Source organism: Ambystoma mexicanum, chromosome 8 (genome assembly GCF_040938575.1).
Source record: "Ambystoma mexicanum isolate Mex_15411 chromosome 8, UKY_AmexF1_1, whole genome shotgun sequence".
Taxonomy (NCBI): domain Eukaryota; kingdom Metazoa; phylum Chordata; class Amphibia; order Caudata; family Ambystomatidae; genus Ambystoma; species Ambystoma mexicanum.
In genome coordinates this window covers 1,396,493,631-1,396,565,719 of record NC_090929.1, presented here as the reverse complement: position 1 = coordinate 1,396,565,719, position 72,089 = coordinate 1,396,493,631, and positions in this window count along the sequence as shown.

Below are 72,089 nucleotides of genomic sequence, written 5' to 3'. Positions count from 1 at the left end.
CCAAGCAACAAAGCAAAACAGATGGGTGGTCAACACAACAGTTCATAATAGTCATTCAAGGCAAAGTTTGCAGACAAAATAATGCAAGTTAATTTCATGGTGCCAAGAGAACAAAATTCTAAAGCAAGAAGATTAACCAACCCATATGGTAGAGGTAAGTTCAATTCAGTCATTGCCAGATGGGAATAGGGGGAGAGAAAAGGGGGGTTAGGAAAGAACAAAATAAAGAAGAAATGCATTAGCATTTGTGATCAAGGTTGGCCATACAGTTAGTTAGTGTTGTTCGAAACCCGTAATAAAGTACCTGCGGTAAGGGTTTCTTTTAGTTAGAGCACTGCCAGGGGGGTATTAGAAGGAACAATAGTTATTATAAATTAGCCTGGTTAAAACAAATAAACATAATAAGTATGTATAATGACCTGGCTAGCACTTACCCAAAAATATGGTAAGCGGAGGGTAAAAATGAAATTGTGGGCTCCACTGTAATTAGAGAGTGCAGTGTATTAGTGGTAAGTAAAAATTTAGCAATTGAAGCTGATTAGTTTAAATCGTGCCCCTACAATTCAACCTACTCCTTTTTTAGAGCAGTTTCGAAGATACAAGAAAGGCAACCGCCAAGCCGCCCTGGCGGCCATGAAAAAAGTTAGGTTTCAGTTATCACCAGTCACAAATACTACAACTGAAGACCCAAGCCTCGGGGCACAAGGGGTGGCCAATCCCACCGGCGTAAACGCCCCACCAATACAACGCAGAGTGACCCGTGCATCTTACCAGCAAACTCTGAGGAATCAGATAAGATAGATATGATACATAATCTGAGTAACTATCCTCTCTCTCAAGACGAACGCTCACTCCTGAACAAGGGACTATCGTTCGCACCGACTGATTCTAATAAATATGTCGAGATTAAGATAGACCTGTTTAAATTTATCCGCAAAATAAAATTAAAAAAATACTTTGCAACCCAAGTCAAGTACTTCAAATCCAAACCACAACAGCCTCTCCTTTCAGATGTCACATTGCAGACCATGTTGAGCACACATGTGCTCATGTCTCTTGACGAATCTGAACATGACCCTACGGTCAATGTGATGGACTTATTGCAAGATCTTAACATACAGCAACAAAATTTGAAAATAAAGGAGTTGTCAAATAAATCCAAATTTGTACCTACTTTTCCTAAAGACAATCTTATTGATACATTTCACCAAGCTGTCACCAATGACATTCACTAATTGCAAGACAATGCCAACAGGAAGAATGTGTGCAAACGCAATTTATCATTTCGAGAACAAACAGCACTGCGCAAGCTAGCGTCTAATGAGAATTTAATTATAAAAGAGGCAGATAAAGGGGGCAATGTAGTGATTATGAACAAAAGCGACTACATTGCCATGGGCCTTGAACATTTGAACTCTCCTGGGTGTTATGAGACCTTGGCATCCAACCCAATAAACCATCTACGGGCAACAGTGAATTCACTTGTGTCCAAATGGCACAATAGAGAGTTGCTAACTGATATTGAGAAACCATTTCTGATTGTAGATGGTCCAATCATGCCCACAGCCTACTTTGTACCCAAGATTCATAAAGCCTTCACAAATATACCAGAAGGGAGACCCATCTTGAGTGGTGGCATTTTTGAGCCAATCTCCACTTTTATCGATGAATGTCTTGCACCTCTGGTAACTCCCATCCCTACCTTTATCCGAGACACCATGCATATCTTACATATCTTAGACCAATTACCAGTAATACCAAACATGTTATTAGTGACGCTTGATGTGAAAGCCTTATATACTTCCATTAATCACCAAACGGCAATTGGTGGTGTTGATTACATCTTTCGCGAACACTCGGCCTCATTTTTTGAGCATATCGAACTGGTCAAAGAACTATTATTATGTGCACTTTCTAACAATGTGTTTCTGTTCAATAACATCTATTACAGACAGTTGATAGGCATAGCAATGGGAGCCAGCTACTCCCCAGCCCTTGCAAATATATTCATGCACCACTACGAGCAACTGTTTGTTTTCTCTAATGCTATGTTCTCACCGTATATATACATATACATGGAAAAGATACATAGATGATGTGTTTCTGATTTGGAAAGGCTCTTGTGATTCTCTAAATGATTTTGTATCCTACCTTAATTCCAACACATGGGGCATTCAATTCACCCATACCTCAAGCTACAGTAGTATGAATTTTTTGGATTTATCCATCAGCATTTTTGAGAACAAATTTGTAACTAAGGCTTACCGTAAATCTACATCAGTTAATGCACTATTCCATGCAAGTAGGTGCCATAAGAAATCTGTTTAAAAAAATTTCCCTAAAGGGGACTTTGTACGTGCTAGACGCAATTGCTCTCTCAACAAGGATTTTACTACGGAATGTGCATTAACCCGTAATCCCTTCATGGCAAGAGGATATGACAGTAGCCTCCTAGACAAAGCACAAAGGGAGGTTAAATCCATGAAAAGAGAGGACCTACTTACTCCCAAAGTACGCCCTCACAGTACTCATAGCAACAAATTGAAATTTATTACCAGATACAATGCAGATAGTACTCGTCTGTACAACATAGTCAAGAGACATTGGCATATTCTTCAGCTTGATAGAGATATTAGCTCTTGGGTAGATGCTTTGCCTAATTTCATCTATACCAAGGCTAACAATCTCAAGAACATCCTCTCACCTTCCATTATGGCAAACCCACAACACAAACCCACCTGGTTACAGCAAGCAGAGAACAATGGTTTCCGCAAGTGTGGGGGATGTTCAATGTGTGCTTTCACATTTGAATCCAGCAAAATTGAATTTGACTAATTGGGGACACATAGAATCAATTCTTTCATCAATTGTAACACCAAATTCGGTGTATATTGTATCATATGTGTATGTGGACAGTGCTAGATTGGCAGTACAATTCGACTGTTAAAAATTAGAATAAGGGAACATCTGGTATCCATTTCCCAGGTAGATTCAAAATATCCATTGTCTGTACACTGGCAACAAGTCCACCAAATAGATGATAAAGCACAAATCAAAGTCGCTGGGATGGCTAAAGTGACCCTGCCACAATTTGGTGGCAATCTAGTTCTCAAATTAAGGGAATTGGAGGCCCGCCTTATCTGTCAATACCGCACTGTCACACAAGGCCTTAATACGGACCATGAATTATCTGTATTCCTATGAACAATGTGTAATTATTGTGGCACTTCTCAGCAGGTGCATTTTACCACTTTGCATACCAATTCAAGTTAAAACCGATTGAATGTTGGCCATCCATTAGTTCTTAAATTGACTATACTCTTTATTGTTGCTTTCCCACATGGGATGGAAATTCGTGAGGCAGACCTCCGGGGCTAACAGCCCCCACCTCCCATTTGTGGGTTATATATCTACACTACCTTGGTATCCTACTTACGTTTGATCTGTCCCCTTCTCCCTGCCACTGTGCACACCATTAGTTCGTTTACTTCGTTGTCCATTCAGCTCTGTGTTAAAATTCCACATATATCATGTCATATCATGTCGGAATTTATTGTAGACAAACGGATTAATTGGGGTTCAACACACTCTGATCCCCATGTGGATTTAATAGGTTGGTTTCCTTACTTTCCAAGTGCCTTCCCGTCTAAATATTGGATGACAACCCATTCATTCGTACGTAACGTAATCTCATTGCACTTTGCATTTGTTACGGGTCGCCACCCTCACATTGACTACTTTGGCACTTGATTCCTAGCTGGCACTCGGGCATCTGCCCTTCTAGCTTCCCAATCCATTGCAAGGTCTCCATTGTTCCACATACTCAAGATGGTGGCTTCCTTTTGCCATTCGTATGGCCGCGCAGGTGCGGCGGTGCTGTCTTGTGCTTATTATTGGCAGCAGGAGCCGTGCACGTCTGGCTCCTGGCCCGAGATGCAGCGGAGACGCTGGTAAGCACAGTACTTGCACGTAGACCCCTAGACTATCTGAGGGTCTACGCGCTCCATAATTGAATGGCTAGACGCGCATCAGTAGCTAATTGGCATGTCTGTCTCTTCTTCTTTCCCTCGCCTGTTGGGCTCGCTTGTTTGCTCGCTTTATTTACTTGAATCCTTGCCCTTAGTGACCACGCGAACACGCATTACCAATTCGTCCTTGCAACTGCATAATACAGGTACGTAGGAAGCGTTTCTGTCCAACCTCATTTAAACTAATCAGCTTCAATTGCTACATATTAAACTTTGTAAACTGCCCTCCTAATCATTAAAATCTTGTACTGTAGTACTTAGTTGCTCTTGAGATAAATGTGCGCAATATAAAACACAAACACAAATATAAAGATTGAACCTGCTTTTTAAAGAAAAATAGCTACATTTGAAGGGCAAGTGAAACATATGGCTATAACTAGTCTTAAAAAGTCCAGGTTTCTCCCTGGAAGATAGGAGTGGGTTGGGAGGCGGGAGGGGGCACTGACCCATGCCTAATGGGTGGGCTCTAATTGCAGCTCATCACCATTTGCAGTTCATACCAACTTTCTATCAAGTGTAGGATAGTAGAAGCAGGTTCTCTCTGTGGATACAACACTTTCTTTGCTATGTCTATTATTGTTGCTCTGGTTTGCAAACAATGGCTTGCACATTTATATTTAGTTATTTTTACATGTATATAGCGCACTAAGCCCTGAGGAACCAAGACACTTTTACATTGCAAGTTACATAGGCAGAGAATATATGGAATTTATTTTAAATGTAAATACTACGCATGTATGATATGATATGATATGGCATTTATGACGCGCCTAAACACAAGTGTTTCAAGTGTAGGGCCATTATAAGTATTAATGGTGACCTGACAGAACATTCTCTCCCTTATCCAATCTCAAAATGCACGATCAAGTCATCACAAGTCCTTAAATTGTCCCAAGATACATAGCGATCACATGTTATTGTCCAAAGAAGTATAACAAGGCAGAACTAATAGACAGAGACATAATCAGGCTTCTGCCCATCATCATGAAAGTCTTTATCATCCCTATTAGTAATGCTGTGCGTAAAAAACACACAACTCACTGCCATAGGTTAACCACGAAAAAGAAAACCAAACACAATGTAATTAAGCACAAACCTGAAAAACACATCGAAGTACAAAACAGCAGGGAAATAAAACACGCTTTTTAAATCCTCATTCAACAAAGGACTGCCCAAATTAGACCGTTTCTCTCACCCTACACAATGGCTGGCACACAGTAACAGCTAACATCATTATGCACTCGATCTGCATCACAGAGCAGCTCATGGGCACCAACTACCCTGTAATAAGTATCTTCAAGAGCTCTGGCAGAGTTAAAGTTCTCTGTAGGGAGGCACAGAAATGTTAAGGTGGCCTAACTTAGTGCTTGAATTGCATGAAGATTTGTTTAATCTACACATGTCATACAATGTTTGAAAATTCTGCCAAAAATGCAAACGTGCCTGATGAATTGTGATGTTATGTCATTTAATTGGAAAGAGGCCCACTCCTTTCTTCACAATCTCTCCAAACAGCGAAAGAAGAAGGTTGCAATGCGTCGGTGTTCCGCGACTTCTCTGAGTAAATAGAATTACGGGCGCCATCTTGGGAACAACTGCACATTGCCTGCACATTGCGTTACACTCATAACATAATGGCACCAGAGAATGTATCCATTTCCATCTTCTCCAAATAGAAAACCTTTGTTCCATGACAGATATACCAGGAGAATGGTCCCTAAAGTGATAACCTTTCCACAAGTGAAATCACATTCCCACAGGGGAAATCAATCAAGCAATTAAGAGCCCAGCAGGTAATTACCCAAGAGTACAAAATAGAAACAGTGACTTAGAGAGGTATAGAGGTCTGGAGCTGTACGCGTGAGGTGAAGGACACGGAGCAGCAAAAAGGAAAGGTGTTGTGTAGACAGTGGTCGAAGTGAGCGGGAGCGGCTGGGAGCGGTGCTCCTCTACTTTTTTAAATTCCGTTTTACAGCTCCTATACTTTTATTTTAAAAATAAACCGTTCCGGAACGGTTTTGTTTTAAAATAACAGTGTAGGAAGAAGTTGAGACTTGCACTTTCAGTGCACTACACTGAACGTTCACTTAAACAACAGGTGCATGTGTTTGGTGGTGTGCATTGTGCGTGGGACGGAACGTGATGATGGGGTTTGTGGGGAGTGGGTGCAGGCTGGCAGGGATCATAGCTCCACTACTTCTTTTCGTGCACTTCGACCACTGTGTGTAGAGGGTTAGAGATGAAAAAAGTTATGCAAAGCAAAATGGAAAAGGGATGAAGAAGACCAGAGAGATAAAGGGGAAAGGATGTGGAGGAGTTGAAGAGGAGCGTTAAGGAGTAGAAGAAACTAAATGTAGAGCAGAGCAGAGGTTAAGAAGGTGATAAAAGGCAGGAAAGAATTGGAGAGGATAACAGAGAGACAGAGGGACAGCAGTGGAGGAAGGAAAAAGGAATAATAAGAAGGATGAGGGAGGAAGTTCAAGGAAAGAAGAGGAGAAGTGGAGCGGAGAGAGGAGAACATTGGAACGTCAGGCAGGTAGAGGAGAAGACAAGAGGGGGAAAGAACGGTGTTGGAATGTCGAGTAAGAGAGGTAAACAAGAGGGAAGAGAGGAGGAGAAGAGGAACATTAAAGAGAGGCAAGAGGAGGAATACTCGAACACCAGAAAGGAAGAGGGAAAGACAAAAAGAGGAAACAGTAGTGAAGGAGGAACAGACTACTGTGATGAACCAGCAATGATTCCCCCAGAAAACCTGGCCTGGGACCCTTCTCGTCTGGCCAGGGAAAGGAAGACGCTTTCTGATCCTGACCCTGTGGGTGGTGCTCTGCGGGAGGATCACATGCGGGGGAGAGGTCAGGAAGACTGGGAAACCCCCTTGCTTAATTTTCTACAACATCCCACACTTCTGGTGGCTTATTGTAGAGTAGATTTTGTTGTTGGGGACTTGAAGTCCCATAATTCATTTAGTCCTGGGACGAGGAAGAGGGCTCAAGAGCAATGTTACAGGATTGGACAGCTTGACCCACACCTGAGGGAGGAAGAGAGACTTAAAAGTCCCCCGCAGGTGCAGGCCACTAGTAGCAGCCAGAGTAGCAGCCGGAGAAGCATCAGGAGTAGCAGCAGGAGTAGCAGCAGTAGTCGCAAAAGCAGACATAGAGAGAAGCAGCAGGCACTTTGTTGGCAGTCCACAAAGAAGTAGGAGAAAAGACAGGGTGCCGGAACCGCTGCAGGGGATTTCAGCTGCCGGTCCTGAGAGGGCCCTTTTCCCCTAAATCTGAAGTGCAGAGGTTGTGTAGCAGAAAGCCTGAAGAAAGAAGGCTTTCCCAATGTGAACCGAGTTGCAGAGACTGCGCAGCAGGAAGTGTGCAAGAGGCTGAGGCTGGCGGCTGGCAGGCAGCACGGCGTCTCAGGAACAAGCAATGTTCTGTGTTAAAGTGGCGGGAATGAAGGCCACTTCAGAGAGGAAGTGTGTCCGTTCACGAAAAGCCAGAGCAGTGGAAGTCCTGCGGCACGCAAAGGGATCAAAGGCAAAGGAAGAAGCTGGTGAGTGTTGAGAGTGTTCTAATCCCTTTTGCAAATTAAAGGCAGGCGATAGTAGCAAGAAGGAGTCACTTATGAACAAAACTTCTTTGCTAATATTATTTGAATACTGAACTAAAGAAAACAGCTTAGATACCAATCAGGTATGTCTAAAAGTGATTCTAAAGTGAAAGCTAAAGCAGCAGAAAACATTGCAGTTTCAGTGAACATACAAGCATTTCCCAAAGCTAAGAGCTACATAACTATTGCCCAAGCCAAAAAGAGACTAACAGCAAGGCATGCAATTAAATGAATATATATATCCAACACAAAGAAAAGGGGCAAAAGAAATGTTTTCAAATGTGACGCTTGTTGATTTGTGATTGTTTCATAAATTCAAGACTGGTATAAAAACTCACATTGCCAAAAGGAGGAAAGTCAAAAGTACTTGGTTATTGGTGTTGCAGGAAGACAAGGGTGGCAATGAAGCTGCCCTTCTGGAAGGTGAATGTCCAGTAGAAGAAGTGTATTGCTTGCATGAAAGTGTAGAAGAACACTAACGTGAATCTTGTCTTTTCTGAAAAGTTGTTGAAGTGATAACACTGCACAAAAAGTTGTTGAAGTGATAAAACTGCAAACTGCTGAAGCTGTTCAGAACTTTTGGTTGTCAGTCGATCTAGAACATCATAAGCACTGTTGATTGTTGGAAGCTGTCGGGCAGTAAAGTAAATCTGCATGATGAATCCTTATTGAAGTAGACCTTACATGGGAATAATCCAGGTGGAAGTGGAAGTGCTGTGGATTTATCGTGAAAAAGATACAAACTGATTTATGGTATTGAATGGGGAGCTGAAAAAGCTGATATCAAGAAGCTGTATTTCTTTGAATCTTATAAGCTGTGGCAAATCATCGTGAGCAAGAATATCATTGATGCTATTTGAGGAACTAAAATGATCTATTCAAAGAAGAAGAGGAATCCTTCCTTTGTTGAACATTGGATTAGCAGAAATTTATTTTGACAAGTGGAAGGTGCAAAGAACTGTGTTGGAACTTTGTTACAAACCCAGATTTCCTTGTTTCTTTTTTTTTTAACAGTGGAACAGAATCCAAATTGAAACCTGGGTTAGGGGAATTCACTCAGGCTATAAAGAGAGAATGTGAATACATTACAATTGCAATTATTGTTATTGTGAATTGCCATATATGTTCTTGTATGTATTATGTATAATCGTGAGGGCCAGACATCCTTTGTTAGAGTGTTTCCTTTCGATTATTTTAGGCAGGGAAATACTCTTCAGGGTAGGGAAAGTGAGGTGTTTATTGCACCTTATGATTTATTAAAATGTAATTTATTGATAAATTATCTAACAGTTGCCACACATTTCTGACTGCTCATACTACAGTGGGGCAGAACGTTGATTAGGAGAGAGAAGCTTGTGGGGAGACAAGTGGTGAAGAACAGAAAGGAGAAAGGGAAGTGTTAAGGAGGGCGAGGTGCCAACGTGGAGGGTCAGCAATAGAGGGGTTCGGGGGGGGGTGGTTCAGAACATGGGCTCCTGGATGGACTCCTTGCTTGGTGGGGGAGCTGTACCCAGGGAGGTCCCCAACGGCCTAGCAAAGTGTTAAGCCTGACAACCCCAGGGCTCAACATAATATTGGAAAGGACCTTAACAAATCCCATGGCTGCCCCACCAGGGGTGGTGGTGCCCAGTGTCCTGTTTTCCTCAAGAAGTGCAACATCCGGACAACTTCTAAGAAAGCCAAGCAAGCAAGGGCCACAGTTTAGAAATAAACGCGGGGCACTTGAACCTCCAACTCCTGCAACCTTTTATCCCATTAGGAAGTTGAGTCCAAAGAAGAGAGAGGAAGAACTGAGGACTATGGTCCTTTGTAGTATCCTGATCTGTGTAATGTTTTGTTGAAATCCTGCCAAATGACCTCAGTTTAATGAAATCCCTTAGTTTTTTGTTTCTGGTATTATAGACCAGTGATTCCTAGAACCTGGCTTTGATCGATTGTGTATCCCCTGGCTCTGACAATGATACAGTGGTGTTTTGTAATGATGACAGAGGCGCAAATGGCCCACAACCACACCCTGCATCCACACTCTGAACACCTGCATTAGTCTTGTGGGCTGAGACTTCATAGAGAGAATTCATAGACACTTCCGTGCAGCAGCCCACGTTATTAGCATGTGAGCAGACACTGGTCATCCAACCCCCTGCACAGTGCATAGAGAGAGCCCAGGAATAGACAGTGGTCCCTTGAATAGGAGATTGGCCAAAAATACTAGTAGGCAGCATGTAAGGTTTGAGTGTGCCAAATTAAGTGATGCTAGTAAACAGTCAGCATAGCGATTAAGTAATTAAGTACTTAAGTGAATAAGTGACAAGTATAAGTTTGCATGCAACTTGTATCAGAATATTGGCAAAAATAAGTTATCCTCGGCACTGCATTTTCTTATGGGATCAGTATGTGAATGTTTGGCAACCCACTCCAACAATCAAGCATTCACACGTAACCATACATTGATCTCCATCAATGTTTATAGTATTGCTTAAACTCCTAATAGACCCATTTACCTGGCCGAGCACTGCCTACCAATAAAGTAAACAGCCCAGTATCTCCGAATGCCAGGAAATCATTATTTTCTCTGGCAGCACCATTTGTTGCCCTGAAACATACAGGTCACTGACCCAGGTCAGGCATTGGTGTCCACCAATGTCTGCAGAGTGGGCGGATTTATTTTTTGCAAGTAACTGAATACAAAATATCACTGACTGTGCCTGAAATGCTTCCCCACGTCGTATCAGGAGGGAGAGAAGCCTGGTTGGGTACCGGCACCAACTAATAGCAACTGACTTGTGACTGATTCTGGAAAAGGGTTTCATAATTCAGCTGCAAATGTTCACCAGCTTTGTCACATGGGTAAAAGTAAGCAGTATTATCCTTCACCATCTTAATCTTACTGTAACTGAAGGCAGGCATCTTCATTTTTGTGAGTTCTTCATTTATGAGGAGTGTCTGGTTATGACTTGGGAGACCTGACTTACACTGACCCACTTCGTGCTTAATTTGTAAAAAAAAAAATAAGTGCCAGGGCCTAAATTGTTTCTAGCATGCCTGTGGTGGGCAGCTCCTGCCCAATGTTGCCACTGCTCAGGGCTGTTACACAAATGGGCAACATATGTGGGGTGAAAGCTACAACTCCCACCGGCTTATTGGGGGTGATGGATGCACTGACTATGGCAGATGTGAGATTTTGAAATATCCAATCAACATAACATATTTGTGTCTTGATATGAGTCAAATCTTTAAATGCTTCTATAAATACAGTCATTGTTACATTTTGGTCTGGTTCTATAGCTGCAAGGGGAACTTTTTGAGATATATACACAGAAAAAAGAGCAAACATGCTTTCCTACTATGGTAAATTGATGGACAAGTACAGGCACAATCATTACTAAACCAATGAACTTGTCTGTCAAACACTGTAACAAGATCATCTTAAATACGTTGGCACCCAGGACCGGTACTCCTTCAGCAACAGCCTTTCCCTGGCATTGTCCCTGAAATGGCGCTGCTGGCTGGTGTCTGCCCCGTTTTTGTCAACCCACCTGTTGAGCCTCGGAGGCTCGAGTACAATGAAGCACGCAATACTGTTGCAAGCATACGTTTGCCTTTATTCCCTTTTGGCTATATACTAACTTGGTTTCGCTTTCCCTGCTCCTCCCCCCTTCCCACATCATGCCATGCATGACTCCTGTCTCTCTCTTAAAGAGACAGTGCACTATAACATCACCCTCGGACCAAATGTCCTAACGTCCACCTAGCACTCCTCCACTAGGCTGAGCGGTCTCCTGATGTTTCGCTGAGGCCTGGCACTTGTATCGCCACTCTGGATCGACCTGTCTGTCCTCGGTGGCTCGAACTGGTGACAAAGGCTTTCTTCTGCAGGGTCCCACGGGTCGTCACTGGGTTCATGAGGCTCCGGATCAGGGTCAGGAGGCGGAGGCCCTTCACCCTCCCTCTGTACGACATGCTTGAAATGGGAGCTGTTTCTTGTCACTTCCTTTTCAGCATTGGCCGCCGTGACCATGGTCCCTTTAACCGATGTGACCTGCAGCGGCTTAGGTGCAAATCGGCATCAGTCTTCTTCGACATCGTTTGCTGCACCCACACTTCGTCCCCTATTTGGAACTCTTTGGGCTGGCTCCTCTTCTCTCGTCGGTGTCCACATGCACTTTCTCCTTCCCCTCTGTATCTCTTCTTATAACCGCCTGGTCCCCTTCTGGCTGAGACACGGGGTGTCTCACAATCCGTGTGCTAACGTCGTACTTCATCATGAGTTCGTCCGGGGTCTTGTTGGTCGCCTCATGAGGAGTATTGCGGTAGTCACAGAGCAGGTGACAGAGTGCCTGATGCGGGCCCTCTGCAATGTCTTCTTGATTGAGGCCATAAAACGCTCGCCCATCCCGTTGGCTTGTGGCGATCGGGCGTGATCTTCTTTTGGGTGAAACCCATGTGTTTCGCGAATGTCGCAAACTCGTGTCCACTGAATGGGGGCCCGTTGTCAGACTTGTTGGTGAGCGTGATTCCCCATTCACTCACAACTTCATCGAAGATCGCTGCCACCTGTGCAAAAGCTGTGGATGTTGTCTTCTTCACAATGGGGAATATTGAGAGCTCATCAATGAACAGGAGGAGGTAGTCCCCCGACTATAGGAGTCTATAAAAGTCAACAGCGACTCTTTCCCAGGGATGGTTAGGGATGGGAGTGGCTGGATTGGAGCTGGGGCTTGTGCTCTGGCCATGCATTGGCACGCTACACAGTTTTTCACCTACCGGTCGACCATTGAGTCCAGGAAGGGGAAACACACATGGCACCCTGCTTTGTGTTGTGAGCACCTCGGTGTCCCTCATGTGCCGTCTTGATAACCTCTGCCTTGAGGGTCTCAGGAATGACAAGTCGGCACCCCCTCAGTAGCACCGCCTTGTCCTTCCCATCCAGATCCGTATGCACCTTGGCGAGGCTCTCTAACTCGTCCCTACATGCCCCTGGGTGGTGTAGCAGGGCCCGGCTGAAGTCTTTCCACCTGTTGTTTTCCATCAGGCTGATCGCCAAGGCCATGGAGGGGTCTGCTGCAGAGGCTGAGACAACTGCTTCCAGTGATACTGCTGGTGGGAGTGCATTTGAGGCTATATAGTTGATATATTGTGCATCCCCGGGCCTAGAGATTGGCTTGCCCGCTGGGTGTCTTAATAAGTAATCTGCCGGATTGTTTTCACCCCCTGGCCTGTGAATGATCGCCAAGTCATATTATTGGAGCCTGATGCCCCATCGCTCAATCCTGGGAGGCATCTTGGTCCTGGGGTTTCCGAATAGAGAAAGCAAGGCCTGATGGTCCATAACAAGTGTGAACCTTTTGCCTATCACAAAGTTGTGGAAGTGTTTGCATGCACACACGGCTGCCAGGCTCTCCTTCTCCGCTTGCGAGTAGATGGACTCGGGCGGGGCTAATGCCCTGCTGGCATAGGCGAAAATGTGCCTCAGTGTGTGTTGGTCCCATTGGTCTGGGCTAGTATGGCTCCTAGCCCTACCGGGCTTGCATCCACCACGATCTTGGTGTGCCCTTCTGGGTTGAAGTAGGCCGATCTCCGGGCTTCTGCCAGTGCATGTTTGATGGTGTCAAACGCTTCCTGACATTCAACTGACCAGGTGAACGTCGTGTCCTTCTGGAGCAGGCGGCGCAGGGGCTCGGTGATGGAGGCGTAGTGCTGGATGTATCTGGCACAGTTCCCTGCCATCCCTAAAAACGACTGCACATTAGCCACTTGGGTAGGTTCCTGCAGGTTGAAGATGGTAGAAACCTTGTCAGGATCCAGCGTCATGCCGTCCACCGAGAAGATATGGCCCAACAATTTCAGTTTAGCTTTACTGAATCGGCACTTGTCAATGTTCAGGGTCAGGCCTGCATCTTGGACAGCTGCGCAGGTTGTACGCAAAGCGGCGTTGTGCTCCTCTCGAGATTTTCCAAAAATGAGGATGTTGTCACTGTAATTTAGGGCTCCACGTATAGATCTGATGATCTGCCTGATGGCCTCCTGCTGAAAGATTTCAGCCGCCGACGAGATGCCAAAGTTAAGGCGTTTGTACCAAAAAAGGCCATCATGGGTTGTGAAGGTGGTGATGCCCCTTGAGTCAGGATGGAGCACCATCTGTTGATAGCCTTGATATAAGTCTAGTTTGGAGAAAAGAACAGACTTGTTCAGCTGGATAATCATATCGTCTATGCGCGGTCCTCAGTGGCGTTCTCTTTGAATGTCAGTGTCGGCCATTCACATGTCCACGCAGCACCGTAGACGGCCCCCTTTTTGGGTATGAGCACCAGCGGCGAGAGCCATGGGGTCGGTCCAGTCGCCGGTTCAATGATGTCCACATTCAATACCTACGTGAGTTCATGCGAGAATGCAGCTTGTAGGTGGAACCCCACTCCCCTCAGGTGTTGGGGAACGGGCTGAACTGTCGTGTCTATGTGTAGATTGACGGGAGGACCTTTCATCTTCCGCAGCCCCTTGCAGATAAGCGGGAAGTCTGCCAGGATCGTTTCTTTCGTGATCGGATTGTTGAGTCGGTGTACATTCCTCACTGTGTAGATTTGTTCTTTCAGATCGTTCGGGGGAGCAGTTGAATGTATCATGTCTCCTTCGTGGACATGTATGTCAATGAGTCCCAAACAGGACGCCGTGCGGAAGCTTAAAGGGCATCTCCCTTTTGTAGGGGTTCGGATCACGCAGATGATTTTAGTAGTAGACAGCCCTACGTGCATGAGCCGTCGTCCAAAGTGTCCTATGGAGTGGAGAGGAAGATCTGCTCCCCACTGGAAGATTTTGGACACCGTCTGGTCAGTGTCAGCCTGTCGGGCATCTGGAGAAATTCTTTTTCTCCCATAATGTTAACGGTGGCTTCTGAATCGACCAGGAACCAGAATTGCTTGCCACAGATGTTGACAGGTATTTTGGGTGCCTCTCTCGCTTCTCTGTCATCTTGAATGAGGTTGACATATTCATCTTGCCCATATTGGTCATAGTATTCGCCTTCATATATGGGTCTGTGTGTCACTGCTGCATACAGATGAGAGCGTGGCTGAGGGGGTCCCTCATTCTCATCCCTGAGATGCAAGCTTTTTTCATATGGCTCGGGATCTTGGGGATCATCTTCGGGGTAGAGGTCCTCGACCGCCCTCACATAGCGTCTTGGCCCTTGCTGGTATGGGCGCATCTGGTATGTTGGAGTTTGCAGGGTCCTACTGAATGCCCTGTACTGTGACAGAGGTATTGGTTGCGCTGTGGGGAAGGGTCTGCCTTCTCTGCAGACCACCTGAAAGTGTCCTTCTCTGCTGCAATTGCTGCATCTCTGGGAGAGAGTGGGGCACATCCCAGAATGGGGGAACGCCATCCTGCAGCGGTAGCACTGCCTCTGCATCCTGGGCGTCATCTGGTACCCTCCTGCAGTACCTCTGTCTCCTGGTCTATTACAGGTCAGTTGGACTGCTGCAATCAGTTCACTCTTATCAGGTTTGGTGACGGCGCCCCCTGACATTAGGGTTGCTTGTGCATCCACCCATTCAAAGATTCTGGCCATTTCACTGACCTTGTCTATAGAAAGTGGCTTCTTGAGTAGTTGTTGTTTCAGTGTCTGGGACAGACACCCCTCGATCACTCTCAGCCAGATGGCTTTCTCTAAAGAGAAAGCGTGGATCTGGCAGTGATACTCAAGCAAGTGATGAACTCGTCTACAGTCTCTTCCCCCTTTTGTGTACATTGATTAAACATGTACCTCTCTTCATCGCGGATGGGCTCGATGACAAGTCTCTTGTTGAGGGCAACTATGAGCGCCACGAAGTTTGTTTCCTCCTCCGGGGGAATGGTCCTGATAAACATCTTAACCTCAGTGCCAGCAATGTTAAGGAACATGTTGTGTAGGTTTGGTGAGTTTTCTTCCCCTGCCGCCTTAATGAAATTGTTAAAATGATCTACCCATTCTACCCACCGTGGGCCTTTGTCTGCATGCGGGGTCATGAAGAATGGGGGCGGCATGCGCCATACGGTGGCGGTGGATCTTGTGGGTGGGTCAGGCACGGCAGGCAGATGGATGGCAGGTGGTTGGATGGCAGGCGGTGGAAGGATAGGGGCGTCCTGTTCACTCATGGCTATGACTGTGTGAGGTTGGGCAACAATGCACAGCCGAATATGGTGCCCTTTGAGGGTAAGTGTTAGTAGTGTTCTTGATGGTTTTTGGGACCGATGAAATCAAGATCAGTAGATGTGCGTGGCACGTGGAAGGAGAAAACTTCATGTGGGGCGGTGAATCCAGCACTCATGTGCATGTGGAAGTGAATGCCCTTGTGCGGGCTTACTTAGCGGCCTTATGGCAAAAATAGTCCTGCGTGGTGCATCTGGTACCTATGCGCACATTCTTTGTGGGTGGCAGAGCCCACTGTACGGCCTCTAGGAGGTGGTATCCCTTGTGACAGGGGAGCTGCATTGTGGCAGCGAGTTCAGCATCACCCACCAGCTGGGCCGCATGAGCTGCCATGCTCCAGATTGTGGGGAAAAGCTAGCTGCTGGCGGATTGCTGCACAGCGATGAAACTGGATGCTTCCACTCCACTCACAGTGCAGGGAGTCTGTTGGTGGCGTGAGTAGAGGAGGCCTGGGATCAGGTGTTGTGGCGTCGGCGGGATCACCGTCCACATGGAGGTCCGCTATGGAAGCGAGCAAGAGCAGGTTATGAGAGTGGAGCTTAGCACAGTGGGATCACCTGCACGCTGGACGAAGGAGGACTCGGTGTGCAGTAGGATCAGCCTCATTTCCAGTTGTTGAGCCTGGGAGGCTCGAGTACAATGAAGGATGAGACACTGTTGGAAGCATACATCTTTGTTTATTCCCTTTTTGTTATATACTAACTTTGTTTCGCTTTGACTGCTCCTCCCCCTTCCCACGTCATGCCACGCATGTCTCCTGTCTCTCTCTTAAAGGGACAGTAGGCTTCATTACAAACATGGCGGTCCGGGAACTACGGTACCGGTAAGCATGTTGGTACCGTAGTTCCCGGACCGCCATACTACATGCTCTGCTCGCAGGTGCCGTTTCACCCGCCAGGTTTTTCCTGGTGGGTGTAACGGCACCCGCGAGCAGAGCACGTCAGCGGCACCGGCACAACTATGTATGTGCTGGTGCATCCGACCTCCCGATCCCCATTCAGTCCTATGGGGCAGAATGGGGATCGGGAGGCCCTTGATTCTGGCACCCGCAAATGGGCAATTACCGGGTCTGCCGAGTTCGGCATGACCTGGTTCTTGCCCATCCGCGGGTGCCGGAAAAAATGCAACTCCGGTGGCAGCCATGCCCTTAATAAGGGCACGGCTACTGCCAGAGATGTAATGAGGCCCAGTGCCCTCTAACACCACGCTGCCTTGGATTGCTTCTGGTTATTACAGTAGCGAAGTTGCACCAATGTCATGCAGGCTGACTGGAGCAGTGTGCCAACATGGTCAGCATGGGTACCCAGCATTGTCCTCTTCCAAATCATTGCTATTTATGAAAATGTATAACTTGCACTGTCGTGTGAGAGTGGGTAATGCAGTTCAAAAACAACAATAGGCTGACCCAGGATGCAGAAACACATGGCAACAAATAACTTCCCCACGTACTCCTCATTTGGGAAGGAGGTGGTGTGTATGAGGGCTACCTGACCTTACATTGCCATCTGCAACTAGAGTCTCTCTTCCTGGGATTTTAAGAGAGAACCGCCTATAATTCTCTTAACTGGGCAAAGCTCCAGTTCTTGGTAACCCTGTGCTTTCTGTCTGGGCATGATGGGGTGTGATGTTCTTGCAGTGCTCTCATAGTCTGCCCAGCTGTCTGCTAGACACAGGGCATTGCTGGGATTCTTTAGCCTTTTAACTTACTAGGATCCCGAAATCAACCGGAATGGAATGTGGATCTACCCGAACTGTCCCTGGGCAGCAGGTTCTCATTAGTGAAACTCAGCAACACTCCTTGTGATCATACCCTCATCTTGAAAAACCTGCCATGTAATCTGTCACCCACCATGCACAAAAAGAATAGTCACACCTGCTCTGAATGAGAAACAGCAGGGGGAAGCAACACTATGCAGGCCACTCACACAAAGAATACTTTAGACTCAGGACGACCCTGACAAGTAGACGAGCTGCTGCAGTGCATGCAGAAGTCTGCAGAGCACACATGCACATACAAACAAAGCACCCTTCCCCAAGAACACACCTGACAAAACAGATCCCTGGAGGAGCCAATGTGTAGAGTAGACAAACATAACATATTGGGACTATGGATCAACCTGCATGTTGATGATCCAACATGGACTGTGGAGCAAATAGTTTGCAGAGCACATGCAAACTCCCAAAGCACACCTCCACAAAAAAAAGAACCTGCACTGAACACACTAATAGGCATAATAAAAATACTTCTTCCCACCATGGCTAATGTTGTTCTATATCCGCAAACAGTAGAGTGCACATCTTTTTGGGTATTACTAAGAACATAGGCTCTATTAAAGTGCTCTTCCAACACACACAGAGGAGCATCCCATGTCATGTGACTAGTTCCGCCACCTCAGGCTTTTCTTGCCAAATGCTGCCTATGTAAGGGCTTGTTTTTGCAGTGCCCTTCTTCCAAACGTAGAGGTGTGTCCCTAGCCACGTGACCAGCTATGCATCCCCAGCATTTCCCGACAAACAGTGACTATTTAAGGGCTTTTTGTTTTCCCTCCCTTGTAGTGCTCTTTCATCAGGTTCCCAATAGGTTCCTTGGTCCCATGACAAGCTATGCACCCTCCAGCCTTTTCTACATAACTCTGATTACTTAATGGCTTATTTTTTCCGCCCTTGTCATGCTCTTTAAGCAGGCTCATAGGAGTGTCCGATGTCAAGTGACCAGCTCCGCCCCCTTCCGATTTTCCCAACAAACAGTGACTATTTAAGGTCTTGTTGTTTACTTTCCCTTGCAGTGCTCTTTCACTTGGATCAGAGCAGGTTCTGTGGTCCCTTGAACAACTATGCTCTGCCAGCTTTTTCTGTCAAATAGTGACTACTTAAGGACTTGCTTTTTTCTGCCTTGTCGTGCTCTTTCACTAGTCTCATAGGAGTGTCCATGCTCACGTGAACATCTACGCCTGTTCCAGCATTTCCTGCCAAAGGGTGACTACTTCAGGACTTTCTTTTAACATCAAGGAGATATTACAATATGTCTCCTACTGTCATATACCATTCCCATGCTCTCAAGGGCCCGGGCCTATCAACGCTTACGGAACCCATGCTCTGCAAATACGCAGATCCTCTTCCATATCATCCATCTCCTTGCCACCCAACGCCTGCTGCCTCATGCTAATCAATGTTCACTCTGCCGGCCTTCAAACCAGCAACACCACTGACCACATTTACACACATCTTTATCGCGGAAACATGGTTCATCCGCAACTCCGCCTGCATCTTTTACTTCCTCCCCTGCCTGGGTCTCTCAGCCAACATGTCGCCCACAAAGGGAAAGCAGGGGAAGATGTGGCAGTCATTCACAAATCCAACTGGGCCTGTGCCATGCTCAACTGAGTACCTCTGAATTCCCTGGAAGGAACTGTCACTGTCACACAGACAAACGACCACGTGCCATTTGATCTATCGCCCATCTCACATGCGTATGTCATTATTATTTTTATTTTTTTGTATTTTATTGTGGTATAAACCAAAACTGTTTTTTTTTCACAAATACAAAAAACATTTTTTTTACAGATTTAAATCTCATTAAAAGAAAAACATATTTCTCCCAAATTTTCTTAACTTCCCTGCTTCAGTCTAGATGATTAAATAAACGTTTTAATTTCCAGTAAAACCTAACTGTTGTAGGACACTAACCACGTTTATAGTCAGTGCCGTTTCATGACCCAAAGTCATTCTCACCCAGAAGTCTTTTGATGAGAGCTAATCACTAGAGCAAACAAAATGTTGCAGATGTTTCTTTCGCACCTCCCATGTGCCTTCACAAAATCTTAGTAGATGCTCCAATGGCTGGTCTTTTGGATCTCGACATTTTGAACATAGATATTTGCTCCTTTCCCCCCAGCCCCATCGTGCAAAGGCAGATCCAGTGCGAATCAAACCCAAATGGAGTCTAAGAAAGTTCTGCCTCCCTTTAGCATCCGGGAATTTCATCAGATAGTTCGCTAGGGAACTGAGTCTCTTGTCCCTTGGGGAAAGAGAGGGTGCCACTATTGACGATCGAGTGTGGTCAATTGTCTTTATCCAGTCTGTTATTAGTAGCTCCCTCTTGATCTTCATGGGGTTTGTGGTTAGAGAACCTATGTCGCTGTTGCATCTGGCGAGGATTTCTAGGGATACTTTCTTTAGGTCGTACAGTACCCCCACTGAGACACGGCTCAAATGGACACTTAAGTCTTCATAAAGTGTATTATGCCTAGGATTAATTATCAAGTTGAAAAGAGATAGGAGTTTCCAATCAGCCTGCACCCCAATTGAGGAGAGGCCCAACTCAAACCGCAGGCTGGCCATTGGTAAACTGTTTGGGAGACATAGAGCTTTTTTCCAGATCTTGGCTTCTATTGCCTGCCAGTCCATCGCCCACGCCAGTGGTTTTGCATCTAAGCCACATAAGAGGACAGGAATGATCTTAGCTCGATAGAAATGGATGGCGGGTAGGAGGGAAAACCTACAGTGTTGCTTAAACATCTTTTGCAATTGAGCCGTCAATTGGATGCACTTTTGTCGCATCTCTGACCATAGCGGACAAGCTCTAGCTGTAGCATACAGAGTGTAGCGCAAGTAAAATACCTCCTCTATCACAGGTATTCGTTTGCCCCCCACTGTCCAGCAATATTTGCCTGCTCTGCCATCTTTCTTTCCAAAAATCACAATTTTCGATTTATCCGGATTAACCTTTAGGTTGTTGTCTTTCATATATTGGTCCAAGGGATTTAATAGTCTCTGAAGGCCCACTGGTGTCTTGTCCAGTAGGACGATGTCGTCAGCATACATGAGCCACTTTATTGCATTTGTGCCTAACTTGGCACTGCCCAGTGCTGCAGTCTCCACCTCCTGTCCAAAGTCAGCTAAATAGAAGTTAAACAAGAAGGGAGCAACCATACACCCCTGTCTCACCCCCTCTTCACTGGGATATGTGTTGATAAGAATCCCTCTAAGTTGAGTTTTACTTGAACCTTGTTTTCTTCATGGAGGGAGACCAGTATATCAATGAGGTGGGTCGGAGCACCTCTAAATTTTAATTTGGACCATAATCTGTCCTGATTCACCAGATCGAAGGCACTCGATAGATCTATGAAAGCACCATATAGCCGTGACGCTTGCCCCCCCACCTTGCTGTTACAGAGGGTGGAAAGTACTATGCCATTAAGTGAGGTGGAGTCTCCCTTTCGAAAGCCAGTCTGTTGTTTTGGGAGGATGTTGTTTGACTCAGCCCAAGATTCCAAATCTCTTAGTACTAGGCTGGTAAACAGCTTGCTTTCCACATCGAGAAGAGTAATTGGTCTATAATTTAAAGGATCTTTTCAATCCCCCTTTTTGAATATTGGGGCGATGATTTCTGATTTCCACAATGACGGGATCTTTTTAAGCCTCAATATCTCATGGAACAATGTGTTTAGGAGGCGGGCCCACCTTTTAGGGCATCCCTACAGGACTTGATATGTTAAGCCACTGGGGCCTGCCGCCCTTGAGGCCGAAGATTTCATTATTAAGGCGTAAATATCCTCTTCCGTTATATCCAAGTACCACTGGCCACCAGAGATTAAAAAAGGAGACCCCCCCTTCGACTGTGCATACTTCTTTGACAGGAATTCTATCCACTCTGTTTCAGTAACCATATTTGACAGGGCTCCAACTTGGTCTATAGATTGTTGGTTTATTAAAGACCAAAAGTTCAGTGAGTTCTTATTTAAGACGGCTTTGAGCATGGTTTCCCCGTCTTTCTGAGCACGGGACATTCGTTGTTGTCTTGACCATTGTTTCTATTTACTTTTAATGGACTTTATTTTGGTCTCTCTGATAGATTTGATAACTTCCTCCCTTTTAATGGCACTTATCGACCGCCGCATCTCGAGTTTCTGCTCCCATGTATCTTCGTCAAATGCATGTCTATAGGTTTTTCTCATTTGACCCACCACAAGACTGGGGCCCCCAACTGACCACAAAAAGTCATGGAAAACATAAGGGTTGCACATATCTTTCAGTTCTGTATCGCTTAGATCATGTTTGCATTTTTCCAGGGCTTTGTTCAGTTTCTTTCCGTCCTTGTTATATTTAACCAAACAATTTATTTGGTTGTTTACTATTATGTGCTCTGTCAACCTCTTTACGACCCTTACTTCTTGCCATTTGACTGATATTTCTAGTCGTTTGTGGTCGCTTGTGCCTCCTTCTTTTATATGCATAGTTTCACATTGGTCGAACATACTAGGAGACATAAACATGTAGTCCAAAGTGGATTCTGATGCTCCCCGGGACCATTTGCTTGCAGGAGGAATGTCTCCTTCCAGAGATCCATTCCCCATTTTTAGGTCCCAGTCTTTAAAGAAAGAACCGCAAATGTTTCCATTTGAGGAAATGGCCTTATATTTCAGTGCTCCTTTCCCTTTCCCACTTTCAACACATTGTGAATTTAAGTCCCCTGCCACCAGAACATATGCGTCAGGGTGAGACCGTTTTATTTCGGTCAGCACACTAGACAAGGCTTCCAGAAATATGGCAAGCTTTACAGACGCCGGATTCCAGTATAAATTTACTGCTACTATATGTTTCGGCCCTTTAAATGTAGCATCCACACCTTTTACTGCCAAGATTGCCTCTTGTTCGTCTAAGATTGTTGTCACCTCATTAAAACGAGTGGCATTACAAGCAAGTAGCAGACCACCCTTTGGCCTTCCTTTCCCCACTGTTGTTGCAGCTTGTGCGGTTATTATAAATCCCTTTAGCTCTGGTGTGTTAACTAACCATGTCTCCTGTAGGAGAATTAGGTCATTCTTGCCAAATACCTCTGATCTCATATTGAGGTTCGTAAAAGAACTGGAGCCTCGCGTGTTCCAACTTGCCACCCTCATACTCTCCCAACTAAAGACATGTCTCACCCACACCCAGTTTCTGGCAGACCTGTGTTATGATCTCCGGGAGGAGCGCCCACATTGTCTGTTTATCCCCCTCGATTTTGCCATATGCAACAGCTGGCATTTCCTTTACTTGGGCGTTTTTTATTTTTCCTCCTTTCTTTTTTTCCTCCTCCCTTCCATCCCCAACACTGATATCTGAGGGCATGTCTTCATATATGGTTATCCCTTGTTTTTGTGAGTGGCCTGCTGCATCCAAGATTGCCTTTGCCCCTATTTTAGATGTAAACCCGACTTCCACTAGATGGGTCGCCTGTCGCTCTGGAAATGTAACATACTCAATATCATTTGATGAAAAGAGGCATACATCTGGTATTTTTTTTAAAGCATCAAATGTGACCCTCTATTCAAGTATTTGCAACTCATTTTGTCTTTGTGACCTATAAGCCAAAGTTGCGGGGCTGCAAAAGGATTTGTTTTACCGGGTGATGATTCCCTTTCTGTCCTTTTGTTTTGCTCCTCCTCCTTTCTGGATCCAAGGTCTCTGTAATTTGCTTGTTCTGGCGGAGTATTCTGTATTAAGTCTTCTACCCCTAGAGGCGACTCTTCTTGGTCCTGGGTTGGTGGTAGGCTCTCGCTTGTTTTTTCAGCTCTTTTTACCAGGGCTTCTGCTGGTTTTGTTATTTTTTCTGTCCTTGGCGAAATATTGGAGCTATTTTTAAAGCAGGAGCTCCAGACTGGGGTAGTTTTGTTGAAGCCTGTTTGGCTTTGTTGAGAAAGATTGGAGCCCACTTTATTGATTTCCCTGCAATCAATGGCGGAAGGATGCCCACCACTGGGCCTATTGCGTTCTCCAGATTTTTACTGTCTGTTGGCTCTGTTTGTATTCCTACTGTTTTATTTATGACATTTTGGCTGTCAGACCTTGGTTTAGCGGTTAACTTCTTCTTGTTCTTTCCCGACTCCTGCAGTTCTCGAGGCTCCCTCTCCATTTCTGAGCAAAATTTCTCTCCTTTGTCCTTTTCTTTGTTTGGGTTTTTTGATGCATTGGCTAGGTTATTGATGAACTTGTTTGTATCAGCATTATTTGATTTTTTTACCTTCATGTTTTTGGATTTCTTTTCTTGTTTAGAGGTCTGTTGGGATTTATGTCTTGCATCCTTTTGTTTCTTTTTTCTCACCCTCCTCCTCCTTTGAGCTGGTTGACCTGTACTTTCCTCTGCAGGGATCCCTTCCTCCTCAACCATACTTTGTTTCTGGGAAGGGTCTTCTTCTATGCAGATCACCTCATCATGTATATTAGCGTCTGCCAACTGTGCTAAGTGGCAGAACTCTTCCATCACTGATGAGGATAGTGAGTATCATCCCAAATAGGGGGGGATCGATCTTTGGGTGGATCACCAATTGAGGGCTGCTCAGGACCCTTGATGTTTCCCTGGGTCTGGATGAAATTTTGTAATACTAAATTTCTTTTCTTTCCAAACTTATGTTCTGAAGCATAGACTTGATATCCGCTATCTCTGATTTTTGTGAAGCTAGATCTCCTGCCAGTGATGTTATTGATGGTAAAATTGCACTGTTTATGGCGTTGGTAAGTCCCACTATTGAGGACTCAAACAAGTCAAAATCTTTAGATATTTCCAACAGTATTCCAGTGTGTACTTGAATATCTCCCTTTGTTGCCTCAAATACCCCCACCAAGGAATTTAGAACAAAGTGCAAAGCTGTTAAAGTTATCTCAATAGCCATAAGTTCCTCTGTTGGTGGTCTTCTCAAAGGAGGCTGAACGTATGTATTTGGTGAAGGGCTCGAGGCCGAATGATCCCTTGATTCTCTTCTAGTATTTTCTGTTGCATTCAGAAGAGAGCCAGAATCTGGCACATTATGAGGGTAAAATGGCAGACAAATTGCTGCTTTCTGAAAGGTCTAGATTTTCAATTTGGATGGTGACATTTCCCATCTCTTCTACAGATTTGCCTTTGTGAAGCAAGGGGGTTTGCGAACTCTCTCCGCCATGTAAAAGGTTCCTCTGACCTCTTGACTTAAAATATTGATCTATAGTCCACTTAATGTTTGTGGTTGTGAGTGTATAGTCCTTTCCTCGTTTGAGCGTAGAGACCAAGGAGGGATCTATATTTCCTGAGTCCTCTCTTCCATCTTGATATGTGGTAGCGGGGTTGTGAATTTGTACCTGTGTAAGCCCAGTCTGACCAGCGGGAATGCTCGTTTGCAACACATGCCTAATATCATCTTGCTGTAGTGAAACATTATGACTTAACGAGATCTCCCCCTCCAGGACAGTATGTGATTCTACCAATGGTCCACTTCTCAAATTATATCTCAGTGACATGGTAGTTTCACAATTGCTTTAAATAGATTGATGTCAAATATAAGTGCCTGACGGGATCAAAGAGGTCAAAGCCCCGACAGCCTCCCGTGCTCTCTCAGATGGGACCAAAATCTATTTTCCAGCACTTAATTGTAGGTTTTGTCCCCTGTCACAGGCGTGTTTCAATGTCTCTTTCCTCACCCCTGCGATTTTTTAAATTTTTTTATTGGGTTTTTTGTTGTCCGTAGTATAGTCAATGTACTTTTAATCGAGTGGTATAATATCAAATGGAACTTACTTGGGATCCTCAAGGACACCACCTTTGTTTCTGAGTATATGCCGGTGGCTAAGGCCCAGGTCCAGCCAAACAGCCTAACAGCACCAGCCCTTCTGCCGCCAGGGCTTACGCCGCGAGGGTGGTTTGGCCGGCAATGAATGTTCAAATGCAATCACGTGATTCGTCATGTGTGCGTGATGAGCCCCACCTCCTCCAGGAAGCAGGGAGCAGAAAGAGCTCCTGCTTGCAATGCTGCTGGGCTCACAGAGTTGCAAACAGCCTTCCAAACGATCGATTCACAAAGCGCGCTTTCACTGTAAGCAGGTATTCGCCCCTCGGGCGGTTTGGCCGGCAATTAATGTTCGAATGCAATCACGTGATTCGTCACGTGTGCGTGATGAGCCCCGCCTCCTCCAGGAAGCAGGGAGCAGCAAGAGCTCCTGCTTGTAATGCTGCTGGGCTCACAGACTTGCAAACAGCCTTCCAAACGATCGATTCACAAAGCGCGCTTTCACTGTAAGCAGGTATTCGCCCCTCGGGCGGTTTGGCCGGCAATTAATGTTCGAATGCAATCACGTGATTTGTCACGTGTGCATGATGAGCCCCGCCTCCTCCAGGAAGCAGGGAGCAGCAAGAGCTCCTGCTCGCAATGCTGCTGGGCTCACAGAGTTGCAAACAGCCATCCAAACGATCAATTCACAAAACGCACTTTCACTGTAAGCAGGTACTCGCCCCTCGGGTGGTTTGGCCGGCAATTAATGTTCAAATGCAATCACATGATTCATCACGTTTGCGTGATAAGCCCCACCTCCTCCAGGAAGCAGGGAGCAGCAAGAGCTCCTGCTCGCAATGCTGCAGGGCTCACACAGTTGCAAACAGCCTTCCAAACGATCGATTCACAAAGTGCACTTTCACTGTAAGCAGGTACTCGCCCCTCGGGCGGTTTGGCCGGCAATGAATGTTCGAATGCAATCACGTGATTCGTCACGTGTGCGTGATGAGCCCCACCTCCTCCAGGAAGCAGGGAGCAGCAAGAGCTCCTGCTCGCAATGCTGCTGGGCTCACAGAGTTGCAAACAGCCTTCCAAACGATCGATTCACAAAGCACACTTTCACTGTAAGCAGGTACTGGCCCCTCGGGCGGTTTGGCCGGCAATTAATGTTCGAATTCAATCACGTGATTTGTCACATGTGCGTGATGAGCCCCGCCTCCTCCAGGAAGCAGGGAGCAGCAAGAGCTCCTGCTCGCAATGCTGCTGGGCTCACAGAGTTGCAAACAGCCTTCCAAACGTTCGATTCACAAAGCGCACTTTCACTGTAAGCAGGTACTCGGCTCTCCGGCTGTTTGGCCGGCAATTAATGTTCGAATGCAATCACGTGATTCGTCACGTGTGCGTGATGAGCCCCGCCTCTTCCAGGAAGTAGGGAGCAGCAAGAGATCCTGCTCGCAATGCTGCTGGGCTCACAGAGTTGCAAACAGCCTTCCAAACGATCGATTCACAAAGCGCACTTTCACTGTAAGCAGGTACTCGCCCCTCAGGCGGTTTGGCCGGCAATTAATGTTCGAATGCAATCACGTGATTCGTCACGTGTGCGTGATGACCCCCGCCTCCTCCAGGAAGCAGGGAGCAGCAAGAGCTCCTGCTCGCAATGCTGCTGGGCTCACAGAGTTGCAAACGATCGACTCACAAAGCGCACTTTCACTGTAAGCAGGTACTGTGTAGGTCATTCCTTGATGATATTATATCAATGGTGTCAATCGAACACCCAACAAACATCTTCCTCAGTGATCTCAATCTTTCGGGAACCCAAACCACCAAACGCACTAAGGTGGATCTCTATCGTCCCTTCGAAAAACATGAACATATACCACATGTATTGAACACCACGCACATCAGGGGAAACATACCTGACTTCATCTTCTCCATGTCCCTGCTGGTAAAACCCGATCCCACTTGACTAGACAGACCAGGCTGCAAACCCTAGCCTCCTTAAGCAGACCCTCCTGACTAATAAGGGGATGCCCACTATGCCTTCCCACTGTTCCATTACCCCCCTGTCCCCTTGCCAGAAGCACTTGAACACAGTCTTGCAATGCTAGGTAGTCCAAACAATCCCAAAATTGCTGCCTTATTGTGAACCTTCAACCAATCTGTAATGGAACTGGTAGTCACATATGCCCACCTCAAACCATATTTTACCACTGTTAAATCCCCTATCCCCTGATGCATCCAAAAACGGACTGACAAATGCACTATAGGAATACAAAATAATACTGAAGTATAACACATAAGCACAAGGACCTCCTCACCGTAAAGGCGTTACGCAGTATTTACCGGGTACTTGTCACTTAAACTGAAGCTGCGCATTACTCCACAACTATTGTGGGAGCTGCTCATAGGAATAAAGCCCTATTTGTGGTAGTAAAACAATGCTTGATCCCGATGCCCAATGCCCAACCAGGTAATGCTCCAATCCACAGGAAAGATGAAATGCAATTAACAACGTCTTCATCACTAAGATAGATAAAATCAGAACAGTATATCAATACATCAAAATTAGTGCACCTCTGCATCGCTCACAATCTTGCCTTGTGCAACATACCCCAGGACAAAGTTCACATCCCTCCCCCAAAGGGACCTTGCTGATACTCTCATGTCACTAAAACATACCTCATACAAACACAAAATGCTTTGCTGCACCAACCTGAAGCAGCACCCAGGATCGACCTTTGCGCTCCTCCAAATAGTCAATGCCCTGCTCAACTTGGGAATTTTAGTACATGGCTTATGAACACATTTAATCTGCTCACTCCTCAAGAAACCCACTCTCGACCCACACAACCATGTAAACTATTGGCTTGTCACCAACCTTCCCGTCTTTAGTAAAATAATTGAGAAGGCAGTTGCCAACCAACCCCACGATTGGATTATCCAACACGGCATGCACTGTGTCTACCAATCATGGTTGTAGACCCAGATGCAGAATGGAAACTGCCATTATCCATGTCATATATGCTGTGATCTATACCATGGATAAAGCTGACTCCTACTTGTTGGTCCTCCTTGATCTCCCCGCCTAATGTCAGATAGAATGGGGTTCACCGCCTACTTCACTGACAGATATCAAGCTGTCCAGTTGGGTAGCTTAGATCTGACCATCGCCAGGTCACCTGCAGAGTCCCACACAGATGAAAACTCTGCCCAGTGATCCTCAATCTCTATATGGAATCACTTGGGTTACTTCTCAATTACCCAAATATCCCTCTTCAGCAATGTGCCAAATCATTCAGGTACATTATTGATAGCAATCACAACTTCTGACAACATAGCAACAAAAAACCTAAACTGCCTGGTATCAACTAGCACTCCCTCAGAGGATAAAACCTTTCTTCCCACATGAGGAGTTCAGAACTGTGGTCTGGGCCTGGTCATTTCACACTATGATGTAGGCAATGCTATTCTTACCAGTGTTCCAGCCACACACCTGGCTCCTATTAGAGAAATTCAGCATGGTTTTTACATGCTTCATAACAGGAACTAAGAAATGTGACCACATCTCCCCCATCATAAGAGAATTGAACTGGCTACCCATTGCAGCCAGGATGCCCTTCAAAACAGCCTGCATCAAATATAAGGCAACTACTATCCAAACATCAGCTTGCTTAACCTCAAAGCTTATAGGTTCAAATGGCATCAAAATCAGGACTGCCTGAACAGATTTGCAGTTTAGGAAGTAACTCAAGCACCTGCTCTTCAGGGAATACCTAAGAGAAATGTAGAACTTGCTACTCCTAGATACATACCACCCCTGTAGTATGGTATATCCAAACTGCTATATCCTATAATCCCCCCACCCCCTACCGCCAACCACTCAGGTCAAAATTACTTGTGCAGTGCTCGGTTATTTCCTAGCTCGGATTGTGATATATACAAATTCAAATACAAATGAAATTTATAGTGACTTGACAGCCATCCTAAAATGTGTTTTCAAGACATCACAATTTCTTAAATTGGGCCAACATACCTACTTGTTAGTTGTAAAGAACCAACACATGTGAAATCTATTTATTGCACAAATGTTCCATAACTATATGATATCATAAAAATATGTGCATCCATCGTGGTGTATGGAAGTATTTTTACAATGCTTATTTGCAATGCTATCCATGAAAACACACGACGCACTGCTGTAGATGCTAACAATGGTAAAAACACAATGGGCCTTATTACGACTATGGGGGCATGGCTACCCCCATACCGGGTACCGGGTCCGGGTTCCCTGGATGGGGAAATACCGGGCCATTCTGACCTTGGAGGGCCCGGTATTTCCCCATTCAAGGAACCCGGACCCGGTACATGCCATTCCCATTTGAGCCCCAATAAGGCTCAATGGGAATGGGGAGGATGCTAACAACGGGCCCGTTAATGACGAGCCCGTTGTTAGCATCCTGGTCTGCTCGCGGGACCCGCTAAGGACGCCTGGTTTTACCAAAGAGGAACTTTAAGAGGTGTGTCTCCCAACTGGACACCATGGTGCAGTATTTCTCGAACAGGATCCTCTACCGTACCATCCATGTCCAATTTCTCTAAATGTCAACCTCCAATTAAAAAGGTTCACCAAAAAACCCAACCGTGATTCTGGAAAGCACAATCATAAGTGGCCTGTGTTTAATAATACAAAAGCAGACTTTGTAGATGAAAAAGATAGATGTTCCTGAACTTACTTAGCATCCGAAGTGAAGGAATCGAGTGACCTCATCGCAAGCGGTCAGGAACAGACATGGCAAGAAGCCACGGCCCATTCTCCCGCACCCACAGAATGCCTGGGAGAACTTCCAAGATGAAGCTGCAAATCAAACAGGTGAGAACAAAGCAAGTAATTTGAACCAGAAACAAACCTTTATCGAGCCTTACCAATCAGTGGGGATGACAAAAAAGGAAATTAGATACGTAATATATTTCAGGATTACACAAGGCAGAGATGCGCATAGAAAACCTATCATTTCAATTTACATCCTTGCCCACTGTAGGGGTGTGTCCCTGAGATTAACTGATGGTGCATATCTTTATGCATGAAAGGATGGGACAGTTTTGCCCTCGGCAGCTCTAAGTTTCCTGGCTTGGCTCTGCATTAACCTCTGCGCTATAGGTACAGTAGACAGCTACCGTGTGATGAACAACAACGCTTTAGGTTGTTGGGCATGTGTACATGACTTGCACACTCCCTACAATGCCTTGTACAGACATCTCAGATGTGGTGTAGAAAATGTTTTTTCAACACATTCCTAGAATGTCTCCAACAATGTACACACAGCTGCGCTTTGCTCTATGCTGCGCATGTATTGTGGGAGATAGCAGCTTGTAGAAACTGGGGACAGGTGCTGCCACCCACTTTACCAGGCTGGCCCCATACATGGTATTTGGAGGATTACCCATGGTCCCTATTCTATACTTAGCCTAATATGTCACATATCTGATGCTACCCCAAGACACCCACTCTGGCACAATATGTATAACTCAGATCTGAAAAGGAAAAGTATGAGAAGTTCAGGAACTGCCTCTGATGGTTCCATGATGACTGCACTTACCGGACCATGTCCTGTCGCTAACGGATGTTACTTAGAAGAGGGGAATATGTTTATGAGTGGAGCTCACCCTTGTTGGGAAGCAAAACACTTTCTGGGATTAAAGCCATCTCTTCTGACCAGATGGGCTGTTAACCTTGTGCCCACCCTATCAAAGAAGAGTCCTGCGGTCCTGGAAGTAACTGAGGAGACTGAAGCTTTGGAAGACTTTGCCTACATATTTGTCCAGGTACAGTTATCACCTTTGGTGGAGGAGAAGCGAGAAACTGAATCCAACCCAGACTCAAGATGTCCTTAGAGGGGCTCCTGAAACAGATTGTAGATGACAAGTTGAAGGTCACTGAAGAGAAGAAAGCAGTAGTATTCCAGCCCTCCAAGACCACACAACCACCCCTGGCTTTCCTATACAAATCCCGTGAGGATAAGATCAGCGGGCCTTCTTTAACAATGTTAAAGAGAGTGGAGGAAACTGCAAGTTGGGGAAGGAATACTGTGGCAATAAGCCACGAGAATGCGGGCCAATACCGCCCCAGGTAATGCCCCAGGGCCGTAGTTAACGAAGCCCCGGGGGTATTACCTGGGGTGGTAATGGCCTGCAGTCAAGGGGCTTATTGCCATTAGTACCCCGGCCCATTAGACCGGGGTACTAATTGCTTTTTTTTCTGTTCCGAAACACGTTTCGGAACAGAAAAAATAAATCAAAAAAATAAATGCCCCCCGGGAAAGGGAAAACGTAGTCCGTTTTCCCTTTCCATGGTGGCCATCGGGAGCGGGCACGCTGGGAACACCCTGTTCCCAGCGCGTCCGCTCCTGAGATAAGAAGAAAAAAGAAGGGAAGTGGGGTGGGGAAGAAAAAAAAACGTACCGCGGTCTCCGCCGGGGGACGATGGAAGCCTCCAGCTGTGTGGAGGCTTGGAGCGGGGCTGGGTCCGCTCCGAGTCTCCTCATGGCTGGAGGTTTCCATCGTCCCCCGCTGGAGACTGCGAGATAGAAGGTAAGTGGGGTGGGGTGGGAGGAGGGAGGAGGAAAGGTGAAAGAAAAAAAAATGTCTTACCAGCGGGGGAGGAGGGAAGCCTCCAGCCATGGGGAGGCTCAGAGCGGGGATTGCCCTGTTTTGAGCCTCCTCATTGGCTGAGGGGCTGCCACGCCCCTCGCCGGGAACAGAGTAGCCGGCACGCACGACATGGACGGGAATACCATGTGGTATGGCTCGCAAATGAGCCAATCACCACACAGTATTCCTGTTCAGCCGCGCGTCCCGGGTACTAATGGAGAATAATCGTGGCTCATATTGTCCTATTGAATCTTGAATTCTGATGATGATACTGCTTACAATGACCTAAAGCATGGAATACTAAAGAGGCGTGGCCATAAACCCAAATTTAAACTCCAGAAAAAGGATACCAGTTGGAATGAAGTACTGTGTTGTTAGGACTTGCTGTCTTTTGTGAACTATGCCATTGTGTAGTCTCCAACAGCTGGTGGTGTGTGTACCATGCATGACTCGGCTGCCCTGACAGGTGTGCCAGCTTCATGGGTCGCAGGCCTCGGGTGCTAATGTCAGCAGGGACACCATCTTGTCAGTCCTTGCTAGAGGAGGTGTCATCAGATGTAATCCTAACACCCCACCTGAAGACCACTTGCCTCCTACAACTCAAGATACCTTGTGAGATATCTCCCCACATCAGAAATTGATGATCGCTACTCCTTACTACTACGTCAAGGCAAGAGAAGCAACAACGGCCCACAACAATGCTTATGCATGACTTTGACCTTATCATTATTATTATTATTATTGCTCATGGACCTAGCTTCAGGAAGGAATGGAATGCTTTACATATCATAATTACACAGCGAGAGAAGCAGGTTGCAAGCGATACATAAAGGTGAGTGGGAGCCAACAATGGCAAGAGGGAGGGTGGGCTATTAGGCAACAAGTGATCTACAAGCACCCAGGGGAGGAAGCAGTGAGGAGCAGATCACCAAGCCTAAGATTAGGTGGAGAATGGAGGCTGTGTGGATCTAAGTGTTAGGGAGGAACCATTCCTGGAAGATGAAGGTCTTGAGCTCCTTTGTGAAATGTAGAAGCGACAGGGCGAGTCTGTTGCTGATAAAGTGCTGATAAAGAGGAGGTTCCAGTCTGGGGGAATAGACAGGGCTGGCCTATCTTCTTGCTCTTTCCTTTCAACACTGGCAAAGTTCAAGTCTGCACAGGACCTTACCCAGCCGTCAACTGAGCAGACACATAACCAGAAATATCTCACTCCAGGAGTCAGCAAAGTTCACACCACAAGATGAACCTGCTCAGTCTCTTTGAGGATGACTACAACTCTCCCAAGCATTCATTAGCACACACTCACAATGGGAAGACAGCCAGCGGGGAATAAGAAAGCAAATGGAATCTTTAAAGAACTAGGTGCCTTCTCATCAATACCCACATTGCTACATTGCAAAACACTCTACGAACACAGAAGGAGGATTTTTGGGCTTCTGGAAGTCAGTCATTGTTGAAATGCCCTTTATTTCAGTCAGTAGCGAGTTGCAGTGATTTGGAGCCAACAAGGTGAAGGTGGAAAAATGGGAGACAACACAGGGTGAAAGGGTGCAGTTAGGTTGAAGAGAGTTTTGAAATATAGAGTGCGAGGAAGTGTGTATTTGGAAATATATTTAGTCAGGTAGGGTGAGATCCCTCCCCAGCTGTCAGACTCTCTAGCACAACTCTCCCATTGAGACTCATTTCTCACCTTACTTCCTCTCACTTCCACTCTTAGTACTTCCTGGCCAACATCAGAATTCGGTAAACGCAGTGATGAGCAACATTCCCACAGTGGCAAGCATCCAATTGTTCTTTAGAGGCACCTAAAATCTGCAGTGCCATCTTCCCTCGCCCATAATAGGGTACCCCAACTATAACTGAGTACTGTAAAAAAAAGTTGCCTGCTTTTCCCTTGGCATAATGGCTAGAATGGCCAAGAGGTCTGAGTGTTTCTATGTGCATTGTGATGCTGAGGATGGGGCAGAGTGGGGAGGATCCCCGGCCAACCACAATTTGCATAGACAAGGGGGCAATGTCTCATCAAATGAATGCACCATGTGATAAGGTCCATTAAAAGGACCAATACATGACCAAAACGATAATGCAGGCTATAATACAAGCCAATCAATAAACAACCTTCACCGTTAGCTGTCATGCAGCATTGAAAGTTAGAGGCAGTGAGGAACAACCAATGCAGATATTTGGACCGATTGCCACAGACATTTCAGGAGATCCAGTGGGAGATGCCTACATATGCAAAGAAAGATTCCAGGAAATGTGGTGCCAACATGAAAGAGTGTTCATGTAAATGGAGGGCAGAGTTCCTGTGGCCGTCCCTCTCTTCATACCTGCTTGAAAAACAAAAACAACATGCCAGAACAAGCCTTTTCAGGCTCATACCAAGGAGCCCCAAGAAAGGAAGAGGGGCCTGAAACGAAAAGGATGAAACATTAGCACCTGGGAGGGGGCAGTCAGCCAATCAGATGGCTAGGAACGTGGGCTTGAACGCCGGTACAAGCCTGCGTTCTAAGCCGCTTGATGGCCGGCTACCCCCGCTGCTATCTTCCCCCCACCCTCCGACACTCTATTTTATTTCCCTCCCCCACCCCTCTACTTACCCTTAAGCTGCATCCGCTCCTTCCCTTCACCTCCTGCTGGCCACCATGGAAAGGGAAGGCTGGGCTCCATACGGAGCCCAGCCTTCCCATGAAAGGGAAGAGGGGCTCCGTACGGAGCCCAGCCTTCCTTTTCCATGGCAGCCATGTTGGAAAAGGATTTTCCTTCCTACAACGGGACACAGTGTGCGTCCCATTGTTGGAAGGAAAAACCTTTTTTTTAAAGCACCCCAAGTTACTGCTTTGGCAACCCTTGGTGCTAATGGCCTTCATCCCCTGTTCCATGCCCTGGAACAGGGGTTAATGGCGCAGATCCCTCATTATCGGCTCTCGTTTCGCTCGGGTTGATAACTTGGGCTGCTGGGCCATTATCCCTGTTCCAGCCTATGGAACGGGGGATGAATGCCACAATCAAAATGTAAATATCCCACACAAGGATACCTTAAACCGGTAAGACCAGCAGTGGTAAAAGGATCAGTATCAGGGCCCTTGATAGGACTAAGGCTGTGGCAAAAGGGTGGTGCGGGTGTTTGGAGAAGGAGGCTATTTGGAGGAGGCTGAAGGAGAGACTGGGCCGTGTGGGAGCAATAAGCAAAGCGTTGGGGGAAGGAGGTGAAGGAGGAGGATGGGTACTCCTCACTTTTGCAGTAGCAAAAGGTGGAATAATCAGCAAAAGGAAATTCTGCAAAGTGACATTTGGAGGATGAGATGGGAGTAGACTAGGAGTGGACAATAACATCAGAGGAGATGATCAGGATGAGAAGAGAGGCAGATACAAACGATAACAGCTTAAGAGAGGAGGAGGGTGAGAGGAAAAGATTAATAGCAGCAGCGGAGAGAATGTGAACAGCGGAGAAATAACAGGGGAGGAGGTGGAGGCTGATGCAAGAGGGGAAGAGGAATAACAGCAGAGGAGAGGATGAGGATGAAGGGAAAATAGATGAATAAAGGAGGAATAACAGCAGAGGGGAGAGTTGTGCAATCTTTATTCTATGCGAGCTGTTAAATATGAAACACTTTTAATTTAAAGTGATTTTAATATCAGCCATGACTGATCTAAAAACACTGACTCTGGCACATTAAATGATTAACTACAAGGTCATGATCGTAGCTCTTTTGTCACCTCTGTTTTGCAATTTTATGGACACTTACTGGACTTGACTTTCGCTGGGGGTCTCGACCTTAAGGTAAAAACAATATACTATTCCTGGAGTGTCCACTTCACTAAGCTGTTCAGACTGTCTGTTATGGCTGCCACTGGTATTCCAATAATTAGTAATTAAGTTTGTATTTTATCAATCAGTAAAATTAGACTTCGTAGTATCATCCCAGTGAACTTATGACAAATCTCCTTGGCTTCAACTCTGAGATCCCATGAACTTAGACCTGGAACAATGGCAACTGGATTTTCACATTGTTTGTAGTACCAAAGCCCCCGTCCATGTAGTTCAATCACATAGGTTCTCCAATCTATTGTTCTTACCCTCTTTTAAAATCAGTGAAACAGGACTATTGGAGGAAGTCGTTAGTTGCAGATTCTTTTGTTACATTGAAAGCAGTGTTGACTGCACAGATGTAATTTCACCAAAATTCCAGGGGTAGCGGAGTGACATCACATGCCCCTTGACCTCTGATGACATCACAGGGAGAGATGACATTTGACCACACCCCAAGTGACATCACGGAAATAGATGGCACACAACCTTTCACCCCTTGACAAAAAAGGGAATGGCATCACATAGCATTGTTCCTCAGTACACTAAGAAAAATATGGTTACGATATCACAGTAATATGATACACATTTCATACAAGAATCAATCAGCATGTGTAGCATTAATATCAGTGTGTATAGGCCCATATTACCACATTACTGTGAATGTAAGCAGACGTCCAACACAACAATCTGGACTATTGTACATCACTCAGGCTAAACTGTAAACAGACAGAGCATCTCAAACAGGCCTAAACCCAAAGTGCAGACATCCAGTGCTTGCCAGGTATCTGGCCACAGACTTGAAACAGCAACTGACCAACACAAGTCCAACCAGAAAAGCGATGGTCTGGAGGGTTGCCCAGAGCTGTGCCAGTGGTCATGAATGTCTTGAACATTTCCAGCCATCACCTTTTGCTTATTTGGTAAGCATCTCCTTTGCTTATTTAGTAAGTAACCCACAGTTTTTTTTGTTAGATGGGAAATAGAGGGGAAGGATGTGTTGCAGGTCACAGTAATTTCCGTTTTCTTTTATTTTAAAACAAATGTAAAGAGCAACAGCAGTTAATGACATCACCCCTAAAAAAGGCCAATTTTATTGTTTTCTTTTTTTGTATTATTATTATTGTGGTACAGTCAGTTATCTGACTTTTCACAAATTCATCAGAATTAAAATACTTTAGAATAAAAATACATTTCATTATACTTTTCCCTAAAAACAGAAAAAAAGAAGAAAGTACATATCATAAAACAAATTTAACAAAATCTTTTCTATTTCAACCCACCAATCCCCAGGGCAAAACTTCATAGAGTTTCAAAATGTTGAGTAATCTGAACAGTTCAAAAGACAGAAGGTTTTATGCCCCGAGGATAATTGATGCCAGAAATCGCAGGTGTCTAACCAGCTAGGATGGACCACAAATCAAGAGAGAGTTTGAATTCTTAAGTCTCTTGTTCCCATACACTCGATATGTATATGAAACAAAGATTGGCACACACATAGGTTACACAGTTGGCAATAATTTCTCACATGTCTAATTGGATTCCTACTGGCTAGAATTTCTCCTGTAGGGCGCAAATTGAGTTGGAATTTTAGAATGACATCTCTACCTTTGCTATCTGGGAATTGCATCAGGTAGTGGGGAAGCAAACCCAGACACTTGTCCAGAATAGATGGATTACAATGCAGCTTTAAACTTCCATAGCATACGTTGGCGTAATCCAGTCCATTTTAAAGAGAGCTTGTTCACAGTCCTTCAAGTTTAGAATAAGGTCTATGCTGGATTTGTGTAAACCTTTCAATATCGAATCAACCTTCGCCTTCAGTTGTTTAATTAGTATATTGGTGTCCCTGACTTCTTCTTGGGCGAGATCCATACACAAAGTATCCTCTTTAGGCCAGCTGATCATTTTGTAGAGCTCCAGTAATTTCCACTCTTCTGTCACCCTCATGGATTTTAACCCCAGGTCATAAAGCAGGGCCACTATAGGCAGGGATTGAGGAAGACTTAAAGCCTTCTTCCTCAATCTTCCCTCTAAATAGTCCCAGTCTATATCCCAAGTTTGAGATACTATATCCGTCCCACACAAAAGAGCAGGGATGATTTTTCCATTATAGAATGTTAACGGTGGTGTCAGTGAGAATTTACAGAAATTTGTTTTGATGTTTTTTAATTGAGCAGCAAACTGGTCAATTTTCTGTCCCAGTGCTTTTTTTTATTAGAGTTACATTGGGGTAGGCAGTGAGTCTAAAGCCCAGATATTCCGTTACCAGCCCAGGTTTAATGCACATTGATTCCAGCTTCCAGCTGCTGGAGGGATACTCAGTCCTTCAATTTTCTCCACAGTAATGCCCTGTTGACAGTATCAAATGCCTTAGCAAACTCTATTAAGGCTACGTATAACAGGGAACTGCCCGCACACCATGCTTTATCTCTGAGAACGTTGACTATTAAACCATTCTGTGTCGTCAACATTCCCCTACGAAAGCTAGTCTGTGCCTTATGAAGTATGTTATTTTCATGGGCCCACTTCTCCAGTTCCCTCAAAACTACTCCTGTAAAAATCTTGTTGACTGCATACAGAAGGGAGATCGAGCAATAATTGTCTGGATTCGCTCGATTGCCCCTCTTAAAAATCGATACCACCACTGCAGACTTCCAACTAGGAGAACAGCGCTTAGCATCTATACAATTCGTGAAGAGCTCCTAAAGCTCTGTCATCCAAGTGTTAACATTCTCCTTCAGTATGTGATTCGTGAGTCCATTGGGACATGCTACTCTGGAGCGGGATGCTTTATTGATCAGATCCCTGACCATTCCTTGTGTAACGCATCTCGTCCAGGGGACATCAGCTCTGGGTGTTTCTTCTTTATCTAATGGATATCTAAACAGTCCTCCATAGTGGGCACACCAGGTTTCCTCTGTCACATACACGCTCTGCATTGAGCACTGGGAGGCCTTTGCTCCATTCATTAGTGACCAGTAGCTGCGGCTATTCTTGGTAATGAGGGCTTCAAGCATTTCTTATCCCTCTTGTTTTTTTTTGTTGGATAAAATATTTTATTGATTTTTAACACAAACTGGAAACACCAGCATAATCAACATTAGCACATAAAACATCACTCTGCACATTTCCGATCTCATAGGTCGTCAGCATGTACTTAGTCACAGTAGATAATTTGCACGTTTGTCACTCAACATCATCATTATAAGCACTTATTCTTCTCCTCCCTCCCATTTCCCCCATATTCTTTCGGCTTTCGTTGGGCAGCCTCTTGCTGTATACACCTGATGTCGATGGCTGCACACATGTCCATATAAGCGATCCACTGGTTCAGAGACAGATGTTCCGGGGCCCCCCATTTCTGGGCAATATTGCACTTAATCAGGCTAACGGCCGTAGTTATAAATAGTTTCTCCCACTTATTAGCAGCATTTTCATCTGGTATGCTGAACGAAAGTACCTTGGGGTCTAATGGCATGGTGCTAGCCAAGACTTCAGACAGTTTCTTACAGCATGTGGTCCAAAAGATTTTAATTTGGGGGTATTCCCACAGTATATGTATAAAGGAGACTCCGCCCTCCTGACATCGCAAACATTGGGGTTTGAATCACGTCATCAGCCATATAGCGCAGTTCTGGATTAGTAGACACAGTGTGGTATTTTCAGTTGGATTAACCGAAACCTGGAGGAGATTGCTACCTCATGTGGGTGCATCAGCAACAGTATCCACTCCTCCGGTTCTATAGGGCCCACGTCGGTCTGCCATTTCAATTTGAGATTAGACAGCTCTGGGGTAGCCAAGGATGCCATGGCGTTATATAAAATAGAAATAAGCTTAGTGGGGAAAGGTGCTGTGAGCATATTACGCTATAAGGGTGTGCAATCGGGTATTGTATCGCCCATTGGGACATGTTTACTCAGGGCATGAGTAAGCTGAGTGTAGTGGTATTGCTCGGTGGCCGGTAGTTGAAATCTCTGTTGTAAGGTTTCAAATGGGGTGATGTCCCCCACAGTGAGAATATCAGCCACTTTGTGATTGCTGCATCAGTCCATACAGGCCATGCTCTAAGTTTGCCCAGTTTGGCAAGGTTGGTATTGTGCCATAAGGGTTGTGCCATGGTGATCTTGTGTCCCCACCCAGGAAAAGTGTGTGCCTGTCTCCAAACTATAGTGATATGTGCACTCATCATCTGGGGCGGTGATCTGGCAAGAGGTCGGTACAGCAAGTGATTTGGTAGGGTGTCATGCAGGTTGGTCAGTTCGGCTTTAATGTGCGGTAATTCCTGGTTCCCATGAAGCAGGTCATTAACCACTGCTAATTGGCTGGCCCAATAATAGGTCTGGAGACGTGGTACTCCAGTACCTCCCTCCCAAAGGAGTGGCGAGTGCAATTCAGGGTGGCCTCCCTCCCCATATCAGTTGACTGAGGAGGCGTTCCACTTGGTTGGATTCCTGAACTGGGATACTAAGCGGGGCGTTCTGCAATATGCATAGATAACGCGGTAGGGCCGTCATTTTAAAGAGTGCAGCTCTCCCGATCAATGTCTGGGGGAGGAGCTTCCAGTGTCGAACGTCGGCGGTGAATCGCTCTGTAATTGGGTGGAGGTTATGAGACACGTATTTTAAGAGATCACCAGAAACCCAGATCCCCAAGTAGCTGAACCCATTCTCCTTAATCTTATACTGACAGTTTCGGGGAGTGGCATGCATCCCACCCTGGACTGGAAAGAATATTGACTTTCCCCGATTGACTCTTAGTATGCTAAATTCAGTGAAGCATGTCAGAATGTCTGTGGCTATCGGGCAGGCCTGGGTCACTCAAATATATGAGGAGATCGTCAGTATATAGAGATACTTTATCTTCAGTGCCATCCGGCCATGTAAAGCCCAACCAGTCCTTGCATTGGAGGAGCTGTAGGGCGAGTGATTCAATCGCTAGCGCAAATAGGAGGGGGGATAGGGGACACCCCTGTCTCGTGCCCCTCCCAAGAGGGAAGGAACCAGAGGGCCATCCATTAACCCTAACCTGCCCCCGGGGGTCTGTGTATAATAACTGTACCCATCTCAGAAAGTTTTCCCCAAAACCCATGCGTCTCATTGCCTCCCAGAGGCTTTCCCACAATACCGAATACAAATGCCTTCTCAAAGTCGACTGCCAACAATGCGTGTGGTTTATCTATAATAGGGGTATGCTCCAGTAGTAAGTGGAGTCACCAAATATTCATTTGTGTCGACTTCTGTGGCATGAAGCTGCATTGGTCAGGATGAACTAATGTAGATATCACCCGTTGCAATCTGTCGGCGAGAAGTTTAACCAGGATTTTGGCCTCCCTGTTGATCAAGGAAATAGGCCTGTATGAGGTGCAGTGGTCAGGGGGCTTTCCCGGTTTGGGGAGAACCACTATCGTGGCACTCCGCAGATCAAGAGGGAGGGTAACCTCTTCCCTGGAACATCTTGTGGAGGGGAATTGGGAATTTCTCGCCACCTAGCTTCTTCCAAATTTCCACCGGAAATCCATTAGGACCTGGAATCTTGCCCGATTGCAATTGTGCGATGGCCTCAGCGATTTCAGTCTCAGTAATGTCAGACTCCAAGTCCTCCTTTTGCTGCTGTGAGAGGCATGGCAGGATGACTCCGTCCAGGAACGAGAGATCGGGCAGGGAGGTCGGGGCGCGATAAAGGGCAGCATAGAAGCGAGCAAAAGCTTCCGCTATTTCTCTATCTGTTTGGGTACGTTCATTAGGTTCATCTATAATTTCCCTAACCTGACCCTGGGCTTCATCCCTCCTCTCCAACCAGGCTTGCATCTTGTTAGCTGTGTCCCCATATTCGTAGATATGGGCCCGTGATTCTCTGTGTGCCTGTTTAGCGTTGTCTAGTGCTATATTGTGAGAGGGGGTTCCTAGCTGCTATGATTCCTGCCCCTCATGTCCACAGCCCTCCAAGATGTCAGGCTGGAGCCAGGCCATGATCACCTACATGGCCCTCAAGGGCCTCTCCATCCCTCCAAAGACCCACTTGGAGTCAGACTTGGCGCTTGTGGCACCAGACTCACTCACTCCCATAGGATAACATTGGGGATTGGACTTGTAGTGCATTGATGGGGACAAGATGGATGCCGCCACATATTTCGGTTCCCAGAACTGCATGTGCGGTCTAGTCTTTTGGGTGTGGTTCAGCCCAGAGACACCTGGGATACACAGAGACTATTTAAGCCACACCCAGGCTGAGAAACATGCTTTGCGTTTTCTGCACCTGCAGCGTGACACTCACCGTGTTCGGATCGGTCTCCAGTAGGCCTGCATCTTTCTTCTGCGCTCAGCTCCTGCAAGAACAAGAACACCGTTAGGAACAGCCTTACCTTGCGGCGCTTCTGCCCATCATTCATCGCTCCTTCTGTTCTGCGGGCATCTTCGGCGGTGTCATTCCCATCCCGACACGCTGCTTCCTAAGGAAAAGGGAAAAGAACAGAAAAAAGGCATTAGTAAGTAATCTACAAATCTTCGCTTATTTTTAAATACTGTATGAGCTTCAAACGCTTACCTGAATCCCAGCCGCTCTGGGGGAACTCTGTCTCCAGAACTTCTCATCCATCTGCAAGAGGGAAAAGACACTCCAGGTTAGCGTGGCAACATATAGAGGCGTCGCATACTGCGCTTGCCCACCGCATTTGTTGTTCATAACTGGCATCCATGCTGAAAACATTGCGGCACCTAAAAGACACAGAAAAAGAACTCAGTTCAATGCAAATACGAAAGGGGTGCATCGCGCATCGCGCTCTCACTCACCTTCAGTGCTACTCATCTCAGCAGCACGCCGCCATCCCCGGACGCCGGCCATCATCTAAGGAAGGAAAGGAACAAAGTTAGAGAACTGTTCAAAAGACTCAATATACTTACCTGTCGGACTCTTGCCAGTGAAGTAAGTAGGCAGCAACGAGCCCGCATCAATCAACGCGCCCCTGCGCTGAAAGCAGGACAGAGAGCACACTATCCAAGTAGACAAGGTGAGCTGTGGATCAAAGGGAAGGGTTGGACCCCGGGGAAGAAGGGGTTCAAGCACACAGAGACAATAGGGAGTTAAACTCTACCAATCCTGTGTTTCAGGCCGGGTCTCCAGTCGAATAGCCTCCAGGGAAGGGTTTGAGGTCGTAAGAGGTCAGAACAGGCTGAGTGACGTCCCCGTGGATACCAGGTGAGCGTTACAGAACGCAAAGCCTCACATCAAAATCCACCTGGGCATCATGGAAATGTCAGAAACCGACCAGTTAGCCCACATGTTGGGGCAGCTACCTTCCGAAGTACATGCAGCCAGGCAGGAGACCAACACTCTGAGGAGAGTGCTGATAGTACTCAAAGAACGCACTGATGATTTAAGCCGGCAACTTCTCCAGTCACAAGCAGGGCATGCACCATTGCCGGGAAGTGTGCCCTCGATGTCAGCGTCATCAGCCAATCCCGTTCAGATAACCCTTCCTGGGGCAGTTGCCTTGGCCCGTCCGAATGATTTAAGGGGATCCCAAGAGGTTTGCAACGTTCATGAACCAGTGCTACCTGCACTTCCTTTGTAGGCCAGGGGCCTTTCCGAATGACCAATCACAGGTCGCTTTTGTGCTATCCTACCTGAGTGGTAGTGCCGCGGACTGGTCTGTACCCTTTGTGGCCCAAGACGATCCTTTGCTGCATGACTTCAGGGGCTTTCAGCAGGAGATGCTAAAGCTGTTCGCCCGTCGTACCCATGGGCAGGCATTAGACAACGAACTTCTGTCCCTACGTCAAGGGAATCAAGACCCATTAACATACATAGCCACATTCAATAGACTTGTAGTTGAAGCAGAATGGCCAGTGGAGAAGAGAACCACGTTATTCCATCGGGGGTTGCAGGGGGAGCTCAAGGATGTTTTCGCATAAGTAGTGAACCCCCCGAAAGACTGCTCAGAATTCATTGACCTTGTTGTTCAACTGGATGATAGGTTGCAGGACCGAAGAGCAGATCGAACCAGACCGGACCCTCGCCCTATGTTTGTGCGTTCAAAGGACAATACTGCCCGAACAATGAAAGTTTCAGGAGAACCAATGCAAATCGGGGGGGTCAGATCCCCCTTGACTAAAGTGGAAAGGGATAAAAGGAGACAGCAGTAGTTATGTCTGTACTGTAGAAGGTCAGGTCATTTCCTTAAAGAGTGCCCTGTGAAGCCACCGAGGAGGACGGTAGGGGCCACGGACAAGGCAGATACCATCAAGGAATCGGAAAACTCCCCAGCCCGGCACGTGTCCATTAAAGGAGCCCAAACTTTCTGTTCAAGATACCTGGGTCCATTGACCGTCATCTCCGTGATAAATCCTGTGGCGGTCAGACTAGCTTTGCCGTCAAACATGCAGATTCATCCTGTGTTCCACGTGTCTCTCCTTAAACCTGTTCAACCTGGGACCCGGGTAGCAACGCCACCACAGTCTGTAGTAGTCGCCGGGGAGCCAGAATTCGAAGTCAAGGACATCCTAGATTAAAAGCACGTCAGATCCAAATTATACGACTTAGTAGTCTCGAAGGGGTATGGTCCACAAGACAGGACATGGGAGCCTTGTGAGTACATCCATGCACCTCGCTTGCTTAGACGATTTCATCAAAACCATCCAACCAAACCAGGACCAGACAGAAGAGCCACCTTGAGAGGGGCCTTGTGGGGGAGTGCTGTCATGATTCCTGCCCCTCATGTCCCCAGCCTTCCAAGATGTCAGGCTTGAGCCGGCCACAATCACCTACATGTCCCTCAAGGGCCTCTCCATCCCTCCAAAGACCAACTTGGAGTCAGACTTGGCGCTTGTGGCACCAGACTCACTCACTCCCATAGGATAACATTGGGGATTGGACTTGTAGTGCATTGATGGGGACAAGATGGATGCCCCCACATATTTCGGGTCCCAGAACTGCATGTGCGGTCTAGTCTTTTGGGTGTGGTTCAGCCCAGAGACACCTGGTCTACACAGAGACTATTTAAGCCACACCCAGGCTGAGAAACATGCTTTGCATTTTCTGCACCGGCAGCGTGACACTCACTGTGTTCGGATCGGTCTCTAGTAGGCCTGCATCTTTCTTCTGCGCTCAGCTCCTGCAAGAACAAGAACACCGTTAGGAATAGCCTTACCTTGCAGCGCTTCTGCCCATCATTCATTGCTCCTTCTGCTCTGCGGGCATCTTCGGCGGTGTCATTCTCATCCCGGCACGCCGCTTCCTAAGGAAAAGGGAAAAGAACAGAAAAAGGCATTAGTAAGCATTCTGCAAATCTTCGCTTATTTTTAAATACTGTACGAGCTTCAAAAGCTTACCTGAATCCCAGCCGCTCTGGGGGAACTCTGTTTCCGGAACTTCTCATCCATCTGCAAGAGGGAAAAGACACTCCAGGTTAGCGTGGAAACATCTAGAGGCGCCACATACCGCGCTTATCCACCGCATTTGTTCTTCATAACCGGCATCCACGCTGAAAACGTCGCAGCACCTAAAAGACACAGAAAAAGAACTCAGTTCAATGCAAATACGAAAGGGGTGCATCGCGCATCGCTCTCTCACTCACCTTCAGCGCTACTCATCTCAGCAGCACGCCGCCATCCACGGAATCCGGCCATCATCTAAGGAAGGAAAGGAACGAAGTTAGAGAACAGTTCAAAAGACTCATTATACTTACCTGTCGGACTCTTGCCAGTGAAGTAACTAGGCAGCAACGAGTCCCGCATCAATCAACGCGCCCCTGCGCTGATAGCAGGATGGAGAGTACACTATCCAATAAGACAGGGTGAGCTGTGGATCAAAGGGAAGGGTTGGACCCCGGAGAAGAAGGGTTTCAAGCACACAGAGACAATAGGGAGTTAAACTCTACCAATCCTGTGTTTCAGGTCCAGTCTCCAGTCGAATAGCCTTGAGGGAAGGGTTTGAGGTAGTAAGAGGTCAGAATAGGGTGAGTGACGTCCCCGTGGATACCAGGTGAGCGTTACACTAGCCACCACAAGAGAGCGGTGGATCTCAGGGGTCATGTCAAGGATGTATTTGGTTTCCCATTCCTCCGCTTCTTTTTCAGCATCTGTTAGTTTACGGAAATGTTCCTTTTTTTATTGGAGGTCCAGGAGATAGCAATACCCCTAAGGACTGCTTTGTATGCCTCCCACACAACCAAAGGGCTATCAACCATCTCTGCGTTAATTTTGAAGTACTCGTCGGACTTCTCTGTAAGGTGGTCGATAAAGTCTGGGAAGCCTAAGTAATAGTTGTTTAATCTCCATGATGGGGGGGGGGTGAGCCCTAGAACGTGCATCTCCATCATTATCGGGGAATGGTTTGAGATGCCGCGGGGAAGTATTTCAGCGGTGAGCACTCGATGGGTGTGCGTGGTGGGGAGAAAAAAATAGTCACGTCTGGAGAGGGAGCCATGAGCCCCTGAGTGAAACGAGTAACCCTTTCTTCTGGGGTGGAGTTCCCTCCAGATATCCCGAAGGCCCAGCGCAGAAGTAAATGCTGTCAGTCTAGGAAAACTAAGTGGATTACGACTTCTAATGTGGGTGCGGTCTAGTGTATTGCACATTACATCGTTAAAATCCCCCCTGAGAAGAAAATCCAGATATCTGGCTGGTGCTTCGTTAAGAGGATGGTTATATCGTCCAGGAGTTCGCTTCGAGTCCCGGCGGGGAGTATACCGCCATCAAGGCCAAGGTTTTTCCTGAGAGTGTGCCGAGCACAAGCGTGTAACAGCCTCTAGGGTCCTGTTCCACAACAAGTGAACTGAATGGAATGCGTTTTTGAAGAAAGATCAAGGTGCCCCGGAACCCCATAGTGTATCCTGCATGGAATGCAGACCGGTAGTTCGTCCTCCGAAACAGGGTGCAGATTGAGCCCGCTAAGTGGGTCTCGGTTATAAATACCACGTCGGGGGAATGTCTATTTAGAAATTGAGTGATAAGTCGTCATTTGATGCCTGAACCCATTCCATTCACATTCCAGGTAATCAGCCTGAAGGTTCTAGGGTGGGCTGCAAGTGTTGGCTGGGTTTGTAATAGTACTGCCATGTTTGTTATATGGTCGTAAAGTTCTAAAGTGTAAGTGGAGAAAATGCATGATTCGTGCCAGGGGGACAATCTTGTTGAATATTGGGCTTGAGCTCCTGGTATTACTGTGTGATGTGTCTTGAGTGACTCCTTTTATAACACCCTGTGGGTCTGTGGGCATGTGCTGGTAAACAATTAACAATAAACATTTTATAGCTTTCCCAACCCCCTCCCTATACTCCACCCCAACCTGAAGTATCTGTGCCCAAACATTGCTGACATTTGGAACTACAGTGTTGGTTACAACTTACAGTCCTTGTTGAGGGTGTGGGTCTCCGGGTGGTGGCTAGGCGACCGCCGTCATACCGGTGTCTTTCAGCGAGAAGGATGTATGGAGCATATCTGTGTATCAAGCAGACAGCGCCTTGCCATACCATTTCTTTTTCCATTTCGAAATTGCCCATTTTGTTGATTTCAGGGGTCGTCGGCCTGGGCTGGATTGTCGTGATCCGGTGGTGGGGGTTGTTGCAAAGGGTGTGCCAGGTGCTGTTGCGCCAAGGTCTATTCCGGGGGCCCGGGCCATCCAGGCCCCAGTTACCGTTGATGTGGGTTTCACGAGGATCTGTGAAGTGCACCGTGGTACCATTGTGTTGGATTTTTAGTTGCACTGGAAAGAGGAGGCCATATTTGATGTTCAACGAGTGAAGCTTCCTTTTCAGGGTCTCGAAGGATTGTCTGGCAATTCTGGAACCGTTATATGCAATTGTCCCCTTGGCACGAGCCATCTGTAGAATTGCATCCCTGTCCCGGTAGTTTAGGAGTTTAGATATGATGGTTCTGGGAGAAGCAACCGAGATAGGGCATCCTGCAGGGATTCGGTGAGCTCTCTCTATTGAGAAAAAGTTTGAAAAGGATTTTGGAGCAAAGAGGTCCGCCAGCCATTGTTCCAAGAAAAGTTCCATGTTGGGGCCCTCCTCGTTCTCAGGGAGGCCCAGGATACGAAGGTTGTTGCAGTGAGATCTCCCCTCGCCTTCCTCAACTCGTGCTTCAAGAGTCTTCAAACGTGCCATTGTTTGTGAGAGCTTCTGTTGCGTCCCGTTGAGGCTGTCCTCCACCTCTGAGATCTGATGTTCTGCTTCTCCAGTCTAGGACATCAGCTTTTGAAGGTCATGGCAAAGAAAGGTGACCTCTGCCGAGATGCTGTCCATTTTTGTCTCCATGAAGGAGCGAAAGTTTGCAATGGCTGCCATCACGCCTTTCAGCGTTAGGGGTTCAGCTGCGGAGGCCGTTGTCTGTGTCTGCCGCCATGGTGGAGGTTGTAGTTGCGTACTGGTCCATGGTACTTTGTGTAGATGCTTTCTTGGTTTTATCTTTCCCCATGCTTCAGTTTGAGTAAACACAGGGGACCCGGAAGTTCTTATACAGGTTAAGCGGCAGGTGTCAATCACTATATTGGTTGGGAAGTGTCAGTCCTCCGAAGTGCCAGCGAGTGTGATACCGCCAGGTAGGAGGAGGTTGAGACAGGTGTAGCTCTGAATCATGCTGTGGTCGGTGTCCACCGCCGTCATGTAGGTGGCAGTCAATGCGCCCCACATGGGGAATTGTACGTTGAGGGTTGGCTATCAGGATGTGAGGTGACTCAGTGGTAGAGTCGCATGGGTGGCGCACTCAGTGTGGACCTCCAGGTGTGGCGCAGCCACAGCCCATGTCTGCCGTATGACGCCATCCGTGGGTGGTGTAAGAGTGGGAGATCTGGAGTTGTCTTCTCCCATTCACTGATCCCTTCCAATAATGACCCTGCATCACATTCCCTTCCCTCCAATTCTCACAGAGTGTGAGCTGGGGGGGCGCACATCTGTGGAAGGGCTTGTGCTGGAAGATGTAGGGTAGGTGCGGTCCAAGGGCAAATTGCAAGCCTCTCGTGCTCAAATTTTTATCCAGAGGTCCAAATGAAGTCTGGTATAGGTTGTCAGCGGCAGTCTGAGCTGGCGGAGCAGCTTAAGGTGAAGGGCATAAACCCCAGGAGAGTCTGCCCGCAGCACCATGCAAGTCCGGTGGAATGCGGGTCTTTGTGTGACCCACTATTTCGTCTGGTGTAGGCGATTGTGGCCTACCTCGGGCTGGGAGACCTGGATCCAGTCTGTGCGTGGTGGCCAGAACACACCCGGGGGAGGGCTTGTTGCACAGTTCACACACACAGTTGCCTCGGGAGCGGCTCCTCATGGTTGCTTGTGCGTTGGCTGTCCCAGCCGGGCTGTTGGCGATACAGCGAGATGAACCCGCCAGGGGTCGCCTGTACACCCGGGTAGTGGGAGCATAAGTGTGCAGCAAGGTCCTGTGTTACAAGAGGGAAGATACCGCAATGGGTGACAACCACTTCGCAGTGGTGTACCCCTCCTTACCCTGGAGAATCAATTGAGACCTTTAGACAGAGCTTGTTATGATCACTATCCCTGGTTTCTTTGATCGTAAATTCATTGCAGTGCAGAAAGAGTTTTCTGGAAACGATTACATAATTGATCACTGAATTAGCATTATTACCTTTCCAGGTGTGTTTGGCTGGGTTATCACCCTTCACGCTGCCATTACAAATTAATAGGTCGCAGTCTGTACAGAAGCAGATCCACTTCAAACCCCTTTCTTCTGTGGACCTAGTTCTGCAACTATCATTCTGCGAACATAGGCAACATGCATTAAAATCCCCCACTACTAAAATATGGAGGTTCCCAACCCTGTTGACACGAGTCGAAATGATTTCTGCACTATGTTTCAAAACAATTTCTACTGTAAAACAGGCTGGATTATGGTAAATATTCAGTACAAATAGGGGCTTCTTCTTATCGCCGGCATCAAGAGTGGTCATTACTGCTAGAATACCATAGATAGAGTTTGAGATTAGTTCCACTTTTTCGAACCTTGTGGTTCTGAAGGCCATTAACAGTCCCCCAGATGGTCGTCCTGTGCCCTTAGCGGTCGCAGCTTGACACAGCATACTAAAACCATTCATTACAATTTCTGACAGCAGCCAAGTTTCTTGCAGTAAAATGTGGTCATAACCGCTCAGGATGACCTCCCAAGCAGCCTGGGTCATAAAGCTTCTGTGACTTTGAGTATTCCAACTCAGTACACCTAATGTTTTGGGTACTAAAGTAATTTCTCACTTTCACTCAGTCGTTGTTGTACTTGGGTTACAATGTCTGGTAGAGCTGCCCAGATTCTACTGCTTGTCGTCACATATTTTTCATTTCCCTTTGCGTGATCACTGGGTATAGAGTGTTCCGTCAATGCCCTCTTATTCCTTCCTTCCTCTCCCTTCTTCATGGCATAGAAATTTGGAAGCCTTTTGTTGTTAAGAATGCATCTGTTAATGCTAATAGTGCATTTACTCCTAGATGAGATTGCAGGCCCACCTCTACTTCTTCTTTTGTATTTTCATACAGGAAGTGGATATATTCTATATCGAATGTAGAGGAAAAGTACAGCGCTGGAATTTCCTTCACCAGTTTTAAGATCGTTTGTCGATTCAGAACGACCTTATCTCTTGTGGTACCTATATGCTCTATCAACAGGTGGGGATGTTCAAAAAACGAATTTGAAAAATTGCCTGAATGAGGGGGCTGTAGATCCATGAGATCTTGTGCATCTGCTTTCAAGATGACTTTGTTTATCTCCACACTAATAGGCTGAGGTCCAGTCATCACCTCCTTATCTGTTTGCAAACGGGTTTTAGCACTTGTGGTCAGAGAACTCTGGGGCTCTTTTGATCTCGGCACTGCTTGATCCTGACTCTTGGAGGGATGAATCATTTTGTATCTCCCAATACGAAAGATCGGAGTGGGCAAATTCATGTAAATTAATGATCTCACCTATGGTCTATCTACAGTCTGCCTGTGATGCAGGTCTGGCAGATCTGGGTCAGGTCACACAGTGCCCAGGCAGGACTGGTGGCAGAAGTCACTGGAGCACACCCATATCATCCCAGTGGCTCACTGGATGTGCTAAGCAGACAACGAGAAACACTGATGAGATCTCTGCTCATTCTGTGCTGTCACTGAGTACTGCAGGCTGCTCTTACCCATTCACAGCTATCTGGACTTATCCCCCATGCCCCTCCTGTTGCTACAGTACTGGGTATTAGCTGCACAGACAGCCCCGCCTCTGAACCCAACAATTCAGGCATTCTTCACTAATGGAAGGCCAACCTGTTAGTGATGGCGGCTTTGTGGTTTTTCCTACATCCCTGTTATTTCTTCAGCTAACGAGATCTAGATTCCGAGTGAAAAAAGCTGTGGCACATTCAGCTGCTTTTTTCAGGTGCAGCAGAGATATCTGCTCTTGGCACTGCATCATTGTCCAGTGCCTCAGGGGTAGCACGTACAGGTCTAGGGATAGCAGGCGGGGAGCCAGGGGTAGCTGCTGCTACCCATGGCAACCCCCAAATGACGTTCCTGCTTGACTCTTTACAAAAAGGCTGTTTTAAATGCCAAGACTACCTTTATTCAAGAGTAGACTGCCAAAGCAATCCATGGACCTGGGAATACTTTACAAATTGTGCAATCCTTTATCAGCCCCATTTGTTCCTCATGCCCTATAGAACCCTTCCTTCAGACAGTCAATAATTTTAATAACTTCTTTATGTCTAAAATCTAGAAATTTAGTATGATATCAAATCAAACAATAGTATTCCCCTTTGCACAATTGTGGTAGGACCCTGTCATGTTGAATCCAACTTTAATTTTCAGGTAGTGAGAGCATGCAGCTAATTAGCACGCTGGAAGGGGGTGCTTGCCAGACAGGAAGCTCGGATCGCGGGCTGGATTCTCTGGGGTAAGCCTGTGTTCTGAGCAACCTGTGTGCTGCTGGCCAATGCCCATTCCCTTCCCCGCCTCTCCTTCCGTTCCCCCCTCCAGCCTCTGCCTTTACCACCTGTGTAGTTCATAAGCGGCTGCTAAAGGTGCGTTAAACTTTAAAATAAATCATACCTCAAAGCGCGGCCCGCACTCCTTTTTCAAAGTCTGTTTCCTTGTTGATGACATCACGGTCATCAAAACAGAAAATGAACTCTGAAAAATGGAGCGCAGCGCTGCACCTCAAGGCAAGTCTTCCTTTTTTTCAAGTAATACTTACCCTTAGCACCCGCGTAGGAACTACACTGGTGCAAATGGCGATATAACAACTGGGGGAGGTAATGGCCCATTGCCAAAGTTAAGGGCCCGTGTGAAGCAAAGGTCCCTCAACACGGATGGCTGGCTACTACTAACTGGATCGGCCCCCTCCCGAGGGTTATAGCACCTCATTCAGCCTTTGGAGTAACCTGTAAACATGAAGATGCTCTGCCTGATTTGGCAGCCTGCCAATGCGCAAATATATTGCCGGTCCCAACTTCCAATGTTCTTGACCTGGCTCTGACCCAGGGAGTAGTTCCCCTTTAGCTAAAATTTCCCATGTTTTCCTCTCTCCTGAAAGAGCCCTCTTTGGGCACAACAATGTTGAAAATTACGGCCTATTGCTGGGCTCTGCTGGCTAGCCAAGATTCTGGAAAAAGTGGCTGTATAAAAGCTGTAGTGTTTCGTAGTGAATTCTATGTTACTGAACTCTTGAAATTCTGTGTTTTGCCATAGACACAGAACAAAAACCACCTTCATTTGTGCATGGGATTATATCCTTGCGATTGGGAATGAGGGGCACTTGTCACAATTGGTGATTTTGGAACTCTCAACTGTGAATAGAGGCTAGGGCTGCAGAGGGGCTGCACCCGGGTTATCCATGTCTGACTGAGGAGTGCCACACTGTTGGTAACCCCCTCCCCTTCTCCCCACTGAGGGTAAACATTGAGTAATGGGGGAGAGTTGGATACTGGCTGGCTCTAAACTACAGGAACCAGAATTCCTTGCTTTAGCATCATGGTACTTACTTTAGGATTTAACCTTGCACACCTTTACCAGATCTGCCTCCCATATGATTTCTGGGGCGTGAACGCATGCTCGAAGAAGAACATCACTATACTGAGGAGCTGACTGCAGCTGGGATCCAGAATGCACCCCTAACCACACCTTTTTAAGGAAGAATTATATCTATGTGGACTATGACATCGATGTAACCTGCCTAATATTTAAAGTGAGTGTTGAGATTGGATTTGTATTCGATGGAGTGAGTTTTTATAGTTTGAGATTCGTAGTGGACTTTGCAGTGGTATAGAATAAGTGTATCCTAACTTTGTTATTTCTACTATTTGTAGACTTTACATTTTGTTATGTAAAGATTGTTTGGCAGAGGGGGACTAGTTGAGAATTAGCACCCTGACTGTAAATTATTTTGTAATTAGGCTGCAGCTGGAAGCAGGTTGTAGACAGCCTGCCAAAGTTGCCTACGAGAGGAAACTTTGAAGAGAGGGTGGTTTGCTTCCTGTCTGCGCACAAAAACACAATTATAAGTGCAAGTTCAGCTTGGTTTTAATTGATGTTCAGACAGCCTGACACGTGTTTTAGCTGCAATGCTCTTCATCGGAGGCTTGAAGTTCCTGTGACATGTGCCAAGACACAATATAGCTGTTGAAATACTGCAGTGAGTTTTATATCTGGGCTCCACTATATAAACGAGATTGCGAACTTATTCTGTGGATCTTGGCGTCCCCGCCTGAGTGAGGTTAAATTTTGTTACACTAACCTGAACTATTTTTTTCCAAAGGGTTTTCTCAATTTTATTTCAGTGTTTCTTTGTGGTATTACTTATAGTATAAGAGTTTATGTTGTATAAGTGTATGCCATAGAGGTATATGGTGGACGACTGTATTACTATATATAAATATGGTGTACAAGCATATGCCCTATATGTATCTGGTATGAATGTACATTCATCCTATGTGAACCAAGATTGTCACCTCTGTATCAATGCGCAGCCCAATCGTAGGTAGATTAGAACTTATGTGTACCCGATCAATGTCTTAGCCAGTAGTGTAACAATTTCGGTAATGCAAAAAAAATTGGCCAAAAGGCTTGTTCGAAAAAGATTTATAATTCAGTATGAAACAGAACTGCCGACACGTGTTTCGACCCTAAAAAACGGGCCTTTTTCAAGGCAAAACTTAAACATCAGTCATGCAACAGAATACAGTGGGTCTATCCCAGGTTCAAGGTCTAGGAGCAAATGCTGTGAGAATTCTAAGTGTGTTCGGGTCTGTAAATACTGGGGTTCAATCCCTTAGAAGACGTTGTGGCCGGGAATACGTTGTAACCTGATAATTGACATTCATCCTGTATGTGTCTTATGTGCCTCTTATATTTATGAAAACTCACTTTAAAGTGAGGTCTGACTTTGAGTGGAGTTTCTATATATATATATATAGGATATGTACACAGGTTTTACATTTCGTACATGTATGCAATTTGCATCTCCTATAGATCTCATTTATATATGAAAAGCCACATCGAAGTCAGCCTTGACTTGGGTGTGAATTTTCGTATGTTTAGTAATGTACATCTCCTACAGGTATGTGTACAGTTAGTTTATAAGATGCACATTCATTCTGCACATGCGCTTTATATAGATGCATCTTCTCCACTAAAGTCACCAAAAATCCAGGACATGTCTACACTTCTATCACGCCTACCCTGTCCCTTGCTCTCCCCCTCTCTCTCCCCCTCTCCTCAGTGTCCCACTTCTCCCACTGAACTTTCACCCTCCTTGACTCAGTCAATCACCTTGCACTCCAATTAACCACTTTGCAACATAAATTGTTGACGAACTTCCAACTATCACTCCCCTTATCGCTCTGCCTTATTCAACCTCTCTCTCTACTGGTATCCCCCAGCATGTTACAAAACAGACCCAGTTATACCTTTGCTGATAAACCCACTGCTGACCCAACAACACCTCATTCTACAAACATGCCTCTCTCCTTCTCTACCACTCACAAATCCTCAAAAGATTTCTCTTCAACTACATAGTGTAAGTGATTTCAACCCGGCACTCCACCTAAGTCAATGCCTAGCGTGTGATGCACAGTTGGAACCCTTAATTATACATTTCTGTCTATAAATTCTTTTATTTCTGAATGATGTACCCTTATATCACGCCCCTCTCTTTGAATCCCCCCGGTCTCACTGAACCAGGAAGCAGGCTGTTTTGCAAAGTTAAAAGATTTATTTTTATGAATTTGAACAATATATAAATCACACTTTTATGAATTTTGAACAATATCTAGATATCACAATATTAATATTTATACAATGATCACCATGGATGAAATCACAACAATCAACAATCTCTTTAATCAGGATGAGTATGGATAAGACAAATAATGCAGCATAGAATATTACTTGATATGGATAGGAAAACAATGCAACATAGAATAATACTTGGTATGGATAGGAAAACAATGCAGCACAGAATAATACTTGGTATGGATTCAATAAAATGCAATGTTACTCTTTCCCCCTGATACTACTCAATCACCCCAATATGCAGTATAAAGAGATGGAAGGAGAGAAAACAGGTTTCAGGAATAAAAAATCTCAACCAATATGGTTTCAATCCCAGTTCCCCCCAGCAAGCAGAGAGAAATAGGAATGATTTCAAAGCAGGTCAAATGCTTTTCAATGTGACTTGTAATGAATGGGAAAAATACTGGATGTAATTCTCTAAATGGGATTCAAAACTTGTGGGAGCCGCTTTGTATGGTTTAAGGTAAGCACTAGCAGTGATGATTGGATAGCTAGCAGATTGAAATGGAATTCTGAGGTCAGATGCAAAGAATAGCTGTTTTACACATGTTGAAATTGAGCCAAATGCAGATCCGCTGCAAACTTTTCCGTGCACGAGAAACACGATTGCGGGACAACTATAAGGAGTTGGAATGCAGTTTTGGATTCGTTTGAAAGCTGATGTTAGCGGATGTTAGCTTCAATTTGACACTTAAATTTCATTTCTAGCATGTACGGTTCAGAAGTTACAGAGGTTTTAGTAGAGGTCGATTTTTCTCAGAAAGAGTCAAGATTTTCAAATGAAAGATGCGCTTTTGAATAACCAACAAGAATTGTCTGTACACTAGGGAGGCTATGAAGATGCAAGATACCCAATGGACAACCACCAGAACAGCGGCGCCTCTGCTCTGACTTTTTCCCGCCAAGACACTTGTCTTTCTTCAGCAAATATACCGCAAAGGTGATATCATCACTACAATTAACAAAGGACTAAATGGATGAGGGAAAGATTCAGAAAAACAAAAGAGATTCTACAATGCAGTTCTGGATATGATAGCATGTTTTTGTATTCGATTACTTAAGGATAAGAGATTGGCTATGGACAATTCTATGCTATAGATACTCACAACTATGGTTTTGGACTAGGCCCGTCAAAGATCTGGTCAAAGGTTTTGGACTGGAATTCTGCTAGCCCACCGGACAGGATTCAGGCACCCGGTTCTGCACTCAGCACAGCACTCTGGTCTCTGCACGGTCTCTGAACTGGATCGGACGGGTTGGTTCTGGGTTACAGATATCAGGTTACAGCTTTGCTCTACTGGTATGGATCTCTGGGTTCTAGCAAGAGTTCTTGGCAAGAAGCAGAAACAGCACAGCCAGGCTGTTCAATTTTTGGTGTGCCCCTTGGAAGTCTGGGGTTAAAATCAGGTTTCAAGATTTTAAAGGCCAGCTGAGAAGGGTTCAGCTTTGGGATTGGGCCTTCTGCTTCAGAGTTCTGGAGTCTTGGATCTGGGTTCTCCTGCAGAGCGCTTCACCGACAATCAGTTGATGGGTGAATGTGTGTGTCCTTCTAGGTCCTAAGCAGTCCCTATTTATGTATTTCCCAAAGGGGTGGGTAGGCTGAATTATACTAAGCAAACCCCCTAGGAATCCTATTGGTTAAAGTTATTCCCCTCTCCTGATTTGAGAAGGAAATCTAGTGTCATAGTGATGCTGCATTTTACAACCCAGGGAGTACCTCCCCCTGGTTTCTGTCCAGTAAATCTATTTTCCACATAAATCATATTTACAATATCCACAACTTGCTAATAATACATATTCACATTACATATTTAGTAGGGCACGTATCCATCCGAGCCCCAACTCAGTGAGAGCTTTAGTTACAATTTTACAGTTGTTTGCACTTTTGGTTGGTGTAACGCTCACCTGATTCCCGCGGAGGCGCAGGTCTGGCTTCGAGTGCTGATGCTTCTTCAATGGTGAAGCGCAGGACTCTGAAGATGGATAGGAAGGGCCCTCTACTCTGGCTTCTCCGGGTCGCAGGAATATTCCCCTGTGCGTGAAAAGGGAGTATTACCTACTGACTGAGTTATGCTCAAGCCTCCCACTCTCTTCCAACCCTCCACGATACCCTCCACGATTCCCCGTGAAGTCTCACCTTAGGGTCTGAAAGGACGAGCTCTCCATCCTGCTTCTGACGCAGGGGCGCGTTGAACCCAGTTACTTCACTGGATTGGGGTTGGATGGGAGTTCAGATAAGCTTGATTATACTGGTAAGGCACTGTAAAAGTTTTGTTGCAAGTTCAAAAGTTCAAGCTTTAAATAATAATGTTCATTGTCTTTTTTCAGGTGATGAATGAAGATTCCTTTGGATACTTCTTGCAACAAAGCGCTGACGTTGATGTCTTTTCCCCATAGGGGCCGGGGTTCGGAATGCCGGAGATATGGCGCCGACCCGAAGTGAAACGTGCAGTTCCAGTAAAGATCTGGTAAGTCCTAGATGAGCGCTCAGGTAATGTTTTTGCATTCGCTCATCTAATGTCTTTGTCTTTTTTCCCCATAGGGGCCAGGGTCCTGCTTGGAAGCAGCAAGACCCGAAATGAAATGGGAATGACCTAACAGGTAAGTCTTAGAAGGAAACTGAGCTTTTCCTATTCCCTTCCTTCTCTCACCTCTTATTCTTGTCTTTTTCTCTAGGCTCTGGGAAGTGGCTGTGTATCCGGATGATCGCTGCTGAAGATGGAGGAACCCAGGAAAAGTGAGTGAAATGCAGCGCTGCAGCAATCGTAACAAAATGCTTTTAAAAATGATGTCTTCCCTTTCAGGATCGTCGGTGATGTCTCCGTGGTGCAGATTAGCTGGTAGGTAGCTTGGGCCCGCTGGCACTCCCCTAGGGGAAATGATGCCTGCCTCTGGGGTTGCTGGGTCGGACCTGGCTCCTTGGAGGTAGGCATCATGACAGTTGGGTACCCAGTGTCAGATCTGTCCACATTTTTCTCCATACATGCGCATGACATCTGGGCATAATCCTGTAAACTTTCATATTACTAGCATTATCACAATTGCTACAACATCCAAATTTAGGTAGTCCTGTCTCTGAACATTGCACAGAGTCCAGAATAGTTTCAAACGGTGAGCAGCATTTTCATATTAACAACCTCTAATTTACAGATTTTCCCACATTGTTCACAGTTTTCTATGAGACTTTTTCAAAAAGATATTTTCTTGTAATCTAAGATACACAAATCTGTCTGGTCCCGCCCCCAGAGTTTGATGGGCCCAGAGCAGTCCAGGGCTCTTTTCCTGCTGGCAGTTGGTTTCAGTTGACACCCGAATTTGCATTTCCTTTCAGTCCAGGAAGCCTATTGTCTCTCTCTCAGAGAAGCAGAGCAAACCCCCTCCTTCTTTCATTAGCATCTAAATGATAGTTCCTGGGCAGACAGCAAAAGGGAGGCACCCTTTGTTGGAGCAAACTGTGGAATGTGCTTCTGAAGTCCTCTGGCTGGTATAATTTTTACTGTAAAACACTTTGTTTAACATTGTCTTTTCTAAATAAACTTTACATTTTCAACAAATATACCCACAGATCTCTTCATTCCAGCCCTTTTAAAACAAAGACATTGAATTGTAGCAACCTATATTGCTTTTGATGGTGAGTCTCTTCTTCTCCACAATTTGATTTTAAGACACAAGTTTTAAACTGCCAGTATAATTAAATGACAGCTCTGACACAGGCAGGCAGTGATACTGCGCCCATATTCTGACATATTTTTCCAGGCATGCACCTTTTTGAATGGGGATATTTTTGTGATGAAATGTGCTTCTCCTGACATTGTGCTTAGGTGGATTCCTTAAATAAAGTAATGTTTAACACCCAACAGGGATGTTGGATCTTTCCTGAGGTTAGGGAACCATGATTTTGCAATTTCAACAGCCAAGGAAAACCAGATTTTAAAGCACTTCTGGGTTTTCCTGGCAATGCAGCCTTCCTTTTCAAGTAGTTTCATTTCACTCTGCGGGCAGCCCAATGACAGGTTTTGGCAGTGTGGTCTACTGTTTTACCACTGACACAGGCAAAATGGATTGGGGCCTATTTTTCAGGTTTCCCTGCGCGCTTCTCAGAGATTTTTAGCGCACATAAGGCTTTTCCGCACCCATTCTGTTGTTTTTGATGAAAGCAGCACACAGTGATGTTGCAGGGAAGAGCCTAGTGGGTCAGAACATCCCACAATAGTCAATTATCTTGATGTGCACTCACTTGCTGATCCCCTCCAATCTGGATTCCAGTCCAAACACTTCACTGAGATTGCTCTCATCAATGTCCCCATTTCTATTACACTGCCCACCATGCTTACCTCTCCTCCATTCTTATACTTTTAGACGTTTTTGGTGCATTTGACACTGTGGATGATCCCTCCCTCCTTCAAACTCTTTCCCTCGTAGACTTCAAGGATACTGTATTTGACTGAGAGCCCTCTTATATATGACCGCTTCTTCTCCATATCATGGACACTATCACTTGACACATCTGAAGTCACTCAATGATCAGTCTTTGGCCCACTTATCTACACCCTATACACCTCCATCTGCAAACACATTTCCTCCTTTGGCTTTAACTATGATCTCTTTGCTGACGATACTCAGATCTTGTTTTCTTCCTCCCCTTCAACCCTGCAATCTCTGAATCCATAACCATCTGCCCAACTGCCATCCGCCAATGGATGGCTCTAGGCTGCCTCATGGTCAACTCCTCAAAGATGGAAGTGATCTTTCTCCCTGCCTCTAACGTAAACAACCCTTTCCCCCTCAACCTCCTTTCTCCTTTGCTTGTGGCTTGCATCCTTGGGGTTCTCTTTGACAGAAAGCTTACAGTCTTTAGTTCATCATCACCACTGCCACTGTGCCAAGACTCAACCTCCCAAACATTAGAAAATCTGCCCACATCTGATGCACCACTTAATTAAAACGCGTATCTATGCATTAGGGATTGAACCCCTTGCTGTCAAATTATGGATGGAAGAAGCGCGGTCGGGCATCACAGTGGGGGTGACAGAGCACAAAATATCCCTATACGTGAATGATATCCTCCTTTATGTCAGCAACTGCATTCACTCCATACCTATGATATTCTCGATTCTGCTTGCTTTTTGCCCAATAGCCAGATATAGCGTTAATTGTGAAAAGTATAAAGATATGCCTTTACGGTCAGACATAGGGGACCCAGGTGGAGTAGCACCTTTTAGATTACAATGCCACCACATTAAATTTTTGGGGTTTAATATCAGCACGTGTCTCATATCTATTCACCTTTAATTACCCAACAGTTGTACACATAATTATATTGGATCAATACAAGTGGAAAACAATACTGTTAACACTTATGGCAGGATTAATGTATTAAAAATGAATTTGATGCCAAAACCCATATGCTTAGCCACGATGATCCAAACGCCCCCACCGTAGGCATTGTACAGTGAACTAGATAAGTCTGTAGTGAAATTCACCTGGCAGGGTAATAAGGCACGCTTGAACAAATCGATAGTACAGGCCTACTACATAGCGACACAGGTCTCCTGGGCCAAACTATGGTTAAACACAGCTGACAAATCTAGTTGGAGATCAGTCGAAATACTCATAATGCACCCATTTACACTGCAGGACATGCTGACTATCCCGCCCGCACATCTCCCCAGAGCAATCAAGGCCCTACCCTGACGCAGTGACATCGAATATGTACAGTAACAGGCACGGACCTGCGGATCACTCCACCATGTATTAGCCTGAGAGCCTTTTTGTCTTTTGGCGTCCACACAAATGTACATGATAAGCAATCCAGTGAGTGGCAGGAAGTTAGAATCGTGGACATATGTGATGACTCGTCATTAATCTATTTTCCTTACATCAGGAGGATTCTCGTGTTCACAGAAAAAAATTGTTTGTGCTACATGCCCATCTGCTCTGCCATTCTCAAATATACCACACCCGAGTCTAGGGTTAGTGAGCCATCGCCATGTGAGGCCGAAATCGGTTGCGATGTGCATGACTTTCCTAAAACTAGAACGTTCTGTGATTTCTGTGCACCAAATAACCTTAAAAGGAATGCTCAACAGGCAGATACATGGGCTGAGGACCTAGACTCCTCTCTCTGTCGGAATTGGTGAGTGTGAGGGGTGTTGGTGCGAGACATGTGTGGCTGTTTGGGGGATTAGAGAACATAGAAGGGGAATATTTTCACCATTACCACAGATAGTGATCAATAAAGTTAATCATATTAAATTGGCATGTGCATTAAACCAAAAATGTAGTGCAAAACAAATACTGTTCTTTCAAAAGCAGGGACATTGAGGACTCTTCCTATTAAATTCATCCAAAAGGTACAAATAAAGACAACCTATTTCCTGCAATGTGCCATTCTCAAGTCATTAAAAAATGTGCCAAATTCTATGCGGCAAAATGTGCTTTTTTGTGCCGCTAAATTTTCCATTTCATGCTGCAATATCCTGGAGGGTCTGTCTTTTATAGCTGCTCATATGCTTACTCTAATGACCTTTAGATACCTATGAACATTGGTTGACGATTGCATTTGCAGGGGGATGGCAATGTTTGAGGGGAGGGTTGCGGTTCTGGTCTTATTTTGTCCTATTTCATATCATGTTGATCCTTTTCTAACATGCCGTACCATACCATGTACATCGCTCTTATGCTTTAAACCTTCTACCTTATGTCAACTGTGTTATGACTCCTAAATGACCCTATTGGTTTTGGATGAGCCACAACACGGATGATGTACGACTGTCTTTTAGGTCGCAGTCTCTTTGGTCTTTTGTTTCTCAGCAGTAAAAATATTAAACCAAAAAAAAACATTTATCTCTATTCTTGCGTCTAGGAAACTGGACTACTGAGCAAGCCTACTTCTTTGTCTACCCTTGTAGTCTTACGGTTCCCTCCACACCATCCTAAACTTTGTGATGCCCCCCTTTCAACTTTCCCAGATTCTCCTTGGCCTCTGCGTACCATCACCACTATTGATGTCCCTGTCTTTCCTGCTATTAGTCTTTAATTCCAAGTTCATCTTGTGCACCTCTACTTTGCTGACTGCATCTCACTGCACTTGCCCTGGTTTTTGTTCTTACTCTGACCCCTTTGCAACCCATTATACACCACTCAATCAAGTAATACTCTAATGGCAAAGTGCCTTGGTCTAGGACTATCTCTGCTCCTGCCTATTTTGCATGTTATTTTTGTTTAAAATAACACCCTTCTCTTCAATAAATATGCAATCAATAAAAATGTAGCTTTACCTCTCTCTGACATTGCATGCCTTCCTCTTTTGCTTTTCTTTCTGTCCAACAAGTGGCTATGAAGGACAGCCTTCTGGGTTAACTTAGTTCTGACCTATGCTTAGAGGCCTGTAGTGTGGGCTTAATGTAGTGGTGTCTAGTGCAGACATCCTACCGCAACATAAATACGTTCAGAGACTCATAAATATGTTAAGGTGTCCAGAGCCAGTAAACACCAGCACCAATGCAGGACTGCCTGACTTCCTGAGGTGCAATGCGTTGATGTACAGGGTGTGTGCAACTATGAACATCCAGTGTGCCCTGCAATATGCTTTGTGGAGCCAGATCACATTTATAGGTTCATTTTCTCTGATACAATATGAACATACAGTGGGCTAAGAACATTAAAAAAATACTGGAAACTAGTGAAGACCGACTTCTGGGAAAATTATATTTTTAACTTGGGAGTTTATTGTGGGTTCTCATTGTTTAGTGCATTCACATTGTGGGGTGATATATAGCCCCTGAATGCTAGACATCAAGAGGCCAGAGTCATTTGTAAGAGCACACAGAAATATAAGGCCAGCACAGAAATGATGATGTCAGATATAAGGCCTATTGAACCTAAATCACAAGAAAATAAAGTGGGCCGGAATTTCAAAAGTGCTAAAATATGCGCAATGCATTTCAGCAAGAAAAAGAAGGACATGTGGCTGATAATGCCATTTCACTCAATCCATGGAGATCTGCGGTTTTATTTAAAAGGAGACAGCAGTGCGTACGTTGTTTCAGGAGGATAACTCAGGGGCAACATGCTCGCCTTAGAAGCAAGATGACACAGAGCAACACAGGTTTGATCCTCAGGTCCGTGCTTAGAAACCTCTGGGTATTAAGTGCGTTATAAATAACCTATCATATCATATCTTCAATGGAATGCCAGATTGTGCTCCAAGCAGCTGAAGTGAAACCGAGCTCCTTGCATTTACAAAAAAGATTTTGCTGTTTATTTTTTCCCTCATCCAAATGACAGTATGCAGAGAAAATGCTCACTAGACTTTCAAAGTTTGAACATGCTTTTCTCATATAACTGCCCTTACATACAGACAATCCAGAGGTGATATTCATGTATTTTCAAACTGTGAAAACCTTATAAAATGTCATGGAAATGCATTTGGTTGGGAGTTTAAAAGCCATTTGCTTGTAGGTTACATTTCTCCAAACATGAAACTTAACCTCCAAGACCTTTCCTCTGCTGCCCTGAAGAGAGGGGCCTGGGTGTCATCATCAATCAGAGCCATTACTTAAAAATATAAGAAAGCAATACACTACTTAGATGTAAACCATGGTAAGGACTGATAAGCCATGTCTGTTCTTTCAGCAGAAGTGACCTTAAAGTCACAATTCCCATAAAAGTGTCCATTAAGAGTTGCTATCCAGGGCCTCACAGGCCTTGAAAAGATAAACATGAGCCAGCCTCTGCTAGTAACATGTTTAAGGATAAATTAAATTGAGAACAAGGATGGAGGCTGGAGTGAAAGAGGCCTGTGAAACTGCAGTTTGATTAATAGAAAAATACCTTTTGTTGCATGAAAAGGGCAGCATATGTGCCACAACGGTCGTTCCAGATTTTTATTAAAGGTGACAGTCACCCCATTTAAACCATGCTAAAATGAATTTTGTGTGATAAACATAACTAAAGTTATTAATGAAAATTTGATTTGGGCCTTCCCTTCATTCCGAGAGATTTGAAAGTTGATATGAGCGTGATGGAAATAATTAACATGAGTTAACAAAGTAGCATATTTTTCACTGATGTGGCTCCTGAGTAAGTGAAGAAAAAATGTATCTTTGCATAGGAAGGGCATGCTGACTTCAGACTGGCATTATCTGGTTCACCTTAAAATGTAGTTCTTAGAAATATGTTCATACATGTAAAGATTTGAAAATGTAGGATACTTGCCATGTTGAGAGATTTTTGAGTTTTAAAACATGCCGAGCCCACCTGTCAATGTGGGATGACAAAGCTTTCTCCTCCCACAGCTGTCCTGGCTCACTCCCCTCATCTCCTTGTCCTATTAGCACACAGGTGGGAGGTGGGTAGAGAAAACCAGCCAATCCCTTTCGCGAGAATCATGAGAAGTTTGTGATGTCGTTTTCCCTATAAGTAGACCAGTTTGCACTAAAACTGGAACTTTTCCATTTATTCCAGGAGGCAACCTGCCGCTGAACTCTTATGAGAAACATCCCAGTAGAGAGGCCTAGATCTTGCAATGGAGACAATAACCAGGAGACATAGAAGCTGACTGGAACCCCTTGGAGGATTCAGAGGAGACAATCCTTGACTGTCCCCTTGCTGACCCAGCGGTGAACTGCGGTTCCCTGATGCCCATTCCAAGGCCTCTCCTGTAAGTAGAACTATCCCCAAAGCCATAATTGTGTAGGCCCTGCATTTTTCAAGCATTGTTGTAGTTTTTCCCCATAGCAAAATGTTTGTCTGTGTAGATCTTTAGCATATTTAATTAAATTAAATCAATGAATTCCCATATTGAAATCATTGGATCTGTTTGTTGGCATTCAAAACCAACAAGCCCTTCCCAGTATGTTTTGAGCCTCTATAGACATAAAGATTTGCCAAAAGAATGTATCCCCAAAACCGTGTTTCCACATGAGTGTGCAGGGTGCAAAACGAAATCCCCCATTGATCCCCTTCATTTTAAATCAAAAGCGTGAAGCCTGTTAGTGCCTTTGCATGTGCAGGATGCAAAACGAAACTGTCCCCTAGTTTCCACTGTGCTCTGTCCAGAACCAGAAAGCCCTACCTTTTCTTTTAGGTGTGGCAAAACGAATTTTCCCATTGTTTCTCTTTCCCTCATATTACATCTGTGATTAGAATATGCTGTTTAACCTTTCATGAAAATGTCCTTGATAACTGCAACTAAGCTCTCTGTACCAAGTATTTCTGTGTTGGGCCGCATTCTTGTAACCCTGAATCAAACCTGCTTATGTTTTCTCATATCGCCTCGATGCCCGTGGTCTGTAGTGCGCTATACAAATACAAAAATAAAATAAAATAAATCCCCAAAACGATTTTCCCATTTTGTTCCCATTGTGCTCTGACCCAAACCACAAAGCCCTGCCGGTTCTTTTTAGGTGTGGCAAAAAGAAATTCCCCTTGCTTTTCTGTCCCTCATAATGCATCTGTAGTAACAAGTAGAAAAAGAAAAACGATTTTGCCCCTTGAATCCCCTTTTTCCAAAGAGTGTATTTTATTAAAATCCTAAAACGATTTTCCCATTGTGTTGCCACTCTTTGCCACTGGCCTTCAATTCAGAGGGGTCAAGTCTAATTGATGTTTGGAGGGTGGGAGTTGCTTACTACACACCGGCCTGGTTGTTAGTCCATTGTGGCACTGGTTACTTGTTGGGGTTTGGTGCGAGACGGGTTGGAGACCTTACTAAATAGAACCTGAATAAAAATCATAATGATTTGTTGTGTGCCACATTCATTGGGGGGAAAGGAACTCCCTGATTTGAGTGTGACCGCGTAATAAACCACGACAAAACATTACCTGGTTTCCAACCAGGTAAGTAGGGATTGTTGATAGTTGTTTGTGCATTTTTATTATTCTAAAATGTGTATTGTAAATGTATACTTTTTTGAAATGTGCTTGTTATTTTTGTAAAGGACTCTGATACACCTTGGCGTCTTGTTTGCCTTCTAAAATAATAAATACATAAAAATATATATGTTATTTAATTCAGTGACTTGCCATGGCCATGCACTCTGTCCAGCAAAGTGCAGAGCGTCATCATCATGCATGGCCTATATGCAGATGCCTCAATGGTGGATGTCCCTGAATTGCAACATGTCTTTGCCCTATAATTGCACGTCTTGCCATCACTTCTGTGTTGATTCGAATGTTTGGATGGTGCATGTATAGAAATGGAGGTGCTAATTTTTCTTCTGGGTTCAGGTGATCCCTTCCAGTGCATGGAGGTTTGTACCAGGGAGGCTAATCCCAAGAAGGGGGGTGTTTCAACATTGGGGGTCAGGGTGGCAGACCCAGTGTACTCGAACGGTACTATGCCTAGTGGCCAAGGTACGGCAATGGTGCCTTAATGAGTACATGCATGTTACTGTTCTGCAGGATCATGGAGTTGCAGGATAAGCCTGGGAATCTGGCAGCCCAACTGGTAGTAATGTGGCCTGCATGGCATGGACATTGCCTATTGATAGTGTGCTGCATTTAGCTAATTCAGCACATCTGCTCTTCTGCTTGGGGTGGGTGGGAGAGAGGACGAACAGCAGATTGTTGGTGCAGCCCAGGGCAGTGACCAACATAGAAATTCATTACTGGCACAGACTCAAACACACAGACTTGATCTCTGGGGAAATTGATAAATGACTTGGCGCTGGAACAGTGTATGTGTTACTTGTGCAAGCACCTAGGAAATGTCGGGATGGGACATGCCATCTATTCCCTGGTGTTCTTCTATTGCACTGCTGCAAGTGATGCAGTTCTTCTAGTTCCTCCTGCAAGTGATTGAGTCCTTCCTGTGCCCTACTGCAAGTGATGGAGTTCATCTAGTGCCCCGCTGTAAGTGATTGAGTTCTTCCAATCCTCTGCTCTGCTGCAAGTGATGTAGATCTTAGTGCCACGCTGTAAGTGATTAAGTTATTCTAGTGCCCTGCTGCAAGTGATGTAGATCTTCTAGTGCCACGCTGTGTGTGATTAAGTTATTCTAGTTCCCTGCTGCAAGTGGTGGAGGTCGTCTTGTGCCCCGCTGCAAGTGAGGAATTTCTTCTAGTTCCCTGCTGCAAGTGATTGAGTTCTTCTAGTGCCCCGCTGTAAGTGATGAAGTTCTTCCAGTACCCCGCTGTAAGTGAATGAGTTCTTCCTTTGCCCTGCTGCAAGTGATGTAGATCTTCTAGTGCCACGGTGTATGTGATTAAATAATTCTAGTGTTCTGCTGCAAGTGATGAAGGTCTTCTTGTGCCCCACTGCAAGTGAGGAATTTCTTCTAGTGCCCTGCTGCAAGTGATTGAGTTCGTCTAGTGCCCCGCTGTAAGCGGTGAGGTTCTACCAGTACCCCGCTGTAAGTGATTGAGTTCTTCCTTCGCCCTTTTGCAAGTGATGTAGATCTTCTAGTGCCATGCTGTATGTGATTGAGTTCTTCCTGTGTGCTGCTGCAAGTGATGAATTTCTTCTAGTGCCCTGCTGCAAGTGATGGAGTTCTTCTAGTGCCCTGCTGCAAGTGATGTAGTTCTTCAAGTGGCCCACTGCAATTGATGGAGTTCTTCTAGTGTCCTGCTGCATGCAATGGAGTTCTTCGAGAGGCCCACTGCAAGTGATGGCATTTTTCTAGTGTCGTGCTGCAAGTAATGGAGTTCTTCGAGTGGCCTGCTGTAAGTGATGGAGTTCTTCTAGGAGCATGCTGTAAGTGGTGAAGTTCTGCTAGTGCCCCGCTGCAATTGATTGAGTTCTTCCTGTGCCCTGCTGCAAGTGATGGAGTTTTTCTAGTGCCCTGTTGCAAGTGATGGAGTTCTTCAAGGGGCATGCTGTAAGTGATGGAGTTCATCAAGGGGCATGCTGCAAGTGGAGTTCTTCTAGTGCCCTGCTGCAAGTGATGGAGGTCTTCAAGGGGCCCGCTGTAAGTGATGGAGTTCCTCAAGCAGCCCGCTGCAAGTGATGGAGTTCCTCAAGGGGCCTGCTGCAAGTGATGGAGTTCCTCAAGGGGCCCACTGCAAATGATGGAGTTCTTCTAGTGCCCTGCTGCAAGTGATGGAGTTCTTCAAAGAGCCTGCTGCAAGTGATGAAGTTCTTCTAGTGCCCTGCTGAAAGTGATGGAGTTCTTCAAAGAGCCTGCTGCAAGTGATGAAGTTCTTCTAGGGTCCTACTACAAATGATGCAGTACTTCATGGGGGGCGCTGCAAGTGATGGAGTTCTTCAAGGGGGCACTGTAAGTGATGGAGTTCTTCAAGGGGGCACTGTAAGTGATGGAGTTCTTCAAGGGGGGCGCTGCAGGTGATGGAGTTCTTCAAGGGGGCACTGTAAGTGATGGAGTTTGTAATAACGCATGAATCAGTTACTTTATTATTCAACCTTTTACGTGACCATCAATCTCCTCCCAGCTCCCTGCTCCTTCCTCTCCAACCGTCACCCCGAGCGTAGAACGCCGAGTCGTTCTATCACACGGGACAACAAAGCGCAAGCCAATTACAACACTTCTCCCCCCGTAAACCACAAAAACATGTGAGCACCATATCCTCAAGGAAAACAATTTGAAGGAATAACAGAATAAAACAGAATAGATGAAGAAAAACCTTGAGGAAGAAAAACAACATTATGTTAAGTATCTGTAAACTCTAATACAAAGTCCTTGTATTTTGCTGGAAACTTTTTCAACCTGTTAGGACGATTATACATGACATTGGAATCCTCCACAAGAGAAAAAGCCTCACATTGTTCAGTTTCAGTTGGAATTAAAACTGAACTGTCCGAAACAGGCACTGAACATCCATCAGCATCCCCTGGCCTCACCTCATCCGGGATTAGAGCCGAATGATCAGAATCACATTCGGAATACCCATCCGCCTCCCCACCAAATGGCGCCATACTTTCACCCCCCGGGGAAGACACCTCAACACTTTCATGGCCTACCACATTGGCAGGCCCAGATATTACCACATCACTACTGGCATCTGGAGAACTAGTTATCGGAACCACACTCTCAGCCATACACTCGAGACCGTCTCCATTTGTGCTCTCACTCCCCTCACAACCCTGGTCCTGAGTACCCGCAACTTTTCCCTTAACAGGCACCACTCTCCTCAGACTCCACCTGGTACCATCCTGTAGTTTGACATAACCACGACCAACTTTGGTCACGGTACACGGCTGCATAAACTTGGAACAGCCCTTAGCCACGAACCTAGGATTTTTTACAACCACTAAATCACCAACTGTAACAGATGAAGTTCTTATTCTGTAAATTATGTCAACACAGGGTGACTCCAATTTATGTGTGCTTTTAGAACTTACCACTGGATTCCAATGGCATGTCACACGGCCTCGGGTCACTCTGTATTTTTAAAAAAATGATTCTTCTTTAGAAGAAGCCAGGGAAATCGGGCGCAGCCTCGGGGGCGCCAGTGTGTTCAGTTTCATGTTTATCCTGGAAAGCTGGCAGCGCTTCATTCTGCTGGTGACCTGACGAGGATCATTTGCTGACGGAGTGCGGTGTCGTCCTCCCGTAGTGGACTCGGCAACCACCTCAGCCTGTGCTCTGCTATCCATTGCTTTCCCACTAACATTATGCACCTCGTAACCAGCTTTGAAAACCCTTGTCAAAATGGATTACCTTTTAGCACAGCTATGAGCAAGACATGCGCCTCACGTATTCTGTTAAGTCACTCTTCGCCTTTAAACGTACTTTGCTTTGTAAACAGCTGCGGTCGGGAATCATAGACTTGCAAACAATAACAGACCCCTTTTCGTGTTCCAGATGCACGACCTTTTAACCATTAACAGAAGGTCGGGCCTCTTGGCTCTGTCGGTGCTTGTTTGATTTGATTCACTGGTGCTTATTTGACTGGTGGAGGCCATCTGCCGGAACAGGATCAGAGCCCATGACAAGGTCACGCCAGGTCAGGGTCAGTGCTATTTTAAGGACTCTGCTCTTTATTACGCTCCCAGTTGGACGTTCTGCCGAAGTACGGCAGTGGAAGGAACGACTCCTGGTGTTGGGCTAAGCAATGTGTCAAGCATGCCATTGCAACACAAATATGGGCTCTCGGATGATTAGAATTCTTTATGTTCCTGAATAGCTCTCAACCGTTTGTGTTGCAAAGGCGGGTGAAACCATCCGATTTTGTTTTTGGCGGGTGAGACGCCCATTGGAATGCATGGGCGTGCAGGAGACTCGGCGGGTGAGTCAGCCCTTTACAAGGCGGGTGACACCCGCCAAAAGCGTGTGAGTTGAGAGCTATGTGAATGCGTGCACTCTTCGTTGTGAGACGTGTCGGTATTTTCCCGTAGGCGTCTGGTGTATGCTGTAACAAATGTGAATGCCACCCCTGGGCACCTCTGCTTACCCAGGAGGGGCTTCAGCCCAAGGCGGCAAATATTTCTCTGCAAGATTCCGTTTATTCAGGGCAGTTTCCAGACACTATTGCACCCCCCAGGACGAGGCACCATAACACACCCCTCCCATGATGCCCCTCTGCTGCTGCCCCGCACTTCACTCCCACTCCAAAATTACAATTTAAAGTTATTTTGAAAAGTTATAAGACACCGCATACAACAATTTTACAAACAGGGAGTCACTTTCATTGTCCCCTGTTTATGTTCATTGATCTTAACAAAGGGCACTCTCCTAGACGTTGCTGCCGCAAAAGTATCTATTGCTTCTGAGTGATCTATTTTTCCAGAAATGTCTCTCTCAATGGAAAGTGTATGTTGCATGTTAACATGCCATGGCAAAATCTATCAAATCATGGTAACTTCAACATGCGGCAAATCGTGAGGGCACACGGGAATGCCATCTCAATGTCTCTAGTAGAAACAAAGAAAACATGTTCACTATGCACAAGCCAAAACTGTTGGCTTTGTTACTGCTTGTTTTCTAACGTTGCACATACTGTTGTTTTCACTCTAAATAACACGCACGTGCAAAATCACTCCTAGACACGTACCACACCAAACATGGATGCAATCCCCTAAAAGGCATTCGCCTCCGCCTTCAAAATGTCAATTTTACAACTCCTAGCCCCTTTGCTAAAACCTGTGCAAAAAAACGTGCTAAAGGGCAGCCACAAACATAATGGGTAACAATATGTGTTTTTGTAGGGCCATATATGGATGTGTATGTACAGGGGCGTGAGGCTGACACATGCGAGTCCTCTCATGTGTGAGACACATGGATGGTGTATGTGTTGGTAAGCATGCAGGCCAAATGCAGGTGTGGGAGCACACATGTTTGAATTACTGTGTATGTACGTTGGCATGGCTGTGGTGTCACACATGGATGGTGGTTCCAGCTGCATGTATCTGCATTGTGTACATGTGTATGTGTGTGTATTTGACAAGTGTGCAACTGTGATGCAACATGGATGCATGTGACACTGACATGTCGAAGGCTGAATGGCAGATGTGACATGGATGATGCTCTCATCACTGCGACAGTTGGTGGAGATGTACACATGCATGTAAGTGTAGTGGCCTGTGTGTATGTGTTGTGCACTCCCCGTGTTTCATGTGACATCAGGCTCACCTTCGGCTGCTCGTGATGTTTGTGTATGGATGGTGCTGCTTGGTGGAATAATGCTGTTGAATTGCTCATGTGTGTGAGTTGAAATGACATGTTTGTTGGGGAGTGTGATGTCATGTCTGAAGTTTGACACTGACACTCATGTACAACTGTCATGTGTGTATTTGTCCATTGTCCAGTGCCCTGATGCCTGTGTTCTATCGCTCCCTGTCTGCAGCGTCAACTGATGAAGAGGGCGGAGAGGGTGCTGTGGAGCAGAGCGGCAGGGATCGCACCACCAGTCAGAGAAGCAAGGCCCGGCTCCCCTCCCAGGTTGCCATCTTGTGGGGGAGTGAGGAGTCTGGTGCCGCATCCCAGGCCGCAGCTTAGGTCCAAGAAACTGAGGTTGGAGGTGGACTCCTCCGCAGCAGAAGGGGCAGCTGAGACCCCACAGGGTCCGACGGAGGAAGATGGCACGGAGTCATCTAGGTTGGTGGGGGGTTTGGTGGAGGAGGAGGCCGTGGAAGGGACACACATGGGGTCTGGAG